Source organism: Sprattus sprattus (assembly GCF_963457725.1).
Source record: "Sprattus sprattus genome assembly, chromosome: 3".
NCBI classification, from domain to species: Eukaryota; Metazoa; Chordata; class Actinopteri; order Clupeiformes; family Clupeidae; genus Sprattus; species Sprattus sprattus.
The window spans coordinates 29,835,898-29,907,986 of record NC_137922.1 but is presented as its reverse complement, the minus strand read 5'-3'; the positions used below and the strand labels follow the sequence as shown (position 1 = coordinate 29,907,986).

The following is a 72,089-nucleotide window of genomic DNA, read 5'->3' as shown; positions in this document are numbered from 1 at the left end:
CTGCGATTAATTCAATTCAATTCAATTCAATTTTATTTGTATAGCGCCATAACAATACAATTGCCTCTCGGCGCTTAACAGAGCCCAGAGCCTGAACCCCCTTAGTGCATGCACAACGGCAACAGGGGCAAGAAAAAACTCCCTGTTAGGCAGGAAGAAACCTTGAGCAGAACCACGGCACATAAGGGGGGACCCATCTGCTTGAGGTCGGCCGGGTGGAGACAGGAAGGTGGGAAGGGGGAAGGGGGGAAGGGGAAGGGTAGTGTGGCAGAAGGGGAAAGGAAGCAACAGGGGCAATACACAGCCAGCATTTGGTCACTGGACATATGTGTACATACATCTGGTGGTAAATACATGATACAGACAAGACCAGATTACTGTGGCAATAGGGTTACTGTTACAGGGGTAGGGGATGTAGGGACGGAGAAACATTTCGGTGGAGGCAATAATGTATATTGTACATAAATGCTAGCATAGGGTATTGGGTAGAGTAGGTGTACGGCAATGCAGTGGCAGTGGGTGCGGTTGGCCGAGGGTTTCTCTAGGTAGACCAGGTAGAGAGACTACGTGCAGAGTGGTGGGGGTGGGGAGGGGAAAGTTCCACATCCATCAGCGATTGGAACACGCCTGGCTCCGGGGAGGCAGTGGACCTTGCAGGGGCCGCTTGTTGAAGGGGGGCTTGTTGAATTCAGCCCGAACCACTTAACGTAGAAACTTCATTCAAACTTTGTCGCGTAGGTCTTGTAAACGACACTTATGCTATGTATTTTTCACTTTTCTAAACTTTATACTTTTTAAGATATTAAAGAAAAACGAATATAAATTTCTCCCATTGACTTACATTGGGCCATTATGACATCATAATAGGGTCTTTAAACTGGCTTGCACCTGTGCTTTACTCTGCCGTGCTAAGGCAAAAGACCGTAACTTCAAGTTTGGTCAAAAATGAGTTTTTGACGTATTTGTAAAATATCAGCAGTAATTAAACAAATGTACTGATATTAAATGTACTACTAACATGCCATTATCAAATTAAAGCCAGTGACATCAGTATTTTGGTTGATTTCACGATGTATAGGCTACCGACAGTTAGCATACCAAGCTAGGTAGCATTACCATTAGAATTGCATGGCAGATATGCTAAGCTATCGGGCTATTCCCCCCACCCAGTGCCTGTGGCTAGTCCGAAAAAGGTGCATCTAAATCGGGTAACTTCGCTTGGCGAGCGGGGGCATGTGGAGGGGGAAAATGGGCCTCATTCTCTATCGTTCTCTCTCTCTCTCTCTCTCTCTCTCTCTCTCTCTCTCTCTCACACACACACACACACACACACACACACACACACACACACACACACACACACACACACACACCCCAATGGACTGACATAGATGTTTTATGTGTTTCATGTGACAATTCAAGTTCATTGTTTTATGTGCTTAATGTGATAATTCAATGGTGTGTGTGTGTGTGTGTGTGTGTGTGTGTGTGTGTGTGTGATAATCATTGTATTGGTAATTGTGATAAATGAAATAGTATTACTACTGATTAATTAATAGGGTCATTATTCCATTGTTATCATACCACTGAGCTTTAACATAGAAGTTACTGCCTTCTGCCTTAGTATGCTTCACTGACACCTGTGCCAAATCCAAAGAACCTCTTCTCTCTCTGTCCCTCTCAATTTAACTGTAACTAGGAACATTAAGACACCATCCATTCTCTATTTTTTTTTCTCTCCATCTCTCCATCTTTCTCTCTGTCAACTTTCTCTCACACTCAATCTCTCTTCTTCACTCCATTTTTATCTCCTTTTTTCAATATTTCTCTTCATCCAGAGCCACTCTTGTTCACTCTTCTTTCCTTCTTCCACTCTTCTTTCCTTTCTTATTTTCTTCTTCCATTTTTCTTTCCTTCTTCCACTCTTCTTGCCTTTCTTTTTTCCTTCATCCACTCTTCTTTCCTTCTTCCACTTTTCTTTCCTTTCTTCACTCTTCTTTCCTTCTTACACTCTTCTTTCCTTTCTTCTTTCCTTCTTTCACTCTTCTTTCTTTCCTTATTTCCTTCTTCCACTCTTCTTTCCTTCCTTCACTCTTCTTTCCTTTCTTCTTTCATTATTTCACTCTTCTTTCTTTTCTTCTTTCCTTCTTCCACTCTTCTTTCCTTTCTTCACTCTTCTTTCTTTTCTTCTTTCACTCTTCTTTCCTTTCTTCTTTCCCTCTTCCACTCTTCTCTCCTTTCTTCACTCTTCTTTCCTTTTGTCTTTCCTTCTTCCACTCTTCTTGCCTTTCTTTTTTCCTTCATCCACTCTTCTTTCCTTCTTCCACTTTTCTTTCCTTTCTTCACTCTTCTTTCCTTCTTACACTCTTCTTTCCTTTCTTCTTTCCTTCTTTCACTCTTCTTTCTTTTCTTCTTCCTTTCTTAACCTTTGCATTTCATGCACTGGTATTTCCTTCAGGAAATGCATTTTCTAGTTTTACAAATACAGTACAATGTAAAATACTCTAAAAACAAGAATACAATGCTCCTGATAAGGCATTCAAACTAGTGTTTTACTGTCATAGTAGTGTTTCTTACCCATTCTCTCTTCTGAATATCCAGAGAATCGATGCAACTGAGAAGCGGCTTATGTTTGGTTAAACCCTCTGGCCAGCCTCCTGCATGGTCAAACCCATGTTGACCACATGGTTGAACACATTGGCCTGAATCTCATCAGAGATAAAGTAATGGTTCTCCTTCTTGCTCTTCCTCTTCATCATTTTCCTCCTCCTCCTACTCCTCCTCTTACTCTCACTCCTCTGCCTCTCTGATCACCTCTCACTTCAATGTTGCCATAAATTGTTCTCCAAACCAGGAGCTAAAGTTTTGATATAAAATTGCACAACAGCTTTGGAGATGGAAGTGTTGCCATTTGAATAGCAGTGTGTTCTGTCTGAAAACAAGGAGGTTTTGGCATTGATGAAGTGTGCAAAGTAGAGAGGATGGTGTTTAGTGTTTTGTACAAAGTGTGGTTACCCTTTTTCCCGACAATAAACCACATCGTATTTAAACCACAAGACAAACCTGTGTATTGTCCGCACCTGTGTATTAACTACTGTGTATTCTACGTTAGATCATCCTGTCATGTCAAACTAAATACCATGTAGTTGTGGTGTGAGCACTCCTAAACATTCAAAGGAGTCATCGTATGCCCATTTTCCCATAAGTTGACATAGTTTCTTGAGCTCTTAATGAAATGTTTGTAACATATTTTGGTCTAAAACAGCCCTGTTCAGATCGACCTGTTTTGAGCGCCTGTTCCTTTAAATGTTAATAGGCCAGCTCACCCCACCCCCCCTCCTCTGTGGGGTGCGCTCATACAAGTACATTTTGTGATACCAGAGACGGGCTTTGGCGTTACTATGGCAACTGTTGAGCATGTACCTTGTGAGAAATATGGCTGCTGGAGACTTGACACAGCGGTGCACTCATATCGTTTTGAACCAGAGACAGACCCTGAACAAGAAGAGGCTTCCGAACAAGTTTGAGAATTTAGGCTTCAACAGGATGTTTCTGAATGGTTCGTTAACTTGATGTAACTTTGACAATGTACATTGGCTAAGGACATACAGTCTTGCTGGCCATGTCAAGGACAACCCAATGCTAGTGACTTGAGTTTAAAACATTGTGTTTATATAAATTACTGGTTGTGGAAAACTAGGTTTCCGGTGTTTAAGTAAATGCAATAACTCAAACATTATGCTTACTACACCAGTAAATCTCAAGCTGTAACGTTTCAGTTAGGTCAAAGCCAGCAATGTTATCTGACAAAAGTAATGGACCAAGCAGGAAGTGTACGACATAACTTGTTGGATTGTATGTTTATTTCCATTTCTTACAATGTTGAAACATTGTATTCTCATTAAATTGTGGCATTTGGTGACCTATGTCTACAATAGTAACAGAACATTCAAATAAACTACACCTGCAAAATTGTCACTTTTTGAATCTCATTCCCGATACAGGTGTATTTGTGCCAATTGTGAAAAAATGCCTACAGAACCTGAGAATGTATGCTGCAGGGAGATTAATGACATTGTAATTATGCAGTCATCATCTTCAACCTGCATGCACGGGTGATCATCCTGGCCTCGAACCTGTGTGCTTGAATGTGCTCTCACTACAGAATACATTCAGCATCTAGAGAGAGAATCTGAGTGGTGCTGCTCTCCTGCATGTGCTAGAGTGCAGAGAGAGTTGCCCTGATGCTCAAGGAAGGTACAGGGGGTTCAGACCTGCCCTTGGTTGAACCTTGACACAGTTGGCTATCGCTTCCAGCTTGTCTGGTTTATCAAACTGGGCAGAGAGATCTTCTGTCAGGGTTCAGCAGGAAAGGATCCAATCGCAGACGAGAAAGTGTAACTCAGGAATTATTAACCAAAACTCAAAAGTAGAAGATCCAGGAATACTCACAGGGGATCAAAATTGCCAAAACTCAAAAATCCAAAAACAGGCAGGGCAATAACCTCAAACAAGGAAGCACGGTAGAGAAAGGAAACAGGGAGCACACAGCTAAACAGGACAGAATCTCTCACCGTACAAACTGGAAACACATACAAGACTTTGGACTCACATTGACTAACGAACCGACAAAGGACACAGGACATACTGAACTTAAATAGCAGAGGGGGAGATGGACAACGAGAAACAGGTGAAGCAAATCAAGCAAACAACCAGGGTGATATTGGGAACAGGTGAGGGATGGAGACAGACAACAAGGGAGCACATGGCAACGTAAACAAACGGGAGAAAGCACATGTCAGGAAACACAAGGACAAGACTGTCAGGGGCTCTTCTTGGGGATTGAACCCAAGTAGCTAGGTTTGTGAACCAGCGTCTTAGCCAGGTGAGCTAATGAGAGGACCCAGTTGCAGGATGTCGTTTTGAGCTTAGCTTCTTTTTATTTTCAAAAACACAAAAGATTCCTCGACAGGAGAAACTACAAAAACGCAGAAAATCAAGAACAGGGCAAAAGGCCAAAAACTAAATACTACTAATGTGCTTGAGAGCACTACAAAACAATGTGCTTGAGAGCACGACAAAACTATGGCGCTTGAGCGCACGACAAAACTATGGCGCTTGAGAGCACCTCTCTCAACCATGGGGAACAAAGACAATACAACGACCAGAGACAGAGCAGGGAAACTAACCAGGTATTTAAAGGTGAGGGCACATAGTTAGAGGAGGGCACACAATGGGAAACAGGTGAGGGCACACAATTGGGAACAGGTGAGGGCACACAATTGGGAACAGGTGAGGGCACATAACGAGAAACAAAGGCACATGTGAACACAAACATAAAGTAAAATGTCCTTTTGGCCACTAGATGCCGTCAATGTGCCAAATTACGGCAATCGCCGCCCAAAGTCCTGACAGAACCCCCCCTCTAAGGGTCGGCTTCCAGACGACCCAAAGAAAACTCAAAAAGTCCATACCGGGTGGGTGGAGGGGGTCCAGGGTAAGGAGCCAGGACGGCGGGGACTCAGCAGAGTGTCTGGTGGGCGGCCGGGCGGGCGGCCAAGCAAGGGCAAAGTGTCTGGTGGGCGGCCGTGCAGGTGTCCACATCGAGGCAGTGTGTCTGGTGGCCGGCCGGGCGGATGGCCACAGCGAGGCAGAGTCTTGTCGGGTGGACGACCAGGACGAGGCAAACGGTCTGGCAGGCGACTGGAAGCCTTGATGGAGCTGAGGAGACCAAGATGCCTCTCCTTGGCCAGGAACTGGAAGACCCCGTCAGAGGATGAGGTCAGGGTTGTAGCACCTGCAGTGGCTGGGGTTGCAGGACCAGTGGCTGAGGTTGCAGGACCAGTGGCTGGGGTTGACTCGGCACCGGGACAGCCAGGTTCACTGGAGCTGGCAGCACTGGATACTGGGACAGTGGAACCTAGGACAGAGGAGACGGGGGCAAGGCTGCCTGGTTCGCTCGGGATGGCAGCATTCGGGCTGCCTGGTTCGCTCGGGATGGCAGCATTCGGACTGCCTGGTTCGCTCGGGCTGGCAGCATTCGGGCTGCCTGGTTCGCTCGGGCTGGCAGCATTCGGGCTGCCAGGTTCGCCCAGGCACATATTCACAGAAGCACACACTTTAACACTCACACACACACACACGTGCATACATACACGTACACACAACTGTAAGACACAGAAAAAGATGCACACAGACACAGCCACACACACACACGCACACACGCACGCATGCACACTCTGTCAGGGCTTTTCTCAGGGATTGAACCCGAGTAGCTGGGGCTGGCGGCATCGGGGCTGCCTTCTTCGCCGGGGCTGGGGGTCTCCAGGACTGCTGCATCCAGGCTGGGTGCCTCTGGAACTGCAGCAGCTGGGGAGCCTGGTTCACTCAGGCTGGGGGCTTCTTGGCTTGCGGCATCCAGACTGCCTGGTGCACTGGGGGCATCGTGAGCTGCGACCTCCGGGCTGGCGACCACCGGAACCATAGGAGCAGGGAGGTTGGGAACCGGAAGGGACCAGATATCCAGAGGAACTGCAGTACTCTGTGGAGCAGGGGTACGCCGGGGTGCTGGAACTGGAGCCCGGCGAGGGACAGGCACTGGCACAGGGAAACGCCGGGGTGCTGGCACAGGGAAACGCCGGGGTGCTGGCACAGGGACCGGCACCGGCACTAGTGAGGGGGTTCCAGGAGGTGCTGGAGAGACACTGGCGACAACGGCTGCTGCGGGAACAGCGGCTGTCATCATCTGAGCTGGAGTAGAAGCTGCCTCTCTCTCCAGAGCAGAGGCAATGGCGAACTGAGTCTGGTGCTTCTGCTGCAGCCTCCGATAACAGCGGACCCGATTCTCCTGTCTCTGGACGATCCTCTGACTGGAGGCTTCAGAGCTGTCCAGGTCGAAAGCCTGCAGCATCAATGCCCGAAATGCCTCGAAACTGGAGCATTCAGGACCCTCCTTTGCGCAGAGGGCAGTTGCCCATGCCAGGGCCTTGCCCGAGAGCAAGCGGATCACCCAGGCGATGCGAGACCGGTCGGAGGAGAGGGCAATGGGCTGGAGCTCGAAAGTCACCTGGCAGTGGTCAAGGAAACCTCGGCAGCCCCCTACATCGCCATGATAGCGTTGCGGCAGTGGAAGCCGATGATCCACAGGAAGATGGGGAGGCAAAGGTGGAAGTTGCTGCGGCCAAACAAGGCGGGTAAGACCATCTTGCCGGCGAGTGAGAACTCTCTTCTGGCGAGCTCTTCGCTGTTGAACACCTGCTGGGTCCATGTTGCTCTGGTCGTTCTGTCAGGGGCTCTTCTTGGGGATTGAACCCAAGTAGCTAGGTTTGTGAACCAGCATCTTAGCCAGGTGAGCTAATGAGAGGACCCAGTTGCAGGATGTCGTTTTGAGCTTAGCTTCTTTTTATTTCCAAAAACACAAAAGATTCCTCGACAGGAGAAACTACAAAAACGCAGAAAATCAAGAACAGGGCAAAAGGCCAAAAACCAAATACTACTAATGTGCTTGAGAGCACTACAAAACAATGTGCTTGAGAGCACGACAAAACTATGGCGCTTGAGCGCACGACAAAACTATGGCGCTTGAGAGCACTTCTCTCAACCATGGGGAACAAAGACAATACAACGACCAGAAACAGAGCAGGGAAACTAACCAGGTATTTAAAGGTGAGGGCACATAGTTAGAGGAGGGCACACAATGGGAAACAGGTGAGGGCACACAATTGGGAACAGGTGAGGGCACATAACGAGAAACAAAGGCACATGTGAACACAAACATAAAGTAAAATGTCCTTTTGGCCACTAGATGCCGTCAATGTGCCAAATTACGGCAATCGCCGCCCAAAGTCCTGACAAAGACACAGGAAGTAAACAAAGGCACATGTACAAACATAACAAAGGAAGCACATGAACAAACTCCAGTTGGCGGCCTCTAGAGGCCCGGAGGTCCCAACTCGTGACACAGGGTGTCAAGTTGTGACATCTTCAGGGATGGAGAGATCTTCCTGAAAATCTGCGTCCAAGATATAGATTGTATAGTTTTTTAATCCATAATAATAATCCAACAACCCTGATGCAGTGGTGCAGTTTTCACTTTTTAGCATTTATAATATTTTCATTATTCTATTCTTTATGAAGGCTATTTAAAGATGACAGTTATTTTATATGGTCACTTGCTGTATAATGCCTGTCTCTACATTGTTTGAGTGGAATTTTCAGTAAAAGCTTGTGACACTCACGGAAGGTTGGATCTACTCTAAATAAATTCAGTTCACCAGCTTATGTTCTTGCTTGGGGATGCCTAGCATTTTTCATTGAAGTGAAGGGCAGCCAGGTAGAGTCTGTGGAGGAGGAATAATACTTTGAGGTGCCAGTGTATTGCTTCCAGGCAGAAAAAAATGCATTCGGTGTATAGACCGCATCTACATCACCACCTATTTGTAATATGCACAAGAACTCCATCACCACCTATTTGTGATGTGTACTTAAACTCCTTCACCACCACCTATTTGTGATATGTACTTAAACTCCTTCATCACCACCTATTTGTGATATGTACTTAAACTCCTTCATCACCACCTATTTGTGATATGTACTTTAACTCCTTCATCACCACCTATTTGTGATATGTACTTAAACTCCTTCACCACCACCTATTTGTGATATGTACTTAAAGTACTTCATCACCACCTATTTGTGATATGTACTTAAACTCCTTCACCACCACCTATTTGTGATATGTACTTAAAGTACTTCATCACCACCTATTTGTGATATGTACTTAAACTCCTTCATCACCACCTATTTGTGATATGTACTTAAACTCCTTCATCACCACCTATTTGTGATATGTACTTTAACTCCTTCACCACCTATTTGTGATATGTACTTTAACTCCTTCACCACCTATTTGTGATATGTACTTAAACTCCTTCACCACCTATTTGTGATATGTACTGTACTTTAACGCCTTCAGAGCTTTAATGGAGACCTAGAGAGTACATCCATAAAGGCATTTATGAAATTACTGGCCTTCACTGTAGAAAATTGTGGCAGCGCCTAGAAGAGAATACCTGACATAAAGTAACACAAGAGTTTTTCTATTTTTCCAACATTGAGAAGTTGTTTGTGTGTGTGAGATAGAGATAGTGTATTAATCATTTTCGTTTTTACCTGCACAAAGTATGTGAGTGGGAAAATTAAAATGGCAAGAAATGATGTAACCAGTTGTGTTAATTACATTGTTAACCCTAATCCCCTGCAGTGTCTCTGGTTATGAAGAGATAATCAGATTCCTGAATTTAATCAGACAAATGTTAGGTATTAAGGCAGGTGTTCAAGCTAAGCACCACTTTGTGTGAATTACAGTACCTACAACAAATAGGTCAATGTGACCTTAGCCACTATACAATATCTAAACACTGTTTTCATCTATCAGAGCCAATGCAACAAAGTAGTATAGATATGGGTGTATGTGCTTTTATGTGTGTGGATGTTGAACAACAGTGTGCAAAAACATCTCTGCATTAAGTGAAATGTATGCTTGTATTTAAGGCTACATATTTTTATGTAGATGTATAAACCAGTCAAAGTTCACTTTTTTTGTGGGAAAAACAAGATCTTTCCTACGAGCTTCACCCTTCACACAAGTGCTTTGAGGTTACCTTAAATTTTCCTTTAAACTACCTAGCTAAACATACATCTATGTTTTTCACCATAGCTGTATGACATTCATTATTGTGAAATATGATATCAGTTACTGAATTGTAACAACTCTATTCACTGTGGATGTATTATTTCATTGGCTTTTAGCATGGTCTGTAAAACAAAGAGCTCTCTTACAAATGTGGAACCCGACCGAAAAAAAGCATTGGGTGGGGGTTGAGTGATGGCCTGGGAGGCTGAGCATGGGAAGGAGAGGGAAGTTAGGAATAAGCAACAGGGAAAAGGAATACGTGTAGTGGACAACCATGTCTGCATGATGTCCATGTACAGCAACAAGCAGTAGGATTCTCACTATTATCATTTAGAAACGGTTCATGTTCTGAGCCTTCCATTTTGCCATGCAAGACTTTCTTTATTGTTTTAAGAATCATCTCAAAACATAGCACTCCCAAACAGAACCACCCACTAATACCACAGGGAGCTCTCATTACGCCCACTATGTGCCCAATGTGTACCAATTATGGCACAAACTACAGAAAGAGAGGAGGGGGCACCAAAATCCTTCATGATATTATTTTGGTCAAATATATAGTTTATAGCCTATATCTCCATTTGAAATCTGAACAGCATTTTTTTATGTATTTATTTTGGTGCCCGTTGATGAACTTGGTGCCTCATCTGTCAGCGGATAGTAAATGTGATTTAGGCAGCCAACATATGCCCTCCCACCCCAGTCAAGACTCAGAGCAACTCTTCCTCAGCAGCCTGCTGGGTTGGATGATCAGGGGGCTCTCACAAACCTTAAGCTAGATCAGTTAGTATATGAGGTAAAAATGTAACTATAAGTATGGTGTTTAATATATGTGCATGTTCAAACATCTGTATGCGTGTAGTGTGTGCATACACGCATGTCAGCTGCTATCAGGGCAACAGACAGGTAATCATTAAAAGGGCAGCATAGGTATTATGGATGTGTGTGGACACATGAACATACTGGACATACCTCTTAGTATTTGTAGGTAGACAGATACTGAGGGAGATGTACGATGAGACAGTCATTCATTAATGGAATGACACACTACTGCTTCACATCCAAGTTTACTTTGCTCCACCCCAGCATCTTCTGATGAGCGTCTTACTTATCACTGACCACACAACCCTCCTTCATAGGACTCAAAGAGCCTACAAGTTGATATAAGCTTAGTACAGTATAGCCAAAGTACAATCATGTATGTATTTGAAACACCATTACTTACACATTTGTTGGTGAAGTATTTTGTATTACGATAAGCACTTGATGATGAACCCTTTGAACCCCCTGATACATTGCATGCAGTTACACATACACATGCACGCACGCACGTACACACGTACACACACACACACACACACACACACACACACACACACACACACACACACACACACACACACACACTAACTCACACGCATGCGCACGCACACACACACACACACATACTATATATACTGTACATATATTTACCAAACAAAAGTGAAAATAGTATATATATATATATATATATATATATATATACATACTATACATACATACATACTATATATATATATATATATATATATAGAGAGAGAGAGAGAGAGAGAGAGAGAGAGAATATTTACTGTGCATGTAGGCCTTTATATACCCTTTCCCATCCTTTTTGAATAAACACATGAAAGATTTGGATGTCACTGTTGAATATACGACAGAAATTTCATACCTCAATTCTTTTTTTGCTTGATTTTTCATTGATGGGTATTAATTTGTGTTCAGAGTTAATGACTGAAGAGCCCTGCCTGTTTTATTAATCAACAAATGGTCCTGAGGTCAACCGTTCCTCCTTATCTCTAATGCTCAGCAGATTAACACCACTAATGGGAATTGTTTCTTCTACACAAAGGCTTCATTTATTTTATGTCAGCTTTTTCATAGGTTAGTTGCTACTACCTGATATGAAAGCATGTGGTTTCCCAATTACATGGCTGACTGAAAATTATCCATTATCATAATACACAGCTCTAGGTTTTTGTCTGTGCAAAGCAAAAAAGCCATATTCTACCATCTTTGATGTTTTTAAAGTGGATAGGACAGCACTGCCATGCCCAGGTCCATTCCCATGTGCTGGATTCTGTGGTTCTGTGGAAGTTTGCTGGAGTGTGTGAATGTGTGTTCTGTCCCCTCCCCCTGTACTGTGTCTTGTTGTATGTCAGTTATGTTTTGCCGGTTTTTGATTGGGAGGAGGTGTCTGGGCAGGAATCATTAGGGCAATGGAGAGGGGACTGAGGGGGGTTAGTTCTACAATGCTTAACTTTCTAATCATAGTTTAAGACTGTTGAAGAGAGCGGTTGTGTTGATAAATAAACTGTGATAGCTAGCATGTTGGGGCTAACAGCTCAAGTGGGGTTTATTGTGTTGAAATTAGCAACACCTCTTACTGTCCATTTTATCCTTTGTGTTTACAGGCCACGCCCAACATCTGAGACTGCTAAACCTCTTGGAAGAGTCATCAATTGGAGGCTGATCCAGTGGTACAAAATAAAATAAAAATATGTTGCAAATGTAAGAATCATTTCTGCAATAAAATGAGATATAACATCCTTGTGTTGGTAATTAGGGTCTTCACAAAATAAACTGATATAACAATGTACTACTAGGGCATGCCACAGACTACCTAGGGTAAGGGACTGAAACTGGGATAAAAGACTAGTGTATGGTACTCAAGACCGATTCATTGAAGTTTGAAATCTATGTGTCCTAGAGAAGTTTTTTTTACTGTAACAAACAACCCCTGTCTCAGTCTCTGCTCACACTTTAAGTTGATGTTTCAGTGGTATCTCTGGCTAATCGCTTCTTTAGCTCCAGCCCTGCCTCCATCGCCAAAACTACATTTAAAAACAACCTTTCAATATCATTGCGCTCTGCCACCTGCCAGACTGGTCGCTGATGGGCCCCCCAGAATGCCCCATGGTTTCATTTTGGCCAAAAGCACTTCCAGACTATAATCCCAGCGAAAACTGCAGTGAGCCAGGCTAACTGTGCAGCCTAATCTGAGGTAAATTGAGGTGAGCCAGGCTAACTGTGCAGCCTAATCTGAGGTAAACTGAGGTGAGCCAGGCTAACTGTGCAGCCTAACCTGCGGTAAACGGCACCTACAAAACAATCTTATCAGTGCTGTCATTACCAATCAGAACAATCAGAGCATGGCTTGTATGTTGTTTTGATTTTTTTTCACCAGTCTAACTTTTATTAGAACAAGTACCTTGACAGTGAGTCTCACACAGAATGGCATAAAATATTATATATAATTATAACAAAAATATATATTACAAGTCTATACCAAATAAAAAGAAAACACAAATGCAAAAGAATTATCCCAATGCGTTCATAGTTTCATAATCAATCCAGCTTCAAGTCAAATGTCAACAGAATGTTCATTTTAACAGATACATTGTAACAGGTGTCCATCTTGCTAAATAAATGTCCATTCGGAGTCGTAAACTTGCAGTTAAACTTTCAATACAATTCACAGCACGGATCCTCTGGGCCCACTGGTCCACGGTAGGTGGGTGGGGCTTGAGCCAGTTTACTGTTATCATTTTGTGGGCAATTATCATCATAACTCTGATTATGTACAGTGTGTTTTTCCCTAGCCCCATTGAAGGCATAGTTCCCAAAATCAGCGGCTGTGGGTCAATCAAACTGTCTAAGTTCATGATCTCCTGTATCTCCCCCTTCACCTCCTCCCAGAACTTCTGCAATTTAGGGCAATCCCAGAAAATGTGGGAAAAGTCCCCTATTAGACCACAACCTCTCCAGCAGAGAGGGGAATACTTCTTGTCATACTTAGCTATTACTAAGGGTGTTTTAAAATATCTCATCCTTAGCTTCCAACTAAATTCTCTAAACATTTGTGCCAGGACACCCAAGAGCTTTCCCATTCTTCATCTGCAATAATGATGTTAGCCTCCAATTCCCATTTACCTTTTATATCCAGTGTATCAATAGATGTATCCATATGAATTCTACTGTATAACAGGATATTATATGTTTTGTTTGGATTCGATACTCAGCTATCTCCAACTAATACTGTTCAAAATTGCCTGGTGATTCCTTCATTTTTTCCCAATCCCTGTGTGTGGTCAAATAGTGCCGAAGTTGGAAGTATCGGAATAGATAATTAGATTCAATATCACACTTAGCTTGAAGTTGTGCGAAAACCCTTCTCCGCTCATCTTCTAAAACCACAGTCTAATTTAGCAGGCAGAAAATCTGAAAGGTCAGTTATTTTTGTTGCCCTAGAGACAGATAATGATATATTTAATACCTGTCGTATTTTCTTCCAAACCTTTAATGTATACTTAACCCATTCATTTTGTATTGTTAGTTTACGCAATGCTTTTGTCGTCAGAAAGGGGAGGGCTGAGAGTGATGTGTTTACTGAACTTTGCTCTATATGTACCCATTTTGTTCCCATATCCAATCTCATCCAGGAGACCAGTACTCTAAGTTGTGCTGCCCAGTAGTAAATTCTGAAATGAGGCAAAGATAAGCCGCCCTTCTCTTTATGTAAGCAGAGAACTTTGAGTCTCACTCTCGGCCTCTTGTTCTGCCATATGAATTGGGAAACAAGCTAAGAGCTTAAATGTAGATACCGGGACAACAATAGGAAGAGAACAAAAGAGAAATAACAACCTAGGCAGAACATTCATCCTAATGGTTTCTACCCTCCCAACCAAGGAAAGAGGAAGCATCTCCCACCTTTCCAGGTCATTTTTAATCTGGGAAATAATGTTGTCATAATTTGCGCTGTATAATTGAGAGGAAATAGGAGTCAAAATCACCCCCAAGTACCTAAAGCCCCCCTTTGACCATCTAAATCTCACAAGTCTGTCCAGTTGTGCAGGCCAGCTTCCTGTAATCATCATTGCTTCTGATTTCCCCTCGTTAACCTTATGTCCTGAAACTTCTCCATAGTTCCTCAGACATTGCATAACCGCTGGGTCTCCAGTGTTTTGATTTAACCATTTAATGTTAGTAACGATTCATTTTGGTCATAAAAGGAAATGGGTGCATTTTGGAAGGACATCTTGCAAGATATACCTGATTAAAAATAGTTCGGAGATGTAATTCATGTTTTAATCCACTGTATATTGAAATATACAAATCAAATTTGACTTATTATGTGGTGTCAGGTCAGAAATGCTTTTATTAGACATATATAGAATAATATAGATGATTAAAATGTCAAAATATGTTTGACTTGTGAGCATTCCCAAGAAGGACCCAGCTCCTGGTTCCATCTCTCCAAATCTATCCACACTGACACAATATTGACAAGATACTTCTGGTCTGTGTCCTTTAGTCTCTGCAACACTACATAGAGCAGAACTCTGTGCTACAGACTGGAGAGTGGTCCACCCATGCTGGCCTTCCATCCAAGATGGAGCCCTCTTCATCGGACATCAGATATATTGTTTCTGTCCTCACAAGGAGATATAAATAAAAATGAAATGGGTTGTATGGTGCAAAATGCATGCAGAATGAATTTAGAGCATCAGTTAAACACCTGTCTCTTAAATTGATTGGGACATCCTATTATAAAGTTAAAACCTTTCATATACTCTGCAGCTTTAGGACAGTCTTCCATGTGGAGTGAGGTGAGGGGTGAAGTGTGCATCAAATACACTGTAGTTTGATTTGTTAGAGAAATGGTCACTTGCACTCTTGTGTCAGTTAACAGCAAGCAGCTCATGTGTGTACCAAATGTGACTACAAAGGTGCTACAAATCAAGTGAAAATCTGAGCTAAGGAGCAAAAGGTGGGCTCAGCAAGGCTGGTGCCTCAGAAGACAACTGTGACTGACATAAAGCAGAATGCAGATATTCAGATAAATTCATACACAGAACACATTGAACACAGATCGAAACAGACCACAGTGTACAGATCAGATTTGGAAAAAATATCAAAATGGTCTGCAGTATGTGTAATAGCTTGACTGTGTGCATGTAGTTGCCATTCCTCCAACTAACTTGGTTGTAGATTTGTGGCGTCTCCTGTAGCTTGTATCCTGTATCTCGCAACTCGCAAGAGACACAACTGATGGGTTCCTTGAACTCAGGATTAGGTTTGGCGAATTAATTAGAGTTGATAAATGCTTTTACTGGATATTTCCTTTAGTCCTGTATGGTGTAGTGGACTGTATCATTGTGGTGAGCAGCAGGAAATGCTCTCTGGATGATTGAAAGGCGAAGTCTTCATGCAGAATTCTGCAGTTTGAGTGAACATCGTTTGAACTGTTGGAGTCGAGGTTTAGCCTAAAGGGCCTGATATAGTACACAAAACGGTCGTGTCGGATGGTTGGACAGTGGGCGGGCGGCCGGATAGTACGTACTAGTTAGCATTTGTGTCCCTTTATAGTACTCCAACGGCTGTGGGTGCTGAAAACAATTCTCTTCCACAACAGTAGGGGGAGTAACGGTTTAAGTCCCGAAAGACAAGCTACCCCATGACGTCTTTGTGCGATGGAAATCGTTAGTTGGCTTTACCTCTCCTCCACAACAGTCAATTTCTACTCTCCCACCAGCTGCCACTACTCAAATGCAACAGGTGTCAGATACACAATATTGTGACTGTGTCTAATGCTATATAGACACCTGATAGGGCAAACTTATCTTTATCATGGGAGAATGCGGGGGAGTAAAATGCTCCCGAAGTAGATTACATGTTTTTAACTTAGGGGTTAATTCCCTTTCGTCTACTGCTGGCTAGTTAATACATAGCCTAGCCTACAGACAGCCGGAAAGGTTAATAAACAGAATGAAATAGCTACACATTACACACTATGTTTTAATAAAACCCACGTTACTCACATACTGGTTAACACTGTTTGTTACAGCACATAAACGTTTGTCGCTACATCCAAACTGCGTCACCGTTGTCCCTCCCTGTATCTGCTCCAGCCGCACCATTTTACTTGCAATGTGAATCATTGCCATTTGTTGCACCTTAATCATTGCCATTTGTTGCACCTTAATCATTTTCTACAAACATGATATGCGGTGTAGTAAACTGAGACTCTATTCACTACTGCACAAAAACTAGACACGTTTGCAACGTTTGAAATGAAGTAGGTAAAACAACGTTCGCCAATATCTCCGTAAGGGAGATGGGTTGTGTGCTCAAATTTCCTGGGATCAAAGAAATTCATGTATTCATGTGCAGACTAAAAATCACGTCTCAGGATTTCTGCGCAAGCACGTTATTTCGGGTGTCTCAACTGTAACTAATACCACTGTCATATAATTATGAGTTCAGTAAAATACGGAGCAAACACAGTTTTCTACCGTTGTTGAAACACATCTTTAATTGCCGTCGCTCATGCTGGTTCTCTGGCAGTAGGCTACTTGGGCCGGCTCATGTACTGTGATATACAGGGAATAGTTTTCAAGGAAAGGATCTGCGCCTTTGACAGTGGCTGTTATGCATATATGGATATAAAGGTAATGAAACAGGAAACGCTAGGTCCAGAAATGTTAGTTTCCGGAGTTGATGTCGTATGGAAATGAGGTTGTAGTGTGCCAATCACGGCCAAGGAGTATCCGTCGCCATGAGCGGACCGACAGAAATTTTTGCGGGGACACGGAGAGCTGTCCGACGTCTCTGGAGAGCACGGAGAGGGCGTTTCAGCTACCGGAGAAGGCGTTTCACTTACCTGAAGGCGTTCCTATGTGCCCAAAAACGTGTCGTACGGAGTAGCATAAAAATGCCTTAAGCAATGACACAAACGAAATTAACATAGGTATCCACGAAGATTTTAAGCGGCTCTCCTTAAAGAAAGTATTACAAAATACACCGGTTATAATGCTATGTCGTTTCAATTACAGATTTGTTCAGATGAATTTCAGTATCCCGAAGCACGTTGCACCCCTCCCCCGTTTAAAGTGCGCTGTACGTGGGTCGCTGTCTGATTCAGTAAGCAAAGGTTACCGATCATGGAGAGCATTTCTGTTGGTGGAAAATTAGGGACTAGATAGCGTTAGTGTCACGTCCAAGCCTATCTCTCAGCGTGACATTTTCCATCAGGACAAGAGATGGGTTTGTGGGCTTGAGTGAGTCGGAATTATAAACCACTGGCAACTGATCCGATTCATTTAATGTAGATTAATGTAGGCTATTAGCCTACAGTTTTTATTCGTCATTTTATTTAGAATATGTAGAATCAGTTAATATAATCTAAGTCAAGATCCCAGTGTATTAGAAAGTGTGGCGTCCTGTCTACAAGGTAAATCTGCTATGTAGCGTAGGCTATCGTAGAAGAAACATTTTGTAGGTGTGCAGCACCGCGATACGATCTGGGGGAACAGAATAGCGGCAAGATTCTTTAGTAAAACGGGATGTGCCTAAAATAAAGACGATGGATATTATTTGGGAAGTATTTATCATTTTCCATGTCAACCTCATCATTTGCTCCTCAGGTGAGTATGAACTAAGTGCGACTGAACTCAGTAAAATGGTAACATTGCTGTTCCTACCGTAAAATGGTAACAATGCCTAATATTAACGTCGCCCGTGTAACCTCAAACATTTAAAACATGTAGGCCTAATTGAAACGTTAAGTTATTGATTCACTAGCCTTCAGATTGTGAGTCAAAGATATAATTTAGCATAGGTTACCTTCCATAGCAACAAGACAGAGATACACTTGGCGTTAAACCCGATTTATGTAATTATTTAGGCTACGCAAAGTCATGCGGATATATAGACATGTTGAATTTGTAGTGCTACTCTGTTCATTATTGACCACGGAAGCTGGGCTCAGGTTTAGCCCACCTTCCGAAAGAAGGTAACTATCATTGATGATGTTTTAATGTTTCACTATATAGTAGGCTACCCTACCAAGGTAAGATCAATTAGACGAGAACTAAATGCACTTTACGTGTGGGCATTATCATTACAATCTACAAATGAAGCTGCTTGCTCAGATTGGAATCCCTGCCTGCACCCAATGTGGATGCATGTTTGCAAAAGCTGGCAATACAGGGGGTATGGTTTAACCATGTGTATTGTAACCTGTTAGTTTAACAAATCACAATAGCAGTGCTTGAATTTGTCTGATTGCAATACAATTTGAAAAAAGAGCGCAACAATAGCAATGCTTGAATTTTGAGTGTGAATGCTGAATTATGCTTAAGTTTTACTATTATTCCATCCGTGTTTTGGCGCCACTTCTGACCCTAGTGCTTTTGAGATATTGACACTGCTCCAACTCTTGACACATATGTCCTGATCCCATGTAAATCTCTTGTAAACATGATTGCAATAGCCTACCCCATGTTGTTCTTTTGTTATTGTCATTTGTCATCCCTGTTTATATATCTGACTGCTTATCAGAGATTTAACCGAACGTTAAATGAAACATTATAAAGTGCAAAGCTTGCTATTACATTAACATACTGTATCTGGCTGTTATCAGTGATTCTCCTGTATGTGACATCTCATTGCATTTTGGTACTGGCACCATGTAATGTCAGATACAGGAAAATCTCGTGACCAACACTGTGGATTATTTACGGCCTACTGATGTTTAGGTTGTGTAACGTTACATTCAAAGTGACAAGGTAATGTCTGCGATAACAAACCACTCGTCAACTCGCTGGCCAAGGCCTACTTATGGTGTGTTCCATTTGAACTGGGAAGTTGTAGAATTCCCATTTGGAAATTTTAACTGAAATGCCACCCGAAATTGGAATTTATGACTCGGAAAGTTGGACAAACCTCACCAAGGCAAGTGACTGCTGCAGATATAAAGATCGAAGTGACTGCTGCAGATATTGCAGCGGTTGGTCGCATAAACATTCAGCACTTCAAGATTCCTCCTATACGTGAAAGTATTGTGTATCAGCCACTGGCTCTGTTGCCAGCAGATAACAAAACATCACTGCATGATGTTTTGTGGAAGACATCCCTACTCCTTCACTCTCAAAGGCCATCATGACGTCAGATGCTGCATCTAGGTAAACACCCTGGGAGAGCTTCAATAACATTCCTTTCAATGATTGATCTTGATCCCAGTGATGAATCCTGCATATACTCAACATTGAGGTTTTGGCAACTCAAGCTCTGCAGTATGATGTGACCCCCGTTCTGACGTTTCACCAACCCCTTTTCTGGAAAAGCCTTGACCATTGTACAGTCTCAGCCAAGCAACAATGAACTTAAGCGAATAGTCCTCAGACTTGGGGGATTTCACATGCAAATGAGCTTCTTGGGTAGCATTGGACATTTAATGGCAGGGTCTGGACTGGAGGAGCTGCTAGAGGTGGTGTATGCTGGAAATACAGTGTGCCACATGATGTCTGGCAAGGCTGTGTCCAGGGCAGTTCGTGGTCACATGCTAGTGGATGCCGCACTTGACACCATGTGGCTGGCTGATGCTTACAATGTGCCACTGTTGTCTCCCTGTTGTTGCTACCTTGTTGTGGTGGGGAGGCTTTTGTGTGTCCGTGACCCTGAAGACTATACCGGCGGGGGTTATGGATGAAGATCGGGCTGATGTAGTTTTCATAAATATGAATGGTGTTTCTGCCTATGCAAATTAGGACATATTCAATAAGTGTGGAGCTCATGTGCATATTCAAATTCATTTAAAAAGAAACTTGTAATAAAAGAAAAAAAAAAGTTATTTTTCATGTATACTTTTATGGTGTTAAGTATTATTGTAGTAGGAGTAAAGGGAAAAATGTAGCCTATTTGGGTGTATTTTGGGCATATTCGATTAGTGTAAAGCTCATTTGCATATTACAATTCATTTTCAAAGAAACTTGAAACTTTTTTTTTTTTTTTTTACTTTTCAAGTGTACTTTCATAGTGTAAAGTTTCATTTTGATAGAAGTAAAGGAAAAAAGTAGCCCCATTGAGGTGTATTGTTGCCTGGCCTTATTGGCACACACCTTTGATTGATATAACATATTAACATATTTCCTCAGCTAGGACTTTTAGTAAGAGCATAACATGTTTGATGGAGGTCAGTTAGATGGGTGCAGGAGGTTCACTGTGTGAAGGGCTGCTGATAGATCCAGAAAGATAAGAACCAGGGACTGTGGATCAGCACAAGCTGCCCTTAGAGCTCTTGTCACAGACAACAGAGCTGTTTCAGTGGAGTGGCCGCTCTTAAAACCTGACTGTTTTGGATCAAGGAGGTCATTCCACGAGAGGCGGCCTGTTTGAAAACTGCCCTGTCAAGAGCTTCGGATAAGAAGAAAAGTTTTAAAGAAGGGAAGCAAGCCTGGCTGATAGTTCTTAACTTGAGCAGGGCTGAGTAAGGGCTTTTTGATATGATCAGGTAAAGAATATCAGTGTAATACACCCTTTGTGATACACCCATCCTTACACCCTTTGAAAAGGTATGTACATTAACAATAAGTTAATGACTATTTCACAAATGCTATATGCAGATTCATTGAATCAATTGCAGCATGCAAAACAGATGACTCGAATTGAAATAGACCAGATGTATTCCATAGCTTTTCAGAATAGTTTTTCACAACATAAATGTCACCATTGAATAGGACATAATTATCTCTGTTTGATAAAATAATGAATGATTTATCACTAACAAAATGTTTACTATTTATTTAAGTAAAATAGTAGTGCTATATTTAGTTTTATGTGTGTGCATGTGTTTGATCTGTGGACAGATGAAGATAAACATGTGAAAAGCTCTCACTGAGTCCTCTAAACACCTGTAAACAAGTCACAGAGAGTAATATGCTTTATGGATAAATAGACTTATGTGTAGCTGTAATATGACAACTTTAAGAATGTGAAGGCGGTGTAGATAGGCCAATACAAACTATTGCTGTGTGGAGATACGTTTTTAGCCTAGGACCTATTTCTGTTGGGTCTAATGTTGAGCGTTTCAGTAGGTACCTATTATTACTACTACTACTAACAATAATATATCACATTTAAATAGCGCTTTTCACAGTTCTCAAAAGCTTAAACTACTACTACCTATTTGGTGGCCGAGTATCTGACAGAGGACCCAGCACACAGTTATGTATGAGTATCTATTAAATACTACTACCTATCAGCTAAAGCGAATCAGCTAAAACTTAGCAGTGGAACAGGTTGGTTTTGTGGGTTTACTCCGTTTATATATTTTTTCTGATGAATATCGTTTTTTTTTATTATATAAATATCGATTTTGTGAGTTAAATTTGACAGAGCCAGACAGTATTCAAGTATGGTAGAACAGTTTGTGGGTTAACAGTGTGATTGTAAGATTATGATGGTGACCAAGCTTGTTGTGTGTTTAACGTATTGGATAACTGAGCAAGGAGCTCAGTAAGGCCATTACAGTAAGTTACTACTACAAGTTCAAGTATTTATTTGTCATGTACACAGGAAAACAGAGTCAGATTCCTCTACTCACCTATTACAAAGGTGAGCAGAGGAATAGAACAGATGACTATGTCAATGGTGGCCATTATTTATACGGCAGGTAGATGTTAGCACAGAGTATGGGGTAGAATCAACCCTAACCAACCATTACAAAGGTGAGCAGAGGAATAGAACAGATGACTATGTCAATGGTGGCCATTATTTATACGGCAGGTAGATGTTAGCACAGAGTATGGGGTAGAATTAACCCTAACCCTAACCCTAACCCATAGTGATTAGGGTGGGTAGGTGTAGGCAGAGGGACTCTACAAGTAGATCAGGAGGACTGACTCAGCAGCATCCCACATAGGAGATAGATTAAACATCCCCCTTGCCCTTCTCCAACATGTAAATTGAATGTTCAAAATTCTGTTGCAAGCATGTCAGAAGATTATTGTTTATGGTAAAGGTTGCCAGGGGACACCATAACACAAAATAAACCCTCAATAAATGGTTTTCACTGTGAGTAGGAATGAGGTATTTGTGTGTGTGTGTGTGTGTGTGTGTGTGTTTGTGTGTGTGTATATGCACGTGCAGGGAGAGGGTAGTAGTTTTGCTTGAAATGCCCATCCCTACTTCATACAAATTTGACTGGCTAGTAGCACTCGCACCAAAACTTGAAAGCATTACGTTTCAAGTGACATGATTATGTAATGTTGAATAAACTGAAGTAAATACATGACTGTGGTCAATACACAGGGTTCACATCAGTAAGTTAAAAAAAGACAGACTCATAACAACATTTGAACTCACCAAACGGGCTGCTGAGGTTTTCTACTGGCATTGTTTCGCTCACACCTTATTTCGCCGATTTTCCAAAAACCCTTTTCATTTTTACAAACTTACAAATTTCCAGGCAATTTGCATACTTATAGAAATATTTGGACTGGTTTATGGTGGTGTATGCTTTTACCACATTCTAATGAAGTGGTTTTGTCTTGAGATTCAAACAAGCACATTTTCTGCCTTTTTAAATGTACTATATAAATAAAGATAACTGTTATGCATGTCCTAAGAGTCAATGCATGTTTACATGTCAAACTGTCATGGCTGATTCTTGCTCCTGTTTTATGTTGTCCCTTGCTCAATAGCTCAACCAAATCCGTCCAAAGATCATGAAGGATGGTGGGCGTACAAAGAAGCTGTTCAGGGGAAATTCATTCCAGGTACCAGGTTTTGTTGGATTTTTTTTGATAGATGTTTAGAGGGGGAAATAAGTATTCAACATATTGACATTTCTTTCTTTTAACAAATTTTGAATACATACATTTACAGACCTTAGTATTAAAATGCACAGATAAAGAAATCCTTCTTCAAAACATTCCAACCCTTTAAAAAGGTACATGTGAATTTTTTTTAAAATCTATTTAACGTTTGGTGTAGAAAGCTTCAAGATGCTTCCTTTATTCAAACAATTTCTAATAGTGTTTGGGTTTTGGCCCATTATTATTATTGTTGTTATTCAGAACCTCTGTTTTTTTTTTTTTTTTTTACATTTCCAACACATTCTATTGTTGTATAAACAGTCCTTAATATAGGTTTGTAATAGTGCCCAATGAGGTCTGTGTTTAACCGGATCATTCATTTATGCAAAGTGCTAAATCTGAATTTGTGGATCATCAACACATACATTAATTTAAGCTTCCATTGCCGGGTTTTGAAATTATTTTGCTTTTCATGGTCCACACACAACATATAGGTATTGATCCATACAAACGCCCCCCCTCAAAACAAAAGCAATGGAGAGTGACCTGTAGGTGACAGTTTTGTCATTCAGGCTAAGGTGCATGTTGTAGCCAAAGCTACAAAGTTGTTGAGGAAAAGGCAATGGTATAGCAAGTCAACAAACTTCCCACCACACAGTTAAAATGGATCCTGACAGGTCAACAAACTGGATATTTATCTAAGGTTGGTAGAGGTATGCAGTTAATAGTGTTGCACTGATTTAACCGTCTAGCTCAACAATCTAACAGCTTGCTAGCTGCAGTATAATTAATTCACTGAGGACTTGTGACCGTGAGCTGGGATGGAGAATTCCAGACTCTGATAGGCATAAATGTAAAGCGTTTAAGAATATTGATTTAGCTTTTCTTAGTAGAGATAGTTAAACTGATGCTCATAACATTAATGGTTCTCCTTACATGAATTCAATCAATCAATCAATTAATGAATCACTTACTTCAATGTGATCGGCCTGCTTCATGTCTCATTGATGGAAGACAAACTGTTTTCATTAATGCCTACTCTGACTTGACTAGCCTTGGCTACCCTACTCCATTTCTACTATTGAAAAATACAACTTTTAGAACATAGATAATGTGTAACGATATGACATTTAAGTCGTCAAATGTAAATTCTCTACATTTCTAATCAGTATAGAGCAGATTATATTGGCAATTAAAAATGAAACAGCAGCACTACTTACAAAACAACATTTTTAAATTGTACGGTTTCAGCGAAATTTCATAAAAATCTGTCTTTTTGTGTAACCTTGCTGACAAACCAAACTGAAAATACTGTACGTATATCCTCATAGCATGGCGCATTAACATACTTCCTAAGATATCCTTTCACACTGATGAAATAGATGTTCACTGGAATCAGCAACCTATGTGGGCTATGTGAGGTTGTAAAGGCACGCAAATATTGATTCCATTGAATTTTCTGGCTTCAAACCGTGTGGTTATGGTGCGAGTGTAGGCATGAACGAAAAAATTATATCTTTGGTGCATGAGACATATAGCGGGCTGATCACAAGAAGGGTTCTATCAAGATTCTTAACACTTAACATGTAGTATGCCTACAAGATTTTCAGCTGCATGGTGAGTTTGACGCTGGCTGGAGCATTGCCACAACTGAAAGCTACTACTTTCACTACGGCTTGAGTAAAACAAGACCGCCATCTAGTGGCCGCTCCTTTAAGACCAAACCTATTTGAATGTGGATCACGAAAAAGAAAAAAGAAATGCCTCAAAATGACTTCAGTAGAAGTTGGATGAATGCATGTGTTGGATGAGCCACAAATGCCACAATACCTCACATGCAATATTCCAGATTTACAAATGACATTTCATGACAAATACACACGCAAAGTATGAGTTTTTTTCACAAATTATAATTATAATACATTTGCAAATGTAACAAACATTTAGCATTTGCAACTAGTTGGTCTAAACTAAGGCATATTGATGTATGTAAGGATCAAAATAGCAAGAGCAAGAATGTAGTAAGTAAACAAGGAAGTAAAAACAGTATTGAAATATATTAATATATATATATATATATTAATTAGGGCTGGGCAAGTTAAAGCGTTAATCTCGCGTTAATTCATCAATTATTTAACGGCGACAATTATTTTATTGCGTGTTAACGCAGGTTTTATTATTTTGCTCAAAGGCTTTTTTTTTGTAAAAGTCTGCGGCAAAACCGGAAACGGATATGATACCATGTGATGTCACTGTGTCTAAGCGCCGCCATCTTTGTGTCCGAAAGTCATACATGATGGCATAAACCCGATTTCCGCTAAAGCCAGGCTTCTCTATCCCTGGGGGGTTAACTGCTTCATCTCACGATACATGGCAGTGACAAATCCAGATCTTGGCCTCGTCAGTTCAAATCAAATGTGGACTGTTTACAAGTGGGCATCTGCTACCGTTGATTATACAGTAAAAACGTTGTGAAATTAAACAAAAACACATCACAGTTAAAGTTGTATTTGTATTGATTGATTCACATCGATATGAATGGATTACATGACTAACAAGTGGTGGAAAAGTAATATGAAAATATTTGTTCAGTGAATTAGCACGTTCTGTCCAAAACAGTCGCAGTCAACGTTTTTCTAATGTCAACACATTGGTATAGCCAGGCTACCGCATAACTATCATCTGAAATATCACGATATGTCGCAAAAAACCTTTGATCTAAACAGAATATTCAGTAGCCTATGGAATGGGAATAGATCATTATAGATAGGAGCCGTCAGAATAATTTGCTTTTCTTTTGGCCATTTACATTTCGTTTCAGTATTTCAAAGTGAATGTGATGTGGGAGCACAAGAACAGTGAGCGTTTAGCAGCGATTAGCATATCATAGACATATATGGTGCATGTATACTGTATATGTCTATGGACGGGATCTCAAGCATGCGAAAAGATGTCACCTCCAGTTGTAATCTAGTTTCCAAAGTTACAAGCGCGCGTTGTCCGATTTCCAACCAAATCCGATCACTTATCTGGGGGTGTAAATCTGATTTCAGTCGGACACAGGAAATCTAGATTTGGGGAGTTACAATCGCAAATTAATTAATCGCAAATCTATTCTAAATGTCCCTTCAATTATTTTCCATCATTTTTATTTTATTTTAATGCTCTTATCATGGAAAAGTGGATTGGCTTGCTTTATGCAATGTTTTATTTTATTGAAAAACAACATTGCCAAACAGGGTGGTACAAAATAAAATTATAAAGTGCACATTTCAGATAAACAAGGACTCAGCCTATAGTGCAGTTAAACCATGGCTTAATATTTTCTTTTTTTCAAGTGTGCTGTGAACAATTCAGGCCTCTTATTTAAAAAACAATGAACCGTAACAGTTAGGTTACCAATAAAAGGGAAGCCTATTACTTCTGTGCTTTCAGCCAGCTGCCTGTTGACATTTTCAGGCAACAGTCTTTTAAAGGTAAACTTTCTATTCAGAAGCTTATTATCATCCATTTCGCCGTATAGCGCTCACCATCACTCAAACCGTAACGTTAGCCTACTACACAGTTTGCAAGGCCAAAAAGAAAGTTAATCTTTAAAAAAAATGTACAAAGCGTTAATAGCGCGATAAAACAATTAACGGCGTTAAAATGGGTTTGCATTAACACCGTTAATAACGCGTTAAACTGACAGCACTAGTTTAAACAAGTAATAATTCTGTAGTAGTAACTGCTACTAGATAAAAATGCTGATGTTAAGTGTTTGCACAACAAATGCAATGACACTTTAATTCATGTGGCAGTACATTTAAAATAACAGTGTCAAGTTCTAGGAATTGACAAACTGCACTGAAAGTGTTTTCTGGTTTCTCACTCTCACAGGGACATTTGGTAGGCTACTTAATATAGACTGGTTATGCTGCTCCCTGATGAAAGTAAAATGTTTCTATTTTTGGAGTCAGAAATTGCCTGTTTTAATGATATGATTGTGGCTCAGGATTTTGTGGCCAGTTTTTTTTTTCTTTTTCATAACGAACAGGATAACATTAATGTCCTGGCAGTGCCAATGAGCTTTAATTTTGTATTTGCTTTGATAACATTGTTTAAATTGAGATTTACACTGAATATTCTATTTACCTGCTGATGTTAAAAGTGTTTGCACAACAAATGTTATGGCACTTTCGTTCATATGGCTGAACATTTAAAATAAAAGTGCGCTGTTCACTACCTTTTAATTCATTGTCGGATTTTGTGTATACAAATGCTATTAATCGTGATTAATCAGGGAAAACATGCGATTAATCGAGATCAAAATTTGTAATCGTTGCCCAGCCCTAATATTAATGTTTACACATGTATAAAGGTTGACACATCCACACTTTTTTTCAAACTGAAACCTTTGTACAGAATATTTAATTTCCCTTAGTGGCAAAAATGTTATTACAGCACCCCCCAGTGGTTAAATTATGCAACATTACGAGCCTGAGTCCATATACTTAATTTAGAATAATTAACCAGAGAGCAGAAGATATGTGACAGATTTTTCAGGAAAGTATTGTTCATGGTGAGGTAGACTTCTCCAAAACTCATGTAGCAAATATGATACAACAGGCACATCATAACATTCCACTTTATGCTCCTTTAAATATGTTTTACTGGTAGGCCTTAACTGGGACAAGTGAGATTCCTTACAAAAACCTAAAAAAAACTATTTTGAATAGTTTATAGAGGCCCATCTCTAGCAAAAATGAGGTGATGCCCTATTTATTGAAGATATAATGTTGTTAAGCCTATGATGGTATTTTTTCAAGAAAGAGAGAGGGTTGTGTGGGCTACAAATGTACACTCTAGGGTTACAACTATCTAATATTTTTGGAGTCACGTATTCTGTCGTTTATTTAGCTGATTACTTGAGTACTGTTGCGTTTTTAAACAACAATATCAAAATATGATTCCTGACAAAACTTTTATTCAAACTCAACACTTTGGCTTAAAGGATTACTCAAGCAATTTGAATAATTCAATTACAATAAAAGCTTGAGGCCCATTCTTTTCTTGACAAATTATTTCTTTGCAAATTCTTTAATTTGCCAGGGATTACGGTTAGCAGTGGAATGAGTGTTTGAGAAAGCGTTGACAGGCAAGTTAACGGGTGTCAAAAATAACAGTCCATGTGAAACAATGATACCGGAGCTGAGCAGGCCACATTAAGCAAGTGATATGATAGCAGATACTTTTTAATAGAGGGACTTTGGTGATATGAATTCAACAAAAAAAATGTAATCAAATTATTTAAGTTACTTGAGTAATCGTCTGAGCCCTAGAACATCCCCATTCAATTAATGAGTCGACAAGTATCTTTTGAATTCAAACCTTAACTCGGTGTGGTCTCCCTACTATGTTATTTTCACTTTGAGCAGTGTGGTTGTAACGATTACAAAAGTTATTCGTTTAATTCATATAACCAACGTCTCTGCTGTCATATAATTTGCGTTATGTTGTCTGCTCAGCTCCGGTATCGTTGTTTCATAAGGACTGTTATAAAGTAATGTTATTAACGATTTTTTTTTTTTTTTTTTTGCGGGGGCGGGGGGGCCCTTGACACGTCCAGGCCCAGGGGCCCGTGGTTTCTTAATCCGTCCATGTTCACAGGGGTATATTATTATAAATAAAAAAATAGCCACTAGCATCAATCATCTGCCTTTAAGCACAAAGCGAAAACTGCCCCAAGCAGCGAAAGATTAAATTATTTTGTAAACAAATTTCAGACTTGAAATGGTTGTCAAGCAGTTGCACATTTTTTTTTTCAGAAGAGCCAACCCCACTTCAGGGGGTGCTAGCACAAAGGGACACACCCACCTAGGAACACAAACCTTTTATTCTGTAGCAGCCATGTGGGGCTACAATCATGCCAAGTTTCATGTGAATCGATAGTATTCCTATTTCTATAACAGCAGCTCATTATTTCCCTTTCCTTTAGTGGTTAATATAGCTTTTTGTGGTCTGCAAAATTAAAAAGCCCAAAGTGCACGTCAGAGGGACTAATTTGTCTGCGGAAACCAACCAGAGGAAAAAAATATTCTGCACAAACCACTTTCCTCAGCTGCCTGATGCTCCTTGTTGAAATTCTAATGTCATGATGATGTAATCTCATATCACAATCCTTATTGCACAGTGACCCCCCAAAATATTATTATGAATATTGAAAATGAGCATAAGTGGTCCTCTTTAAAATAAATTGTCCAGACAATAACCATAAGAACCATTAGATTGAATGACAGGAAGTATCGGTTGCTGTTTTAATTTCAATTTACATATTGATTTTCTCTAAACTTGCTTTGCTGTTAATATGATACCTTCAAAATGTTTCCTAACTTCTTTGGACTGACTGCACCAATGACTCCTTATGGAAGGGGTAATGCATAGCCAGTGGAGAAAATCTACCCACATTTGGCAATTCGGTAGACATCGTATGTACGTATATGAAAACGTAGTTAAAATAGTGGAGAACAATTAAAAACGATATGTTACAGAAGCCAGACATCAGAGAGAAGGAAGGAGAAAGTTCTATGGCATGACACACGAGAGGTCACATGACACGGGAGGTCCTTGGCAGCCTAAGCCTATGGTAGCAAAACTAAGGCATGGTTCACACTGATACAACGCTGCCGCAAGGATGGTCTGGAGCTGACTATACCTGCTACGACTGATGGGCCAGTTGACAAGAGGCAACAGCAATTGGGTTCTATCGCGTTATTTAGTTGTTTCCACCAGGGACTGTGCAATGAGTGCTGGACCTCAGAACTCAGTAATAAAGAGGACGGTTTTAAGTCTAGAGTCTTAAAGGTGCAATAGAATGCAATTATTCAGTATTTGTCTACACAGAAGATATGTGACTTTCGTCAGGGCATTTGGTTTTACATGCCTATTTACAACCCTGTGAAGTTGTTTTCCCGTTTTGGTGGCTTCGTTAATAATGATGATGAGCTCAGCTCTGATTGGCTGGTTAACAGTGAGGCACTGTCATTGCTCACACAAGAAGCAACATGTCAAAATAGATTGCCAAAACTGTGAGAGTTGAACCATGGAGCGTTTGGGCGTCCAACTGTGTATGTTCGAGTCTTCATTGGAGGAGGAGACAGATGTTGAGGAACAGCCAGTTGCCTGGATACTGGAAATGAACGCTTCTGAGTGGTAAGTTTTGTCACATAGTGTTTCCAGTTAACCAGTGAATGTGTCGCCACACACAAGTTTGTAACAAGAATTTTAAATTATTTTGTTTCTCTGTCAACAACAATTTTACGATGCTAGTTTCGACACACAATTTTTAGTAGGACCTCTGGACAGCAAGAGCACATCCTAAATGCATTTTCATGTATTGAGAGTGTTGCTTTTACATGTCACAACTTCAGTAGGCTATCCATTAGATATTTGTTGGTGAACAAAAGTATATACAATATAGGAGCCTCTTGTCAATATCAGTATCACTTGTTGTTAACGGCTCCCCTGCTGTAGAGGCAATCTGATTAGGTCTTACCTTTTTACTATTAATAAATAACCTTACGTCAATGGCTATCAAAATGTTTTTTTCCACAAGGTGTTCTTGTTGAAACTTTGCACACATGCCCCTTGAGAAAGAAAATATATGTTGTGGGGACATACCGCAGGTAAACTGGGATACTAATTGACACAAAGTGTTTGATCACATAGTGGTTGATGTGACGCTGCTAGTTTGCTTCAGCATCATACAAATATGACCCAATAATAAACTCTGAACTAAATAAATATTAATAAAAACAAACAATATGTTCTTTCCTCCTCTCCCTTTTTCCTCTCCTCTCCATGCAGATGATGTAGACATGTCACACCTACAGGTGGTTTGTCAGCTGGTGCCAGGGGATTCCTTGGAAGAAGTGTTTGTGTTGCCATCCCTTCCATGTGAGGTGTTGTGCATGAGTTTATGATGCTGCAGGGAAGTGCGTGGGGTTCAGATCCCCCTTGACAGAAGCTCAACACAGACACATGCTCAGCAATGACTTGTTCCATGGGAAGTCCGTCATGCTGATGAGACAGGTCCTGAGGCACAGGAGTCCGCTGGACGGCATCCATATACGGTAGGGGGGTCAAAGGCAACTTCATCTGAAGACAAGGGCCGTCAGGTTGAACACATAACCTGTGAAGTGAAAATGGTCTTTTTTATTCATCTGTACCTTTGCTAAGTTTCTTTTGCACATTTGGAAATAAATATTTTTTTTAATGTACACCTACAAAGTCTTGGCCCTGTCCTGTGACCCTGTGTCCTGCCTTTTTAGATTTTGGAAAGAGAAGCTTATACACAACTTTCCCTTTAGCTGTTGTGGACGGTCAGCATTCTCATTGAAGTGCATTTATACAATATAAACCACAAGACAAACAACCACAGAAAATGTGCATGTCTCTGTGAATAAGTCACATGTGTATCTACACACCGATAGGAAAGTTAATGGTCAAATTACATTTAGTGATAAAATAAAGCAATAGCATATGTTCAGTAATCTGTGCTATAGCACTCTTCTAAATACTGCATTACCTGTGCCTTTCAATTAAAACAGCCCCTGGGTGATTTGCATTTGGATGGTCGGCTATTTAAGCAATATAGTACTCGTGCGAGTGGGGTAGGTAAGGGATATTCCCACGGGTGGTGTTCAGCCGTAGCCACCCTTACCTACCCCACTCGCATGAGTACTATATTGCTTTTATAAAACAATTCTATAGTCAACCAATTCACATTTAAACACGAAGTTATTGATTAAATTTTTTTTTTATTTCGCCATTGTTTCTCCGCAACAAAAAATAGTTCCATTGTCAACATCTTGGTTTGGAATTATAAGGACTTTGAATTAACGGTTATCATCATTGCGCTATCCACCAGTTTCATGGGGTGGTTACTGGGGCTATAGACATATATACATAGACACCTCATTGTCTGCTTCAGAACGTTGCTGCGACATGCCAACTCGCCGCCATCTTTGGGAGCTGATGACTTGCCTGTAAACAAACGCAAGTGAACGGTGGAGCTGCAGCTTATCTGGTTAAAAAGCACTTTAGCGTTTATATTACTCAACCGACTTCACTGCGTCGTATACATATTGAAGGGTTAATGAGCTACGTGGGGTACAAACAAAAATGTTCTCTCCATGTTACTTAGGGCCTAATTTACTAACAGGATTGCGCCCATTTCTGGCGTAAAATAGCGGTCGTAAACATAAAACGGTATTTACTAAGGGGGCGCATTTGAGTAGAGTCGCATATTAATGCTTCAAGGGTGTGTACCTGCCAACAGGTGGGATGGCACGGAGACGTGGGTGGTAACGTAGGCGTGAAGCGCACTTTAATGGGAGGAGTGCGCCTAATGATGTATTGCTTAGTACAGGGGTCTTCAACGTTTTTCAGGCCAGGGACCCCCAAACTGATGGCGAGCTGAGCAGGGACCCCCTACTATATAAATTGCATAACATTTTGTTTAAAATATACTGGGCCTACTGCCAAATAAACATAGCTACCCTATTATTGTGTATTCAATACTAAGCTATTCAAATAATACAAAGGTTAATATATTCATTTACATTTTCATTTTTAAACAATGAATTTAATTTAACATTTAACAACATGAAAGGTACAGGGTGGCCGTGCCACTGCCATTTATAAACATACATCTTGCAAACAACTCTGAGCTAACAATTAATAACAACTTATTAAAATAATTCACAGATATATGTTTTTATTTCATCATACATAAAAAAGGGACAGTGAATCCTCAAGCATCTGTCGATGGCACACATCCTACCACATTAGTGAGATGTATCCAGGGATTAAAGCAAAAAAAAATTCATCTGACTGAAAAAAAAATCGGCACTCACTTTGGGTCGTGGCTGCATACCGCCTTGATATTTGATCTTCATATTATCACGATATTATCACTTACTAGTTCAAAGCTAGGGCATAAAACCAATATTTTTTGCAAGACTTCACCATTCTTGTTAATGGGCTATACATGACAAAAAGATTTACTGAAATCCAGGGGCATTTAAATGGGGGCACTTTTAGAAACTTGTGAAATAACATTTAGGCCTAACCTTTGTTCAAAATAATAAACACACTTATGTAGGCTTACAGTATATGAACAATTGTCATCACATGGCAATAATAAGACTATTAGCATTAGTCTACAGATACAAAGTGTTTTCTTAGATTTTTTGAACAAAAACCAAACAGACAACGTAATTTAGACAATCATATTCAAAAGTATTCTATTATAGTAATAACAACTAATACAATCTTATTAGAGGTAAAAAAAAAAAAAACTATTAACAATCGTTTTTTTTCTTTCTTTTTTTTATAATAACACATTATATTTATGGATTTTTGTGTTACCTTTAATCATGTACCTACCATAGTAGGCCTACAGGAAATACAGATTAGACTAGTTAGCTAGCATGCAAGCCAGCCTTTGTAGCCAACGTTAGCTAACTAACATTAAACTAGCTTAACCGAACTAAATCATTTCTAAAAGTATTATTACTAGTTATCATTCAACGTAGGCGATGTGTGTCGCTTGGTGCTTGGTGACGAAATGCCATGTATTTCTGAATGTTTTTGCTCCCCTTGATGGAGTCAGCAGAAGAATGTACCTGTGCTGGATTGACAAGGATTTGGGCAACTCGTTGTCCACAATTCCGACATGCCTTGAAAACAAAACCGGGTCTTTTTCTCTTCGTCATAGTCTTCCTCCACCCAGTCAATCTAGCTTTCATTTTTGACAGTCGCTGGGTGTATGAATTTTATATTTTAGAACCTGAGCTGGTGACAGAGACTGCGCTGATCCTCATTTCTCCTCACTCTCGCACTCACAGCCAGGTCTGATTAGGAAGCGCTCCAAACATTTTTTGTTAGAACGTTCATTTCTTCACGCAACAATCAGTCAATGCGAAAATCAAAACATTAAATGGCAACTGACCGGGTCATAGGCTACGATGTTTTTGGCAAGTTCATTAAATTATTATTACAGAAAATTATAATTTACTCTTATACATTATACATAGGGGCAAAATTACATTTCTTAGGGGCAGTTTTGCCCTTTGCCCTCGTGTATTTCCGACGCTGCAAATCATATCAGTGCCCCCCCCTCCCTATTTTGTTTCTCTTCGGATCTGCATCGATCTAATTTTTGGCCTTATGCGAGCCGAGTTGACGGAAATCCGTCATAGCGACGGAAAACTTTAATCCATGTGTATCTTACCTTGACAACATAGATGTTATAGTGAGATTGACAGGTCAACAAACCAATCACACCGCTAGCAAGTTGTTAAGATTGTAGGTAGTAGCATGCTAACATTAACTAGGGGGCTCATACACCTCGCAAATCCTCTCAGACTTATTTTTCAGGTACAATTAAAGTTTTTTGACCTTGTACAGTGTCTATTTCTCTTAATTATTATTATTTTATTTTTTTTAAATCTAAGCAAAAAAATGTCAAACTAACAATTTATAGGTACAAACAAGACCAGCAATGGAGTTTGGTCCGCCATCTTTTATTTTTGATCTTCTCGCTCTTTAGACTTGAGCAGAAACGCGATCTGATTGGCTATTGCCTGTGCTGTCGTATTTGCATGAAAGGTGCTGTGAGTGAACCGGTGCCCAGCTTGAGAGAGCTCCTGTAGGTAGCTGAATGTGTCGATTGGACTGAAAGATAACGTCTTCTCGATCAATTTATACGTTCACTACAATATGTTGGATTTATGTTAATGTAAATTTTTTTTTTTTTTATAAATATTAAAAACAATTGTCTTATCAACCAAAGATTTCGCAACCCCCCTGCAGTACCTCCGCGGACCCCCTGTTGAAGACCCCTGGCTTAGTATTTACTAAACTGACTGGCGAGCTCACGTCTCTGATTTGCGGGCTAATTCTCCGCCTCATAAAAGCACGTCTTAACCAGGAAGCACATTTCCATTGAGTCTGAAAGCATTGATATGGCAGCAGTAATAAGAGCAAGGCGAAGAAAGAAGACAGAGACAGCGCACAGAAATAATTTTTTCAACTCGTATAACACATTTTCAGTTAAGCGAACCACAAATCATTAGACGGTACAGGTTAACCAGCCACGCAATACTTCAATTACTGAACCAGATCAGAGACGACATCGAACCCTCCAACCGGAGATCACATTCCATTCAATCAGTTGGTAAACTCCGGACAACATTGCAAATATTGGCATCGGATCATTTCAAACAGTTATAGCATCAGCAGTTGGTATATCTCAGCCTTCACTCAGCCAAATATTCACCCAGGTACTCGACGCATTGCTACGGCGCACTGGTCAATATACATTTCCTCACTACGATAGCTGAAATTAAACTTTCCGAACGTAATTTGGAGCCATTCATCGCACCCACATGCAAACAGTCCCACCTTCAATCCACGAACACATTTAACAAAACAGAAAGCACACATATTCAATGAATGTTCAGGTCATATGTGATGCCAACATGACCATTACTTACGTGGTAGTGGTCTGTCCATGACAGTTTTATCTTCCGGAATAGTGCCATATATCCATGATTGAGCAACAGTGATTTTGGAGAGGCCTGGCTACTTGGTAAATGTATTTGTTGCAGTGGGGATATATTATAGTGAACCCATGTCCCTTGTAGAACGTATTAATCTCGCCATGTTCACATCTATATTGTTATAATAGACAGTTTATGCATTAATGCCACCAATAGCATATTATTTATAATCGTGTTCTTTTAAACATCTCGCTGTAGGTGATGGCGGGCAAAACAACAATATAACCCATTGAATCAGGTTCAGTGATTGAGTGAACGTGAACCAATATATCTATATCCTCTTCGCTGTTACGAATTGGGGTTGGGGTGTGAACTCAATAGCACGACTCAGACACAAGGGGTAGAATAAAGAACAAACTTTTACTGTCCAGGTTTCGGTACACGGGTAAGCAGTCCAATGGCAGGCAAACAATCCAAAAGGGCAAAGGCAATAGAGAAGTCGAAAACAGTCCAGGGTCAACACGAGAAATACACTGAGAACACTGAGAACACTGAGAACACTGAGAACACTGAGAACACTGAGAAGCAACACGCAACATTAATGACGAACCAGCAACGAGAGACAAGAACACAAGGACTATATATACACACACACACAACAGATAACAAGGGACAGGTGAAAACAATCAAGGCAGGGCAGACAAGGAGACACAGGTGGACTAAACGAGGGGAATTGACAGGGCACAGGAGAAACCAATAAGACAAACAAACCAGGTGATTATTGGGAACAGGTGAGGGGTGGAGACACGGACAACAACAAGGGCACATGGCATACACAAACAAACACAGGGAAGCACATGGTGGAAAGCACATGGTGGGAACAAGGAATCACAAAGACTAGACAACAAAGATCACATGACACACAAGGGAGACAAACTAATAAACAGCACAAGCACAATAACAAGGGAAGGGCGTGAGGAGACAGACACGAGGAGACAAGGGTAAACAAACACAAAAGAAGGAACACAAGGGATACATACAATGAAACAAGACAGGGACAGAGCACAGACCTTACATTCGCTGAACCTTAGTTTTTTCTTCCTCGAATCTCCATGGTGGCAGTAACTTGCAGGCAATTTCTCCAGTCTTTTAACGGTGCGCTAAATAATGATTGCCCAGCGCGATTCTGGCTTGATAAATATCATGGAAAATGCGGGGAAACACTGTGCGTTAATGTGCGCCTGGCAAAGGCGCTGATTAAGCTGCGGTCGCAAATCAATGTTAGTAAATCAGGCCCTTTACATGGCGGAGTAAGCACACAGTGCCCAACGCGGATGTGGTTTGATAAATACCACGGAAAATGCGCAAAAACACTGTGCGTTTATGTGCGATCGCAGATTAAGCAGCGGTCGCATGTTAGTAAATCAGGCCCTTAGAATCTTGATAGTAAGACTATAATCGCGATAAACATATATACATGCATCATTTATGTATATGATAATCGCTGCTAGACGTTCACTGTTCTTGTGCTCCCGCAGCTCATTCACTTTGAAATACTGAAACGAAATCTAAATGATCGAAATGGTGCTTCTTTAACTACTAATAATTGACCATCATTGAGAATAACGGAACAGAATCTGCAAATAGCCTAGCATAGCATGTGCTGCGGGAGCACAGGAACAGTGAACAGCTAGCAGCGATTATCATATATACATAAATGATGCATGTATATGTCTATCGCGATTATAGTCTAACTATCAAGATTCTAAGTAACATGGAGAGAAAACTTTAGTTTGTACCCCATGTAGCTCATTAAACCTTCAATATATGTACGACTCAATGAAATCGGTTGAGAAATGTAAACGATATAGTGCTTTTTATCCAGAAAAGCCGCAGCTCCACCGTTCACTTGCGTTTGTTTACAGGTCAGGCATCACCTTCCCAAAATGCGTCGAGTTGACACGCGAGCCAAGGGCCAATGAGGTGTCTATGCATATATGTCTATGACTGGGGCAACGTTTATCGCGGAGAGATTTATTATTTGCTGTGAAAAGTCCGAGTTGGGTTGTTCTGGGATAATCCAACGCATGGAACGTTTCTCGTCCAATCAGAAACAGCTAAATAACGCGATAGAACCCAATTGTTTTATAATGACCATTAGACTTGATGACTTCTGACCATTGTTCATGATTGACACTTTCACAGACCAAAACCAGTTGTCCTAAGTTCTGCTGCAAATGACAGATAGGCAATGTCTAAAGAACTCACTGTGATGGCACAATTGGTCGACAGCTAAGAAGGTCCCTCTTTTGCGTGGTCAGATATTACACCCCCAAAGAAATTTGCTTTCCTTAAAGCCTTCAGCAGTATTGAAGTAAGTGGCTGTGTTGTGTTCCAAGACATTGCAGTAGTTGTGGTGCCTTTCATACCAACTGACAACATAGCCTCTCCTACATAGGGCAATTTACTACAGTTGTAATCGGAAATATTGAACACCCTCACCTCAAAAGACGCTATAGTGATATGAGTCGAGGATAATGAAAATATTTGACAAAAAGTCAAAAAAATATTTATTGATACATTTTTGAGTTATTTTCAGAACATAAACTGAGTTAATTTTGAGTTCAAATCAAATATTTAACTCTTTTCACAAAAGTGCATGTGCACTATTATTCAACCCCCAGCTTCAGTACTTTGTGGAGCATCCTTTAGCCTTCATAACTTCTAATAAGTGTATTCGGTAAGTGCTTCTTGCACATCTCTGTTGGGATCTTTGCCCATTCTTCACCTGCAAAAGCCTCTGGCTCATTGATGTTTGATGGCTGTATTTCTCAACCAAGCTTTGGTTGACTCGGGTTGTGCTTGGGATCGTTGTGTTGCTGGACAGTCCAATGATCACCAAGGTTCAATTTCCTGACAGAAGGCATCACGTATTTCTGGGAATCAATGATGCCAGGTACACGGACATACCGCTAGTCCATGTGTCCAAACAGTTCTAGTTTAGTTTCATCAGTCCATAGAACCGCTTCCCAAAACTGTCCAAATTCCTTCTTGGCATATTCAAGTCGACTTTTAATGTTCCTCTTGGTCAAGAGTGCATCAAGGAGTCCTTGTTTATTCAATGCTTGTCTTATAGTTGCCACTGAAGCACTTCATCAGGTCATCCTGTGAAAGAACAAAGTGGTAAACAAAAACAATTATACTGCTTACCCCGCAAACAGGGAACGTCCCCAGGACGTTAACAGGACATTCACAAGGTCCCCAATCGTCCCCAATTGGTCCCCGGCACAACGTTCGCTAGAGGACGTTACCAGAACGTTTTTGACGTTCGTAGCAAGTCTACGTTTGGTCCTTCTGTGACGTTCGCATGAGTCTTAAATCGTCCCCAGGACATCCTTTAAAAACGTCCCTGTTACCTTATCCTGCAGGTCCTCTGCGTGACGTTAGCATGAGCCTTAAAACGGACTATTAGGGAACGTTCTTATTTGGTCTCTCAGCATACGTCCCCAGGACATCCTTTAAAAACGTCCCCGTTACCTTTACCTGCAGGTCCTCTGCATGTCGTTCGCATGAGCCTTAAAACGGACTATCAGGGAACCTTATAATTTGGTCAGCACACGTCCCCAGGACGTCCTTTAAAAACTTCCCCGTTACCTTTACCTGCAGGTCCTCTGCGTGACGTTCGCATGAGCCTTAAAACGGACTATTAGGGAACGTTCTTATTTGGTCTCTCAGCATACGTCCCCAGGACATCCTTTAAAAACGTCCCCGTGACCTTTACCTGTGGTCCTCTGCGGGACGTTCGCATTCGGTCCTTCCAAAACGTCCCCTTGACGTCCTCTGATGGTCCTCTCTGAACCAGAGGTTCCGCTAGAGAAAAATGTTTTTCATTTGCGAGACATTTTAATGATAAGCCGGCCAAATATCTATTTCTGCTTCTAAATTAGCCTATTGAAGAAAACTGACGGCCTGCATAGCTTAAATAATAACATAATCAGGTAGTTTAGAATGCAACATGTTTATTTTCCTAAGTTTACAATGGGAAACAAAAACATTAATGTCTGATGCGCAATCGCAACCTGCTGTGGCGTTAAAATGAGCGCCGCAACATGGTCATTGCTCTGTTTAATGAGAGCAGAGATTCTTAAATTATTCGACCCTCTTGTGAATCCTTTGCGTCGCCTTATCGCATTGCTAACAGAACATTTTACTGTGACTATCAATTACCTCGCACCTGAGCCAAGAGAACTTGTCACTCCATAACGACATAAACGCCCGACATTTCAGCTTTTTCTCTGGTGATGCTGTTCGAACATCTAGGGCTTCAGGTATTCAGTGTTTGGAAAGTTCGCTTTCTACATGAAGTAGCTCAGTTCATTGTTCATCATTCAAAATTTTGAACTAAGTTCACAGCTCCAATTTTCAATATGCTGCGAGTGCGAGCTATAGCCTAATTTTTCCAAATCTCTGCCTGCAATACCGCTCTCGGATACGCAACTTCGGCGCTAACGCACAGGCGTAGACAGTATACTAAAATTAAACGCGTTCAGATGCAACACTGCAGGTATTATAGGTTCATCCTCGTCAGAAGGTTTACCCTCATCAGTTGTGTTTGGCCTCTGAAAAAAAGCTTTTAAGGCTAGTCTGCTTGGCCATGTTGGATCCTTCTCACTCAGTTCGCTCCTCGTTTGAAACCGAGGGTTTGCGCTTTATTTAAAATGCAGCATATGCGTGTTGTTAAATAACTTTCTAACGGCAGATTAGCCTGTTCCTTTAAAACATAATAAGGGCAGTGCACATTTGCTTTATAGGCCTAAATATTAGGATTGTTGTCAAATCCAGATTGTGTTTGCGAGACGGGATTTTTAAAGAAATTCCAATCAGACAATTTGACCGGTGAGCTCTATACGTTCTGTTGCAGCATCTTTGAAGGCCTGTGGAAAGCTCAATGTTAAAGCTATAGACACTTGATAGACCTTCCTATGTATGCATTGTATTGGAATCATGCAGACATTACATTTATAGCACAGATCAGTAGAGAAGCATTCATATTTATTTTATTTCATCATTCTTAGTTTGGCTAGTTATTCTGCCTCCCTGCCCGCACGTCCGTGACGTGCCATGGATGTTAATTAAAAAAGGAATCATTAAGGGAAACCCTCAATGCGTAGTGACTGAGATCGCTACAATATGCTTTTCCTCAAACCCTCGGAAAAAAAGACTAAGTTTGTTGGCTGTCTCACACTGTGATAAACGTGTTAAAGTGACAAAATAGTAATCAGACAGTGTTAGTACAGTAGGTAGCGATCTGCTATAGTAATGGGAAGGTTTACGGTTCAATTCCCATGCCCACAATCAAGTTTGTAATCGTGTGTGTCTGTGTGTGTGTCTATGCATATCATATGAAATGTGTAATATAAATGAACTTGAAATTGTGTGTGTGTGCGCCCTGTAAGCAAAATGACGGCTCCGAGATCTATTATTATTTTATTTTCTTCATTTAGCTCAGCAAAAACGGTCGTGCCTGCTACGTCCGCGGTGCATCCTTGAATAACGTACCCAGGACGTCTAAAACACGTTTCCCAGATGTCACCACAATGCCCTCAGGACGTTCTTGCAACTTCCTGCAGAACGTCCCCAGGACCTATAGAAACATGTTCCCCAGACGTAACCACAATGCCCTCGGGAGGTGCTTGCAACGTCCTGCATAACGTCCCCAGGACCTATAGAAAACGTTTCCCAGTTGTCACCGCAACGTCCTCGGGACGGTCTTGGAACGTCGTGCAAAACGTCCTAAAGTTGTCACGGGAACCATACACATTTACGTTTTTAGAACGTTCAGAGAGACCATAACAGGACGTCTAGGGGACGTCATTTTGCTTACAGGGTACCCACTAATGATCATATTTTTGGTTATTTATCAACCATGTTTTGAGAATTATTTTGAGTCTTGCTTTGTCTTGTGTTGCACTTGCTTGAAGTTTGATGTTTGTGTTAGGGAAGTTAAAATACATATAAAGTTGCCGTTTTCACTCCCGCTGACAAAAAAGTGTTCTCCACGCATAATATAACTTTAAAGTTGCATAGCACCATAATACTTAGTGTTACAATGAATTTCCATTATAAAAACTGAATGGAAACCTTGTGAAATTATGTAAGCTGTTGCCAATGCAGTGGTCAGTATGAAGAAATATCCGACATCCCTTTCAATTCAATACATTTTTTGCAACATTCTGAGGAGAGGAGTATAATATAAGGAATAGTATTTGGAATGTGGTAGGTTGCTTGCAATGATTCTTGTTGATCAGAATAGAATTGCAGCAATGCAGGATTTAGCAAAACATTGATCAACAGTTTGTAAAGCTTTTATCTGTCTGTCTGAGATTGGCATCAGTTTACTCATTTAGATACATAGCACAAAACAGCAAAATATAGAACAAAACAGCACGTATCAGAATGTTTCTCTGTCTCCACACTTTCTTTTGCAGTACCATCATTCTGGGGATTAGTAAACTCGGCGTGGAACCTATGTTCTGTTGGGAAAAAGCAGTCTCCAGTGAACGTAGAGACCAGTCACATGATCTTTGACCCATACCTAGCCCCTCTGAGGCTCAACACAGGCGGACACATGGTATAGTTTGCTCTCCTTCTCTGTTTTGCTGTTCAGCATCAATGCATTATAGGTTACTGCTTGTTTTTTGTAACTGAAGTAGGTGAATTTTTCATTTATGTTTCCGTCAGACTGTCTAAGTTTAAAGTTATGCTGATCTACAACTGCCTTTCTAAATTGCAGTTATACACAAGACATGATGTTAAATTCCTTGTTCTGTTGGTTGGGGAGTTCCTACAGCGTATGCAAGTAATCATACCCAAGAACCATAGACTATGTATGATAACACATCAGGGTGCAACACAACCACCATACTGATGCTTAACAGCAATAACAAAGAGATACATTCCTGAGCACTTCACTGGGGTTGTCAAATGGGCACATTTCTTCATTGGTGTTTCATTGAAACAGGCCCATGTCACCTCCAGAAGGCAGGTGTCTCAGACCCACCCCCTACAATGGATATGGAGATACACCTCAAGATACACCACAAGAATTACTGAGAGACCTTCCCACAAAAACAATGAATGAGTACCAAATGCAACAGGGTTCTTCATCTGTAGCTGGTGAAATATGCCATCTTAAGCCATACTTATGTCCCCATTGATTATAGTTGTTTTAGTAAGTTGCACTTTTCAATTATACCTATGCCCGATGGAGTGGGTTTTAAATATGCCAAAATCCAGAACATCTTGCAAAGTATGCCATAATGCCAGAGCAACTTGCGATGATGGGCTTCATTACTTCATTTTATAGTGTTAGGAAATAAGTTGCAGGTGAGTAGAACACACACTTACACAATAATACTCAATACACCAGGGGGTGCTGGTTTGCCTGCGTGAGGCCTAGAGTTGTAGAGATTGGCTGAACGGTTATGTTTTGGGACACAGTTCCTTTGGGTCAGTTCACCTCAAATCAAATTGTCCCAATTAATTTACCAGTTTGCTCAGGGACATTTCCTGCATAAAATAGATCCTAAAATAGATCTTGTCTACTACTATGTAAAAAAATAACCCTGTTTTTTAGGCTAAACAGTATTAAGCAGGAAGTTAAAAATCAGCAGTAAGACACAGAAGGAAATATACTATGATTATTTAATTATCGCCTTGGCAACATTCTTCCTATAGGCTAGGGTAATCATGTTTGTCGACAAAATCTCCAGCCCAATTAGTCCAATTGCTTTTGTATGATGAACCTTGTTAACATCATATTTCGGGTATTTCCGTCACAAACGACAGTTAGTTAGTTAGTTAGATCTTGGCTGTTCACCCACTAACTCACCAACTTGATCTTTCCTTTGGCATGTCTCAACTCCCAGACCCATGCTCTGAACAGTCAACCCACAGGCTATGTCTATTGGTTCCGTAGGTTGTCATACCAACAACATTTGCGATAAGCGGGAAAGAATGACAAAAAAACGTCTATACAAAACAGTGTAATGAAATGGACAATAGCGAGAGTTGAAAAAAGTTTTACAAAACAGGTTAAAGCTCCAAGAATTGGAATTTTTGTTGTATTTGTTGACAAGTTGAAGGATATGGAATTGGCAAAGACAATGGCAGAAGCCAAACAAGCATGTAAACTGACAAGGTAGACTAATATTTTGAGATTTTACACAAATATGACTCATGCATAGTTTTATGTATTGTTACATCGGATATTTAGGCTAACATAACCGAAATATTAAAATGTAAAAGAATTACAATCCTATTTTTCATCCCATATACACTATTTCCTAAGTGTTTGAATGTGGAGTATGTGTAATCTAATAAAATGTTGTTGGTGACATGCAGGCGCTTTACAGAGCCCAGAGCCTGGACGCACTTAGTGCAAGCACAATGACAACAGGGGCAAAGAAAAACTCAATGTTTGTCAGGAAGGAACCTTAAGCAGAACCACGACACATAAGGGGGGACCCATCTGCTTGAGGACGGCCGGGAGGAGATAGGAAGGGGGGGTGGGGGGAGGGTTGTGTGGCAGAAGGGGAAGGGAAACAACAAGTGTTGTACACAGCACGCATTTGGTAGATGTACATAATATATAAAGAAACATCATATGCTATATACATGATAAACGCAAAAACATCTTAGTGTGCTCATAGGGTTACTGCGTAGATGAGGAGTAGTGGTGGTGAGGAGAAATGTTTCAACATCCATCAGCAATTGCTATAAGGAGGAGAGAACATATTTGTTACCATATGATCAATTTTGGGAGGCTTGGTCTTAAGATCTAATTTAGTTTTGAAAAAGCTTTCACAACAAGTCATTATGTCGCATATCCGAGCTATACATTTTACTGGTACATCCTAGGGGTGGGGGAAAAAATCTATGAATCGATTTTTCTCGATTCTCTCTAAAACGATTCTGTCTCGATTCAGAAGTAAATACTACTATTCCTTATATTTTACATCTCCTCAGAATGTTGCAAAAAATGTATTGAATTGAAAGGGAAGTCGGATATTTCTTCATTTATATATATAAAAAAATAATAATAATTTACACATCCATTTTTGTTGAATGTAAGCTGCATCGATTATTGCATTGCTCATTGAAAGTCAAAATTGTGACAAGAAAAAGCTTTTTTTCTAATAAAGAAAATAGAGAAGGTAATTCATCTGTTGATTTTCTTTAATTATCAAACACAAAGTAGGAAATGATTTTAGACTCTGAGGGCCTGATTTACTAACAGGATTGCGCCCATTTCAGGCGTAAAATAGCGGTCATAAACATAAAACGGTATTTACTAAGGGGGTGCATTTGAGTAGAGGCGCATATTAACGCTTTGGGGGTGTGAACGTGGGAGGGCACGGAAACGTGGGTGTAACCTGGGCGTGAAGCGCTATTTAATGGGAGGAGAGAAGGTAAGTGCGCCTAATGATGTATTGCGTGGTATTTACTAAAACTGCCTGGCGAGCGCACGTCTCTAATTTGCGTGATAATTCTCCGCCTCATAAAAGCAGGTCTTAACCAGGAAGAGCATTTCCATTGAGTCTGAAAACGTTGATATGGCTGCAGTAATAAGAGCAAGGAGAAGACATAGACAGAGACAGCGCACAGAAATATTTTTTTCAACTCGTATAACAATTTTTCAGTTAAGCGAACCACAAATCATTAGACGGTACAGGTTAACCAGCCACGCAATACTTCAATTACTGGACCAGATCAGAGACGACATCGAACCCTCCAACCGGAGATCACATTCCATTCCATCAGTTGTTAAACTCCAGACAACATTGCAAATATTGGCATCTGATCATTTCAAACAGTTATAGCATCAGCAGTTGGTATATCTCAGCCTTCACTCAACCAAATATTCACCCAGGTACTCAACACATTGCTACGGCGCACTGGTCAATACATTTCCCCACTGCCATAGCTGAAATTAGAGACATCAAACAGGACTTTTTTTGAAATCGCAACCTTTCCGAACGTAATTGGAACCATTGATTGCACCCACGTCCATATATACTGTATTGTAGTGAACCCATGTCCCTTGTAGAAATTATTAATCTCGCCATGTACACATCTATATTGTTATAATAGACAGTTTATGCATTAATGCCACCAATAGCATATTCTTTATAATCGTGTTCTTTTAAACATCTCGATGTAGGTGATGGTAGGCAGTACAACAATATAACAGCGCACACATTGAATCAGGTTCAGTGATTGAGCGAACGTGAACCAATATATTTATCTCCTCTTCGCTGAACCTTCATTTTCTCTTCCTAAATAAATACCACGGAAAATGCGCAAAAACACTGTGCGTTAATGTGCGACCGCAGATTAAGCTGCGGTCGCAATCTTAGTAAATCAGGCCCTATAGGGCGGAGTAAACACAGATTGCCCAGCGCAGATCTAGTTTGATAAATACCACGGAAAATGCGCAAAAACACTGTGCGTTAATGTGCGACCGCAGATTAAGCTGCGGTCGCAATCTTAGTAAATCAGGCCCTGAGTTGCAAACTCAAATGATTTAAAAGTTGAAATGCATCGACAATCGTTTTATCGGTTTAGAATCGATTATCGGTTTAGAATCGATAATCGGTTTAGAATCGAATCGTTGACCTCTGAATCGGAATCGAATCGTGAGGTGCCAAGAGATTCAAACCCCTAGAACATCCATTGTGAGAAAGGTGATTTTGAACTGAACATACTTGCGATCTGAGAGGGAAATTATTCATTTCAACATTCGACAAGCCTAGCCCAGAAGAAAAGACTACTGCCAACATGGATAAACATTTGATTGTGCGGTCTATAAATAATCAGACACATGCTGTGGCCATTGCTAGCACCAGTTATTTTAAAACTGACCAACTCAATACTTTAAAGACGGCCTTGCCCTTTGTTCTAGAACTGCTAATGAAGCTGTAGTTGGGTGGATGTAATTCAAACATGCAAACATTTCCCCCTACCCCTACCCAAATTTCAATAAGGCTAGATTGGACAATATTAAAGGCCGCTTTGAGTTATTTAAATTGCATACAGCTGCGATAAAACTAATTTGAATGTTGTTGTGCTTAACCGCAAAGTTTAAGTAGCCAGTAGCAGCCAGTAACATATTCTGTTTAGCTAAATGATCGTCAATTTACAGTGTTCAATGTTATGTTGTCAAACTACTGTATGTACAGATTGAGTACATTTCCCAGTTATGTCATCTCTTAGCATTCTACAAAGACTCAAAAGGTAAACCATACTTAACACTAAAGTGTTTCTCCAAACCATCTCTTAAGAGTTCCCTTAAGTTCCTTCTTAAGATGCTGAATCCACATATCTGGAATTGATCATTTTCATGCACATAGATTTGAGCATGAGTAAGATGAGTTTGATGAGCATGTGTCAGATTGGTGCAGAGGTGATACAATTATTAGAATGAATATCAACAAGAGACACTATGCACTTCAAAATAAAACACTTCCCAAATATGAATGATTGTAGCCTAGAAGTTATTTAAAGTTGTTTCGTAAGGGATTAAAAAATCAAGGCCTTATTCATTTTGTACTGATGAATGTAGACCTTAAGACATACCTTATGAATGACATAGCGTTGAGAAGGCTCTGAGAAGGACGTAGTAAAGCAATGACAGTGCGCCTTCCTCACAACAATTTACAATTTTCTGTATTTCTTTTTTAATTCCACACATCCAGTTGGGGTCGGTGACAGTGCCGAAGCATGTTAAGATGCAATAGCTTTTCACAATGCTCTGTTTTGTTGTACATGAGGTGTGCATCGATTATATTAGGGCCCTGAGTTTGTATTCAATCGAGCTGTGATGTATATTTTGAATCCAGGACTCCTGTACATCCTAAATTCCACAACCAATTTATTGTTTAATTGATGATGAAATATGCATTGCTTGTTTAATTATTGTTTAAGTATGATGAAATATGTGAAATATGTATTTCTTGTTTAATTATTGTTTAATTTATGACAAAATATGTGAACTATGCATTGCTTGCTATGACTTATGTTACACTGTAGCTGTAAAAAAGAATCAATCAAATCTTGATTGATATCAAATCTCCATCAACATACAAATGGGTAACTATCTCTCTCAAACCTAGAAAGCTTGGTCTAGGAGAGCCAAAGGAAAGCCGTGGGTTAGAAACCATTAAGCTGCCTGAATGCATCTTCGGTGCTCTGAGTTCAATCAAGACCTGCTTTCATATTCTCAAAGAGTTGATTATATTGAGTAATTATATTGTAATGATAAAATTGTTTAAACTTGATGGGGTTCTTGGGGTTATTAATAAACTTAACTTCTTTACTTTTTACTCAGGTGGGAGGTACCATGTACAATACTGGTCGTCATATATCCATGCGACTGGACAAGGAACACTTGGTGAATATCTCTGGTGGGCCAATGACATATAGTCACCGTCTTGAGGAGATCAGGTTACACTTTGGCAGTGAAGATGGCCAAGGTTCTGAGCACCTACTCAATGGTCAGGCTTTTGCTGGAGAGGTGAGTCTGACATTACCCCAATAACAATTATGTTCTCATCTCTCCTCGACTTAGAGGTTCTCTCATTTATCCTTGACTCAGAGGTTTCCCTCATCTCTCTTCTACTCAGGGGTTTCTCTCATCTCTCTTCTACTCAGAGGTTATCTCATCTCTCCTCTACTCAGAGGTTCTCTCATCTCTCCTCTACTCAGGGGTTTCTCTCATCTCTCTTCTACTCAGAGGTTCTCTCATCTCTCCTCTACTCAGAGGTTCTCTCATCTCTCATCTACTCAGGGGTTTCTCTCATCTCTCTTCTACTCAGAGGTTCTCTCATCTTTCCTCTACTCAGAGGTTTCTCTCTTCTCACTTCTACCCAGAGGTTTCTCTGATCTCTCCTCTACTAAAATTAGTGGACTGACGGAAATACAGACAGTAGCAACATGTTACATATCTGAAATAGCTTTTTAGTATCGTTACACTACATTTGCGCTAAAGAGCAAATTGATTTTACATAGCTAAGACTTTACAGCATGCTGGAATATTCTAGCTTGGCAACGAGGGGTATGAAACTAATGACTGGGCTTTTGCCATATCAACTGTCCATTTTGAGCTAGTAATGCCAGTTTTGCAAAAAGAAGTAATTCTACAAATTCTACAAAAGTTTTAGCAATCAAAACCGTGATGTAAGCAAGATAATGGACTTCACAGCATCCAGATAGCAGAAAATAATACACTTCTTTACCGCCTGAAACAAGCATTATTTTCTGCTACCTGAACACTGTCAATCATTATCCCTCATGTATTAGTTCCCATTTGAAGTGATGAACCACTTAGCTGGGGAACTGATAAAAGTTAAGGGCATAAAAGATCAAATAAAGGTGTGACAATGTGATGGTCACTACAGATGAGTATGTGCTCTGACTGCCATGCCATCGAGCCTGGCTCTTTGGCTGTGCGATCAGAGTGCATGTTTGACCCCGTAGACCAGGTTCGAGTCCGGGTGGGGTGACCACGCTCTCCCTTTGCTACAAATGGTGTCAGAAGTGGGATAGCTCGCTGTGAGGTCATCGGAGACGTGTGTGAGGGACCCCCAGGTAAGTTGACCCCTGTGTGAGGAACCCCATAGATGGGTGAAGCACTTGTGTGTGGGGCGCTCTGGATGGGAGAAGTACAGTTGGTGGGTGTGCAAGGATTGCCTGTGTGCGTGAAGCGCAAGGGTGCGCTTCTCGAAGGTGAAGGCAGTGTGATGAGATCGGCACTACAGATGTCGGTTCTCTGACTGCCATTGAGCCTGGCACTTTGGCATTGCGGTCAGAGTGCATGTTTGGCACCCCATAGACCCGGGTTCGAGTCCGGCTGGGTTGACCACGCTCTCCCTTGCTACAAAAGGTTTGTCAGTCAGACACAAAACAAAAAAGCTGCCTATTGAAAGAATTTATGTTGTAAATGTTGTTATGTTGTAGCGCACTTCATAGTTATTGTCATCATTCAGGAAAACAGTGTTAGACAGCTTGTTTAAAACTATATGTATCATGATGCCTATCATCTCTAAACATTATTATTATGTGATGTTTTTCCAGTATTTGCCATTACAACCAAAAATCATGTTATTATGCACAAAAACTACCTTTGTGAAAATGCTGATTTATTTATGACCTTTGAGCACCAACAACTGGCCTAATATTGCAGTACCTCCTGTATCTGTTGTACTACATATTATACCAACCACAGTGTCAGAAATTCCATTGGTTTGTAAGTCTATCAGCAACAAGTATTTACTTTATAGATAGTTACAGAGAGGTGGTAGAGTTTAGAGAGAGATGGAGAGATTGGGCCTCATTCTTGACCTTTTTCTGTAATTCTTCAGAAATGTTTCTTACACTACTTCGCAAAAACAACGTAAGAGAAACGCTTCCGCTGCATTCCCGCACGCTTGAAAATGTGTTCATAAGCAGCCGAAGTCTTCTCAGCTGGGTTCCTTCCGATTAGCTTCTTAGATTGATGCGCGTTCTTGTGAAAGTGGATTTGCATACATACACACCCTGCCAGCTCCTTATTAGGAGACGCAATTTTAGAAACGTGTGCTGTCGCAATCTCCCGAATCCACCTCGTAACAGGTGTTCATTAATAAGGTGGAGATATTGTATAACGTTGAATGTCCGAAGTCCGTAAAACACATTTAAGTAGTCACTTTTTTTTTTTTTTTTAATCGGAAAAATAGGCACCACAGGTGTGAAGACCGGTCCCAAGTATGAGTATAAATTGTAGTCCGTCCTGTCGTTCGAAATGGCCACCATAGGGGTGAAGACTGGCCACCAGTAGTAGTATAAATTGCAATAAATTCATACCTTGGTTCTTAGAGATTGAGCTTAGTGTTTATTTATTTATTCACTTACGTTTGCAGTGTTCATGTCATTCACAATCAGTCTCTTAGCAGACGCGGCCTTTGTCAAAGGTGACGTACAAGGGAGAGAACAGTCAAGCTACGAGCCATATAGACCTAGTGTAACAATAAACACTACCTCGTATAATTATGACTATAAATGTGAAACGTAATTGTTAATGATACAAATATTCTCGTATTTATTATTATCATAATTATTTTAATCCGAGGATGTCTGTAGAGTTGACGTGAACGCAATCACCAACGGGTTCTCACAAATTCGCCCGTTAACCCTTTTACTGTAATACGGAGTTTTTTCAAATGTCATTCCTCAACGCGATTCCTCAAATAACCACAAGATGGCCCGTGGAATCCCATTTGAGAAGATTCCGGTAGAGTTACGACTGCTATTTCGAGTTCTGAAAGTTGTCTGAAGTTCAGAAGAAAGCACAGAAGAAAAAAATAACGAGAATGCAAATGTTTTCATAAATGTTTCCGAAGTGGAGTTCCTTCTGAAATCCTTCGGAAAGTCTTCCCAACTGCTGTCGAGAATGAGGCCCATTGAGTTCTAAAAGCAATCACAAGTTTTGACAAAACATGGACAGTTTCATTCATTCACGTTTTATTCACTTATTTATTAGCAATGAAACAATTGTGTGCATTCTGCAAGGGGAATTTGTGGTACTATGCTATCTGTGGTGTGATCAAATGTGTTCTACGTGAAGCTATGTACCTCAATCTCATATTTGAATGTTCTCTGTATTTGTCTATTCCTAGGCTCAACTTATACACTACAACCATGAACTCTATCCAAACTACACAGAGGCTGCTAAAAGTCCAAATGGACTGGTAGTTGTGTCAATATTTATGAAGGTCAGTATGCTAATAACATGCAGAAGCCATTGACACTTGAACTCCCTCCACCCAAGTCTTATCAAAATCAATTTTCAGTTTAACTGAAAAAAAAAAAACATTTATGTAAGGAATACAGGGATCAAGGGGTATCATAGAGTGTGATTTGCATGGATTGTTTTTGACACATGATCTTTCTATAATAAATTAATCTAAATGTTTTATTTTGACAAACCATCAGTCTCCAACAATCATCAGTCTCCAACAATACAGGTTTGCTGTGGCTCAATATGTTATATTTTACAAATCTCAGAATAAGATAATTTGTAGATTGAGATTTCAAAATGTATTGTTTTTCTCAAAGTAAACATTATATCTTATAATGTAATGAAATATCAACATTACCTGTATAAGTAGAATATAGAAATGAAATTGGACAATATTTTGCACATATGCTATATGCAGGCGGTACACATCAAGGTGATGGAAAAGAAGCCTAGGTTCAATCATGAGTTGCTTTCCAAAATGTGACAACAAAATATGTACAACATCTGTACTTGAAAAGGAAACGGCCTGGAACATTGTACCATATTATTATGCAGTGACATAAAGGCAATGGTATTTCTCAGACCACTAATAGAGGTGGTAGCTTAAGTCACATTGACCCCTGACCCCCAGGCTCCCTACACACACCGCTGCTTCTCTTTTTTTATTTCAGATTGCCGAAACGTCAAACTCATTTTTGAACCGCATGTTGAACAGAGACACCATCACAAGAATAACATATAAAAGTAAGTGCATCCGAACCTTACATTATTGAATACAAATTAATTTCTTAAAACAAATGAAAGTCAGCTCTGATATGTTTATTAGTTAGCTAATGAGTATTTCAATGTCTTAGTCATTCTAAACTTGAATGGCTTGACCATGGTATCAGTGTGCCCGCAAAGCTTTAAAAATACATAATTAAAGGCCTCAGTGACACAGGGAAGGTATAGCTCCAGAAACTGTAGCAGCCAATAATGCATCTACCAATAATGTTATTACTGCCGATAACATCATATTTTTGGGGGGAAACGAGCCCTAGTGACTAGTGACTATGTTTATGGCAGAGATAGTGACACACACACACACTCTGAATTTTATCTCTGCATTTTACCCATCCAGGGTAGTGCTACACACAGTGAAGCACACAGTGAAGCACACTAACCCGGAGCAGTGAGCTGGTTTTGAGCGCCCGATCACTTGAGCAGTGATCGGGGTTAGGTGCCTTGCTCAAGGGCACTTCAGCCGTGGATGTGGGCATGGGAGAGCTGTGCTCTACCACTTCCCCCGCCCACATTTTTCCTACTAGTCAGGGATTGAACCAGCCCGAAACACTAACCAGTAGGCCACGGCTGTTCGTTCTGTTCGAAATGTAATAAAAGCAGATAATGTAATAACTGACCAATAATATAATACAATTTCTGACCCAATCATTTTTTGTTATAACAAAATTAGCTGATTATTCCATTATTGGCTGGGATAAAAAAAATCATACAAAATGTAGTAGCTGGAGCCAATAATGTAATAACTGACCAATAATATAATACAATTTCTGACCCAATCATTTTTTGTTATAACATAATTAGCTGATTATTCCATTATTGGCTGGGATAAAAAAATCATACAAAATGTAGTAGCAGGAGCCAATAATGTAATAATGTGCTCCTTTTTTTGAGCTACAAAGTGGCACACTGTAATGACACATTGAGCTGATGCTTGAATGAGATAACTATTACCACATGCATCACCATTGCATTACCACATACGAAAGCTTGAAATGTTACTGACAGTTTATGTGCAATCCCATGATTATGACCCCTGCACTTCATCCATGTCAAAACACACATTTCAAAACACGCTATTCTTTTATGTTTTGTTTGTATCAAGATTCAAAGCACTTAAGTTTAGTGTGGGAATATGCATACGTAATAAGGGTTTAACATTTATTTTATTGTGTTATTGCATCTTAGACCCTAGCAATTGTACAAATACTACAGCATTTGAATTCAGTTCAATTTTATTTATTTTAACAGCACTATTTAAAATCAAAATATCAGGGCCCGAGGCCTAAACCCCCCAGAGCAAAAACACAGTTGGCAGTAGCAAGGGAAACCTCTCACAAGCACTGATCTTTGGGGAATTTCATGCTTTCTTTCTTACTTTTGTACGACCAGATTATGGTCATGTAAAACCCCCTAAGACAGGCAAGTGCATACCAACAAAGCTCAACCCAGATACCAATGGCAGAGCTCATCTCTGAAAGTGAGAATCTTGAACACATAATGTATGTGAAAAATGAAACCTTTTTTCTCACTTAAGCATCTGGTGACCAGTTATATGTTAGTTGTAATGTAAAGTCTGCATTTTCAAAAAATAAATCCTAACAGGACAACCATGACCCTGACATGCTGCGGATCATCCTGAAGGGATTTATGATTTTCAATAATGACCAGTGGACCTTACACTAATATATGCTACTTGCCAAAACTATAAAAGACATTTGTCCAAAATATCACTTTTTGAGTGATTTTGTTCCTGTTTGGTGGCTTCTGCTGAGAAAAAAATATTATGTAAATAGAACTTTAAAGTTTCAGGGGTTGCGTAGCAACATATTACTTGTTGACTTCAAGTTACAATGAATTTCCGTTACGAAAAGTGAACTGAGAATTACAAGCACAAAAGCTGTTGCCAATGAAAGCGTTATTTTTTTTTGCAGTGGTCATTAAAAAGAAATATCAGACCTCCCAACGTTTTTGGTGGGCCATTCAAATCAATGGAACATGCTGCAGCATAAGTCAGGTTTAATACATTCATTCTTATCCCCCAGGAGTCCGGGGCCAGGAAGACTGGTTACGCAGTCCTGGTGATTACTGGTAACTCAGTCCTGGTCAGTGGTGGAATGTAACGAAGTATTTTTACTTCGTTACTGTACTTCGTTACATTTTTACGTATCTGTACTTTACTTAAGTAAAAATAATAGTGCATACTTTTTACTTTTACTTTGTTACATTTTGCAGCTATTATCTATACTTTTACTCCGCTACATTTCTACAATATGTGTCGTTATTCGTTACATTTTATGAACACAGTTTCGCCAAACTGTTGCCTACACAAAAATATGGATTGCGTTGCTTTAGGACGTTTCAACCAATCAGGTGGCTCTGTCAGCTCCAATGACAGCAGAGTGTGTATTTAGCAGCAGCACTACGGTAGCCTTGCCTGTTTTGCTTAAACATTCGACAAACAGCCTGACTAAACAACTTCTCAGCATGGATTCAGAGGCAGCCTCATCTGAGGACATGTTCAAGTTCAGAGGCCCCAAGAATAACTAGTGGAGGTTTCAGTGCGTTTCCTGTCTACCTCAAAAAAGGAGTTGCTAGACTTCAAATTTGGAGAAACAGGTCGAGGTATGCAGAGTTCTTGCTATGCTAAGTTAATGTCCATGACTTTTGCATATCGTATGCGGTTACTGACATGTTTTTATACTGTTATCTAGCAAAATACATATTGACATACAGCAATAGCATCAAAGTAACACGATTGTACCTTGATTATTTTTGTAACGTAGTGGTAAGATAAAGCTGGTAGTTTAGCAATGTCAAGCTAACGTGAATATTTGCCTTTGTTATTGACTGGTTATTGCCTGGCATGCAAACGTAATGCCTAGTCTTGGGTTACTCAATATGTTTTTTCCCCCTTTTCTGCAATCAATAGAGTATAAAACTCTGCATTGACCAGTTTAACAACTCCATTCGTTTTTCATGTTTCATATTTACATTTCTTACACGTTTACAATTAAATACAAGATTAAAACATATAACATAGAGTCTTTATTGGTTTGGCTTAATGGTATTAACTTTGCAAATAATCCCTGGTAGATAAATTGTCATCCGCAGAATTGTAAGATAGAGTGTGAACAGTATTACAGACAATAGGCCCAATAAGTACACCAACCTTTCCAATTAACAAATGTTGTTTCTTATAATTATTACTAGTAGACATATGTAGAGGCATTTATTACCAGTCGCTATTTCTTTATCAAAATGACACAGCCTAGACATTGAGAGACAACCCATTGTGTGAGTACTTTTACTTTTACTTTTAAAGTAAATTTAAAAGTGAGTACTTTTTAATTTTTACTTAAGTAGGATTGTTGATGTAGTACTTTTACTTTTACTTTTACTTTCATTTTCCTGGGTACTTGTACTTTTACTTAAGTACTAAACGTCAGTACTTCTTCCACCACTGGTCCTGGTGATGACTGGTAACTCAGGCCTGGTGATGTGTTGAGCTGCTCTTACCACGCTCTGCAGAGCTTTGTGGTTAAGGGTGGTGCAGCTACTGTGCCAGACTGTGACGCTGTAACGTCCGTGTCTGTCTGCGCTGTGTTTTATTTTGTATTTATCCTGTGTCCTTGGTTACTTCCATCTGTTCATTGTGTCTACTCATGCTCCTTGTGTCACTTCCCTATTGGTTTCACCTGATTCTTGTTTTCTCGTGAAGTCCTGTGTGGTCTGTCAATGTTTGTGTGTCCTATGCTTTTGTTGTGCATTTGGGTCCTGCCATTAAGCAAAGCGTGACAGATTGACAGACAAAAGCAGACACAGCCTGCAAGAATGTGGACCAGATGCCATTTTCATGAACTGACTCTGTCGTAAGCAAAGATACTTTTGATAGTGCAAAGCCAGCATTTTTGCCTTTGCTTGCCATCATCTGGAAGTGAGAACCTGAGTTTGCCCAAGAGATCATTTTCTTTAGGTAGCATATTTTCTCCCACCCTGTGGGTCCCCAGTTGGCCCCTGTGGGGTTCAGCTCCTGTGTTGCCTAGCCCCCTGCCTTGTACAGCCACTGAATTGAATTGACTTGACCTGCTAGTCCCGTGCCAGTTACCATGAGGCTGTCCTTCACTGCTGGGACTCTGGGCCTGAAAGTGTGTGTGTGGTGGTAATCGTTTCCCTATCCAGCAACCAGGGTGAACAGCACAGAGGATGTGCTTGATCCAGCCACCACCAGTGGACAGTGGTGTTGAACCACGGCCTCTCTGCAGCCTAGCGGCATGGAGGTCCCGAACTCCTGCACTGTGGTCCTTGTCTTTGAACTTTTATTTTTTATTTATCCTGTGTCATTGTTTACTTCCTTCTATTGTTCATTGTGTCTCTATTCACGCCCCTTGTGGCGCTTCTCTATTGGTTTCACCTGTTTCTTGTTTTCTCGTTAAGTCCCGTGTAGTTAAACCGCTGCCTTCCTTCGCTTCATGGTTTGTCAGTGTTTCGGTTTCCATGCTGTTTTTGCTTAACATATCCTGTTCTTCTCTGAAATCCACGTTATAAGTAAAGAATTCTTGGTTTAATTTAAACCTGGGTTTTTGTCGTGCATTTGGATCCTGTCATTTAGCAAAGTGTGACAGATACTACTAGAACACTCTCAATGGTACATTGGTAGAATTTGGTGAGTATTCAGGAGCTTCATTTATAAAGGTTGTAACAGTCAAAAAAGTTGTGATAACAGGGGAGAAATGTGCGCACGCATCTTTCACCCCACATGTTGATAGAAACATTCTAAGCAGAAAAATATGCACAGCAGGAGGACCGTTCATCCAGCGTCTACCTGGTGCCATGTGGGGAAAACAATAATAAACACCGTTGTAACCTCTGGGGAGATGGAAAGATCTGCATTTGATCATGAGATGCAAGATAGTTCTAAGAAGGCCAGTCTGGGTTTTTAATTCATCCATTTTATCATAATATGGATTAGACATTCGCTAGGTGAATGCTGGGACCGGTGTTGCTGGTTCCTCAGCCTCAACCGCGCTGTTTTCCTCTGGTGAAGCCTCTGCCCAGGTCATCAAGGTTATCGATTAGATAACTAAATGTCCTCCTTTCTGTTATTCATTCTTTTTAATTTGTAGATGATGCATATTTTCTTGAGGGACTGAATGTCACGGATATTTATCCTGAAACCGCCAGTTTCATCACCTATGAAGGTTCTATGACAGTGCCCCCATGCTATGAGACCTCTACATGGATACTGATGAACAAGCCAATATATATGACTAAGATGCAGGTAACTCCACAGACTAAGCAGAGTCACTGCCAAGCAAAAACACAAAACCCAGCGTGCTGACCTCACGTGTGCTCAAATGTGTACACAAATTCTGGTCTTTAATTATTATTATTGTTCACTTCATCCTGTGCTTTATTCGTTTTCTCTGTGCTGTTGTTGCAGATGCACTCTATGCGTCTCCTGAGTCAGAATGATCCCTCTGTTATTTTTCTGAGCATGAGTGACAATATTCGTCCAGCACAGTCTCTCAACAACCGATGCATTCGCACCAACATCAACTTCAACGTGCTGGTCAGAGACTGTCCAAATAACAGGGCTCAGAGACTGCAATATCGAGGTCAGTGGCCCTGAGCAGCACACTCACATACCCTCAGCTCTCACACTGACTATGTGGACTATGTTTTATAGATTATAGTTTTTTTTTTCCTATTTTGTATCATTTTCTGATTCACCTGGAACATCCTCTCGTTCCTCCTCCTGTGGCTTCGCTATATTGTTCATTCTTGTTGCTAGAGGTTATTGATGCTAAATACACTAATATTGTTCATTCTTGTTGCCAGAGGTTATTTATGCTACAGCCATTCTGTGCTCCACATTGAGCTCACACACATTCATCAAGTTGAGTTGAGGGTGTCCACATGTGCACTGACTGTTTCCTGTTTTGCTTCTCTTTTAGTGAATGAGTGGCTGCTTAAATAATCTTGAAGAGGACGAAGAAGGACTGTATCACTGCAGGATCAACCATGACACTGTACTTAGTTAAAGAGGAATCATGAAGGGAAAAAGAACAGTCAAAGTCAAGAACATTTGTAGTCTGATGCAAATACATTTTATACTTACTTTTCTGGGAGAAAAAAACCCAGAAAAGTCAACGCTGCTTCACAAATGAAAACAGAGTATACAGTTGCATGCAAAAGTTTGGGCGCCCCCCTGCAAATGACAGATTTAGTTGATTTTTAAAGTGAAATAAATAAATACAATACCTGCAGAATAAAACATTAAACAATGTTTCTCTAAATTGTAATGCTGTGTTATTTCTTAAGTTACCAAATATATATATATATTTTTTAATTTATACATTTCACCCACTCTTCCTTGCAGATCACTTCAAGTTCCAAGATAAATTAAAGCTGCAAGTAGCGTTGAACGGGCCCGAGCACGTGCCGCACAGCCGTCCGTCAAGCGTAGAGCAAGCCGTGAGAATGCCACGTACATCAACACATCGCAACAATACAGCACAAAGAATAAAGAAAGCAACGTTTCATACCACCAACAGGTGGCGCTATAGGCGAGTGACATTATGGGCATATGTCCGAGTTCAGAACGGGTCCAGCGTCCACCCTATGAAGTTTGGTCAGGATCGGACAATGTGCAATGTTTCCAACCACCAACAGGTGGCGCTATAGGCGAGTGGCATTATGGGCATATGTAAGCGTTCAGGCCGGGTCCAGCGTCCACCCTATGCAGTTTGGTCAGGATCGGACAATGCAGGCAGGATTTTTAAGTGACTTTGTGGATTTGGCGAGCACTGGCGAGCCGTAAAAGTTTGAGGGTCTGCCACGCCCACACTTTTGAGATTTTGAACAATCCCTCAATACAATTTGATCCCCCATGGCTGAAGAGTATCCTGACCAAGTTTGAAGGGATTTCCATTAAATCTGTAGGAGGAGTTCGATCAGATGCCAGGTGTGGAAACAGAGTGACGATTTCAACCACCAACAGGTGGCGCTATAGGCGTGTGGCCTTATAGGCATATGTCCGCGTTCAGGCCGGGTCCAGCGTCCACCCTATGACTTTTGTCAGGATCGGACAATGCAGGCAGGAGTTTTAAGTGACTTTGTGGTTTTGGCGTGCACTGGCGAGTCGTAAAAGTTTGAGGGTCTGCCACGCCCACACCTTTGAGATTTTGGACAATCCCTCAAGACAATTTGATCCCCCATGGCTGAAGAGTATCCTGACCAAGTTTGAAGGGATTTCCATTAAATCTGTAGGAGGAGTTCAATCAGATGCGAGGTGTGAAAATGGCGAGCACTGCCGAGTCATAAAAGTTTGAGGGTCTGCCACGCCCACACCTTTGAGATTTTGAACAATCCCTCAAGACAATTTGATCCCCCATGGCTGAAGAGTATCCTGACCAAGTTTGAAGGGATTTCCATTAAATCTGTAGGAGGAGTTCAATCAGATGCGAGGTGTGAAAATGGCGAGCACTGCCGAGTCATAAAAGTTTGAGGGTCTGCCACGCCCACACCTTTGAGATTTTGAACAATCCCTCAAGACAATTTGATCCCCCATGGCTGAAGAGTATCCTGACCAAGTTTGAAGGGATTTCCATTAAATCTGTAGGAGGAGTTCGATCAGACGCGTCGCTAGGTGTGGAAACAGAGTGACGATTCCAACCACCAACAGGTGGCGCTATAGGCGTGTGGCATTATAGGCATATGTCCGCGTTCAGGCCGGGTCCAGCTTCCACCCTATGACGTTTGGTCAGGATCGGACAATGCAGGCTGGAATTAGAAGTGACTTTGCGTTTTGTGGCGAGCACTGGCGAGTCGTAAAAGTTTGAGGGTCTGCCACGCCCACACCTTTGAGATTTTGAACAATCCCTCAAGACAATTTGATCCCCCATGGCTGAAGAGTATCCTGACCAAGTTTGAAGGGATTTCCATTAAATCTGTAGGAGGAGTTCAATCAGATGCGAGGTGTGAAAATGGCGAGCACTGCCGAGTCATAAAAGTTTGAGGGTCTGCCACGCCCACACCTTTGAGATTTTGAACAATCCCTCAAGACAATTTGATCCCCCATGGCTGAAGAGTATCCTGACCAAGTTTGAAGGGATTTCCATTAAATCTGTAGGAGGAGTTCGATCAGACGCGTCGCTAGGTGTGGAAACAGAGTGACGATTCCAACCACCAACAGGTGGCGCTATAGGCGTGTGGCATTATAGGCATATGTCCGCGTTCAGGCCGGGTCCAGCTTCCACCCTATGACGTTTGGTCAGGATCGGACAATGCAGGCTGGAATTAGAAGTGACTTTGCGTTTTGTGGCGAGCACTGGCGAGTCGTAAAAGTTTGAGGGTCTGCCACGCCCACACCTTTGAGATTTTGAACAATCCCTAAAGACAATTTTATCCCCCATGGCTAAAGAGTATCCTGACCAAGTTTGAAGGGATTTCCATTAAATCTGTAGGAGGAGTTCAATCAGATGCGAGGTGTGAAAATGGCGAGCACTGGCGAGTCATAAAAGTTTGAGGGTCTGCCACGCCCACACCTTTGAGATTTTGAACAATCCCTTAAGACAATTTGATCCCCCATGGCTGAAGAGTATCCTGACCAAGTTTGAAGGGTTTTTCATTAAATCTGTAGGAGGAGTTCGATCAGACGCGTCGCTAGGTGTGGAAACAGAGTGACGATTCCAACCACCAACAGGTGGCGCTATAGGCGTGTGGCATTATAGGCATATGTCCGCGTTCAGGCCGGGTCCAGCTTCCACCCTATGACGTTTGGTCAGGATCGGACAATGCAGGCTGGAATTAGAAGTGACTTTGCGTTTTGTGGCGAGCACTGGTGAGTCGTAAAAGTTTGAGGGTCTGCCACGCCCACACCTTTGAGATTTTGAACAATCCCTCAAGACAATTTTATCCCCCATGGCTAAAGAGTATCCTGACCAAGTTTGAAGGGATTTCCATTAAATCTGTAGGAGGAGTTCAATCAGATGCGAGGTGTGAAAATGGCGAGCACTGGCGAGTCATAAAAGTTTGAGGGTCTGCCACGCCCACACCTTTGAGATTTTGAACAATCCCTTAAGACAATTTGATCCCCCATGGCTGAAGAGTATCCTGACCAAGTTTGAAGGGTTTTTCATTAAATCTGTAGGAGGAGTTCGATCAGACGCGTCGCTAGGTGTGGAAACAGAGTGACGATTCCAACCACCAACAGGTGGCGCTATAGGCGTGTGGCATTATAGGCATATGTCCGCGTTCAGGCCGGGTCCAGCTTCCACCCTATGACGTTTGGTCAGGATCGGACAATGCAGGCTGGAATTAGAAGTGACTTTGCGTTTTGTGGCGAGCACTGGCGAGTCGTAAAAGTTTGAGGGTCTGCCACGCCCACACCTTTGAGATTTTGAACAATCCCTCAAGACAATTTTATCCCCCATGGCTGAAGAGTATCCTGACCAAGTTTGAAGGGATTTCCATTAAATCTGTAGGAGGAGTTCAATCAGATGCGAGGTGTGAAAATGGCGAGCACTGGCGAGTCATAAAAGTTTGAGGGTCTGCCACGCCACACCTTTGAGATTTTGAACAATCCCTCAAGACAATTTGATCCCCCATGGCTGAAGAGTATCCTGACCAAGTTTGAAGGGTTTTTCATTAAATCTGTAGGAGGAGTTCGATCAGACGCGTCGCTAGGTGTGGAAACAGAGTGACGATTCCAACCACCAACAGGTGGCGCTATAGGCGTGTGGCATTATAGGCATATGTCCGCGTTCAGGCCGGGTCCAGCTTCCACCCTATGACGTTTGGTCAGGATCGGACAATGCAGGCTGGAATTAGAAGTGACTTTGCGTTTTGTGGCGAGCACTGGCGAGTCGTAAAAGTTTGAGGGTCTGCCACGCCCACACCTTTGAGATTTTGAACAATCCCTCAAGACAATTTGATCCCCCATGGCTGAAGAGTATCCTGACCAAGTTTGAAGGGTTTTCCATTAAATCTGTAGGAGGAGTTCGATCAGATGCCAGGTGTGAAAACGGCCAAAAACAGGCAAAAACGCAGTCAAAACGCACATTCCACTCAAAATTGCCGACTTCCTGTTGACCTGCCACCAATTCGTTAATACACTTTTTGGTGCGTCTGGGCATGATAAAGGTGTGTACCGAATTTCGTCGAGCTGTGCCAAACTAACCCCAATGCATAGGGGTTTTTGCAATGTTCTAGGGGGCGCTATAGAGCCATTTTGCCCCGCCCCGTAAAATGTCATCCGCCAAAGATCTTAGAATGCCCGGCATAATGTCCCTGCCAAAATTGGTGCGTTTTCGAGCAAGTTCAATTCAATTCAATTCAATTCAATTTTATTTGTATAGCGCCATAACAACACAATTGCCTCTCGACGCTTAACAGAGCCCAGAGCCTGAACCCCCTTAGTGCATGCACAACGGCAACAGGGGCAAGGAAAAACTCCCTGTTAGGCAGGAAGAAACCTTAAGCAGAACCACGGCACATAAGGGGGGACCCATCTGCTTGAGGTCGGCCGGGTGGAGACAGGAAGGTGGGACGGGGGGAAGGGGAAGGGTAGTGTGGCAGAAGGGGAAAGGAAGCAACAGGGGCAATACACAGCCAGCATTTGGTCACTGGACATATGTGTACATAAATCTGGTGGTAAACACATGATACAGACAAGACCAGATTACTGTGGCAATAGGGTTACTGTTACAGGGGTAGGGGATGTAGGGACAGAGAAACATTTCGGTGGAGGCAATAATGTATATTGTACATAAATGCTAGCATAGGGTATTGGGTAGAGTAGGTGTACGGCAATGCAGTGGCAGTGGGTGCGGTTGGCCGAGGGTTTCTCTAGGTAGACCAGGTAGAGAGACTACGTGCAGAGTGGTGGGGGTGGGGAGGGAAAGTTCCACATCCATCAGCGGTTGGAACACGCCTGGCTCCGGGGAGGCAGTGGACCTTGCAGGGGCCGCTTGTTGAAGGGGGGGGTGTGGACATCTCGGACCATGGAGCTGCCGATGACCAGAGTGGGGGTCGTCACATCCAGCGGGAGAAGTCGTCAAGGGGATGATGACTGAGTTGAGGGCCCAGGATGGGGAGCAGGGCGGCGTGGGCGATGCTGGTGTTGCTCTGGAGCCGGTCTGCAGGGGCGTTTCGGGGCGGGCTGAGGAGGGGAGTGATCAGGCCCAGGAGGCTCCTCCTGATCCATCTAACAAACAGGAAATGACGAATCAGTCTGCAGGTCTGTCAATCGGGAATCAGCACAAACAAACACACAGATGAATCATTTCACCAACCAGGGACATGTCACCTGTGTGTCGGTTTGGCTGTTGCATATTGCAGTACTTAGATATGTTTAGTTTTTCTGGCATTGAACATTTTGTTTTTTGTTGTGATCTGTTTGCCGGGGCCGTACGTGCATCCACTCGGCAAACAGGAAACACATTTGATGTTGCGGTACTAAATTACAAGTAGTAATTTAATTTGTTTTTTTGTTGTGATCTGTTTGCCGGGGCCGTACATGCATCCACTCGGCAAACAGGAAACACATTTGATGTTGCGGTACTAAATTACAAGTAGTAATTTAATTTGTTTTTTGTTGTGATCTGTTTGCCGGGGCCGTACATGCATCCACTCGGCAAACAGGAAACACATTTGATGTTGCGGTACTAAATTACAAGTAGTAATTTAATTTGTTTTTTGTTGTGATCTGTTTGCCGGGGCCGTACATGCATCCACTCGGCAAACAGGAAACACATTTGATGTTGCGGTACTAAATGCAAGTAATATTTTAATTTGTGTTCGGATATGTCTGGGTGGCTGGTACAGCAGGTGATTGGTTTGTTGGCGCGGTTACTTTTGGCTATAGGATGCACTAAAGAGGAATGTCTTAAGTCTTGATTTGAATATAGGCACGGTGTCTGCAGCTCTGATGGAGGCAGGGAGATTGTTCCAGAGGAGAGGGGCTTGGTAGCTAAATGCTCTCCCTCCTATTGTGGTCTTTGATATTCTTGGAATTACCAGGAGGCCTGCACTCTGGGAACGGAGCAGCCTTGGAGGGCAATAGGGGACGACTAATTCCTTGAGGTAGTTTGGAGCCAGATCATTTAGGGCTATATGTTAGCAGGAGTACTTTGAAGTCGATTCTACTTTTAATGGGGAGCCAGTGCAAAGAAGCGAGTACCGGTGAGATGTGTTCATATTTTTTAGTTCTGGTGAGTGTACGAGCAGCAGCGTTCTGTATAAGTTGGAGGCTCTTTATTGTGTTGATGCTGCATCCGGACAGGAGAGCATTACAATAATCGAGGCGGGAAGTAATAAATGCGTGGATTAGTTTTTCTGCATCTTGGAGGGATAGGACCTTTCTAATTTTGGCAATATTGCGTAAATGAAAAAATGATGTCTTTGAGATCTGTTTTATGTGTGAGTCAAGTAGGAGGTCTTGGTTGATAGTTACACCAAGGTTTTTGATGTTAGTGTTGGGTGTTGGGAAGCCATTGAGTGTGGGTAAATGGGTAGATAGTGTAGTTCTCAGTTGATCGGGGCCTACAAGCATAACCTCAGTTTTATCAGAGTTGAGGAGCAGGAAGTTGCTAGTCATCCAAGATTTTACATCATGGAGGCAAGCTTCTATCTTGGGTAGATGTACAATTTCATCAGGTTTCATTGATAGGTAGAGTTGGGTGTCGTCAGCATAGCAATGGAAGTTAATGCCATGTTTCCTTATGACAGCACCTAAGGGTAGCATATAGAGGGAAAAAAGCAGTGGTCCAAGGACAGAGCCTTGTGGGACACCGTAGCTTACTCTGGTGTGATTTGACGACTTCTCATGGACATGAACAAATTGATGGCGATCAGAGAGGTAAGATCTAAACCAGGATAGGGCACAACCTTTGATGCCAACGTGATGTTCAAGTCTCTGTAACAGGATCAGATGATCTATAGTGTCGAAAGCAGCAGGTCTAGGAGAACTAATATTGAGGTGCACCCATGATCAGATGCGATTAGTAGGTCATTTAAGACTTTGACTAAGGCCGTTTCAGTACTGTGGTGGGCCCTAAAACCGGATTGGAGGGTTTCTTCAATTTTATTTTGTTGTAGAAAAGAAGTCGCTTAGCAACTAGTTTTTCAAGTATTTTTGACAAAAAAGGAAGGTTATATATGGGTCTATAGTTAGCGAGATTATCGGGATCAAGGTTAGGTTTTTTAAGAGATGGTTTTATCACTGCTATTTTGAAAGATTGTGGGACATAGCCTGAGATAAGTGAGTTATTCATTACATTGAGCAATGTCTCACTTAGTAAGGGAAGTGCATGTTTAAGTAATTTTGTGGGGATAGGATCTAGTAGGCACGTTGATGATTTAGATGAGAGGATCAAGGAGTTTAATTCAGGGAGGTCGGTGGGTGCGAAGAATTCAAGGATAGCACCCGGTTGAAGTGGTGTTACCTTGGCGCATGTTGGAAGGGGTGTAGGGTCACAGAGGGGGAGGAAGCTTTGGATTTGTTCTCTTAGTTAAGGATTTTATTATTGAAAAAGGTCATGAAATCATTACCACTAAAGATGATGGGAACCGAATGTTCGATTGTGTTATGGTTTTTTGTTAGCCTAGAAATAGTGTTAAATAAGAACTTTGGGTTGTTTTTATTACTATCAATCAATGAAGAATAGTAAACTGATTTCGCCTCAGAGAGTACACGTTTATATCTTAGGAGACTATCCTTCCACGCCATGAGAAATACCTCAAGTTTGGTGGAGTACCATTTTTTTTCTAGTTTTCGTGTGGTTCGTTTGAGTGCACGAGTCTGATCAGTGTACCATGGGGCTAGTTTTTTCAGTTTTCTTAATCTCTTTTTCAGTGGTGCAACAGCGTCGAGGGTTGAATGCAACGCATACGTGACGCCTTCAGTAAGTAGGTCGATATAAGGTGGGGAAGTGCATATGCCATTTACTTTGCCAGCGGTAGGAGCTGAGGTGAGGGCGACGGGTAGTTTTGATATAAATTCCGCATTAGTCCTGTCGGATAGACAACGGCTGTAGAAGTGTGTAATTTCCGATGTTGGACGGAGTTCTAATTTCATATTAAATGTAATTAGGTGGTGGTCCGAGAGGGTAGTATTTTGGGGTAGAGCTATAGGGCGGTCAATTTCTAGGCCATGTGTTAATACAAGGTCAATGGTGTGATTATGGTAGTGAGTTGGTGTGTTTACATGCTGTGAGAACCCGATAGAGTCTATCAGTGATTGGAATGCAATTGTAAGGCTATTATTAAAATAATAAACCATAGAAAACCAATAGGGCTTCGCTGCTTTCAGCAGCTCGGGCCCTAATAATTAAAGGTTTTTATGTACATCATGTTTTAGACTTACCAGCAGATTTTCAAATATCCTTAAGTTTGTGGACTGCAGGGCATTTTTTTAAATACTTCAAGGTGTATTTTGAGGTATACATTGTCCTGTTGTAGAGACTCACATCTTGTATGGCTTCAGTTTCATGACTGACTGCATCACATTAGCATTCTTAATTTGATCATATATTTAGCCTGTTAGAAAGGCTTAGTCCGTCGGCGGGCCAAAGTTTTCATCTGACATCTGAAAGTGATCACTGCCAAGCTTCCATGATGCTACATGCATACCCTTGGAATCAGAAGAAAGCTGAGATCCTTTAAGAACCTTTTGATCTATATATGACACAAAAGCCAATTCTAAGTCATTGCTTTAATATTCCTCATTTAATTAAACATGTGAACACAAATATTGCTATAAAATGGATTATGATTATTGGCATATATATTTTTCATTACTATCAAAGTTCGCTGATATAGACAAACTATATGGCAAATGAACACCAAGATCATTGGCCTTACAATCGTTTATGTTGAAACGCTGTAACTCAACTCAAAAGCGTGACAAAAGAAGTTTAGTTAAACAAAATGTTTAATATTTTTTCAAAGTATAATACACATTCATAGGCATCATGACAAGATATACTATGCAAGTCTTAATACAAAGTTCCTAATTAGAATGGACAGCTGTAGGCTAGATTCTTCATGTTACTTTTTAAGTTATGAACTTAACAGTCGTTTTACAATTTTAACAGTAATTGTGGCCTGTGCAAAAGTTTGGATACCCTACTAAGTCAGTAACACTCCTTATATCACAGCTTGCAAATTATTTTTGAAGACGGCTAAAAGTCTCTTTCTTCTTGATTAATGATTTTTTACTCACCGTCATTGCAGGTCCCCTCATCTGAGATAAATGTAGGGTGTCTATCTATATAAGCTACTATTTGCATTTCTTGATTTACTTCATGGTGGTGTATTTTGAGGAATCAGTTGAATCATTTGTAATTGTTGTAGAGACCAACATCCTGTAGTGTTGTGACTGACTGCATGACATTTGCATTCTAGGTGTGCCTGCCTCTGATAGTAAACAATTTTGATTATTCTCTCTCCCTGTCCCTGAGTCATTCGATTGAGTCCTGCTCAAAACACCATCCTTGACACATTTGACATCTTTCCCTATTTCTGTGTATCACTTTCTCTCACTTGTTCTCTCCTTTTTTAACTCCAATATATGAAGTCAAGCATTTCACTCCCTCTCTATCTTTTCATTCAGCAACCACTAAAGCACCCACCTCATTCACTATACCACCTCTCTTTAACAGCATTACTAGAAATCTAGGATATTTGTAACGTGTGTCCCTTTGACAAGAAGTGCGGACATGCATATTACTGTTGAAACTGAAGATATTCCTTCATCAGGTCATCTGCATCTTCTCCCAGAAAGATAATGAGAGCTTTCAGGACACACTGTCTGAAGAGTAATGTCCAAAGTTAAGGACAATACAATATTGATTCATTCTATTTTTCCAGATGTCAAGACAGATGTCCTTCCTCTTACAGGCAAACTAATACATTTTATTTATAAAACGGATTGGACATGTATGATGCTAGTGTCATAAAAAAGAAAAAGGGATGTCAGCTCAGTGGTGTAGCTTTGGAGTAAATGAAAACATGCCCTGCATATGAAAGACACCGTCAGTGTTGGTCTGCCTGTGTTAATCTATAAAAGAATCCAGATACACTGTGACACCCCTCTTTGCTACCAAAGAAACTCAGTGTCTCCTTTGATGATACAGATTTACCTGGTCCAAAGTGTCCATGATGCTATGTCCATGAAGTCTTTGATGATACAGATTAACCTGGTCCAAAGTGTCCATGATGCTATGTCCATGAAGTCTTTGATGATACAGATTAGCCTGGTCCAAAGTGTCCATGATGCTATGTCCATGAAGTCTTTGATGATACAGATTAACCTGGTCCAAAGTGTCCATGATGCTATGTCCATGAAGTCTTGCATTTTGCTCAACCTTTGGCAGGGATGACCTGATCAGCTAACTTGAGTGCATGTCTAACTGGGCTATGAACTTCTCCTCAAGAGGAACAGCTATGAGTCTGTATTGGTCTAAAACAAACAAAGTGGATATGATAACCTGAATCACAGGAAATGCGACTGGCCTCGGCCTGTGTACAATCTCAGTTTTAATAAAGTAACCACTGAAGTATGTCTGGACAAAATGACAATACATCAAAAAAGCACAAGCCTAACAAAAACCAGCCTGATCAAAGATTGACTGACAGTCAAGAACTTGCTGCAAAAACTGAACTAAACATAACCTGGCTGCGCTGCGTTGCCCTCACCATGGAGGAATCACGCACGTCTCCCCGAATCCCGTGGAGTTCTGCCGTGAGGTGCCACTTATCAGCCAATCAAAAAAAAGGGCTACACAATAGCCAATCAGAAAAAAACGTATCTTCTGTATCTGGGTAAGATTTAATCCAACAACCAATGAAAATAAAGCATCCTGGAATTGCGCGCGTCTGATCTCCGATTCACCTTTCGTTCTCCTGAGAGGAAACCACTGGACTTCCGAGCATCAATCTCTACAAAGAGTAAGTTGTCTCCTGTTTTAATGTAACAACAAATTCACAATAGTTTGACACAAGCAATGACAACTTGACTGCAGTCAGAGAATATTTCCAAGATAACGAGCATCATCTTTCAATGAGTGTTTCAAACCAACAGAGTTTTGAGCTACAGCCTGCCTTTTCACCATAGCTGTGACTCCGAACTTCGTTAATAGCCTATACAAAATATATATGCTACCTCACTCAAATGTCGATGCTGAGAGGGTCTTTTCAATGGTTGGCCTAAATAAAACAGCAACCCGAAACAGTTTGGCACTGGATGGGACATTGTCCTCCATTATGACCGTGAAAATGGCCGGACTTGAGCCAAACTGTTTTAAATGGGAACCAACACCAACAATTATAAAAGAGGCCAAAAAGGCAACAAACACATACAACAAAAAACTCTCTCTCTCTCTCCCTCGCCCTCTCTCTCTCTCTCTCTCTTTCACCCGCTCTCTCTCTCTCTCTCTCTCTCTCTGTAATTGAACAAATATTTTGTAGTTGGTTGAATTGTCAGTGGGGGGGGGGGGGGGGGGGGGGGGGTGGGGGGGGGGGGGTTGCTCGGCAATATGTCACTCTTGCCTGTCTTCAAAACTTGAGAGCCCTGGATTTTTTTTTTACAAGGCTTGGAAGGTGAAAGTAAGTAAAATAAAAAAAAATAAAAAAATGATAGTAAAGTAAAAACAGGTTGTTTTTGATAGTTTTCCTGAATAAAAACTAGATTTCCTGAATAAAAGAAGATTTTCATAATTTATATTCCTCAAAACCAAGGCAGCATGGAACCTACAGAACTCTGACTTCTGCATTGTGCCAGATATTTCTGCAGCAGAATGCCAGGATATCCATCTGGTTAAGGTGCGATTAACCAATAGAATATCCATTTTCACTTCCAAAATCTTAACTATAACCATTGGAATGGGTGAAGTGTATAGTATCTGACGTTGAAGTCTGCTGCAGCTCTATGATATAAGATATAAGTGGTATGAACAGTAGAAGTATGTGCATATGTATAGTGGTAATATGAAAATAGATAAATAGGATATAGAGTATGATATAAGATATAAGTGGTATGAACAGTAAGAACAGTAGAAGTATGTGCATATGTATAGTGGTAATATAAAAATAGACAAATAGGATACATACAGAATGATATAAGTGGTATGAACAGTAAGAACATGAGCAGCAATAGTGGTGATTAGTGCAGATGTGATATAGATGTATGTTAAGTGCAGGTGAAGTACAGGTGAAGGCAGTAGATGTTATAAATGAGGAAGGAGACATGATAAGATATAAATACGATGAATATGGATGTGAAAACAACTTAAAATAAATCGATATAGACAAGTGAACAATTTTAGTGCAAATGTTCAGTGGCTAGAGGGAGGTGTGTGGCAGTCAGGACAGGGTAGAGGGGGGAATACAGTCACTGTAGGAAGGAGTGTGAGGCGAGTAGCCAGGGGGGCTATCACCGTGGTGCAGAGTTCAGCAGGGTGATAGCCGCAAGGAAGAAGCTGTTCCTGAGCCTGCTGGTCTGGGAACGGAGGGCCCTGTAGCGCTTCTCTGAGGGAAGGTGGGCAAACACTGTGGTTGGGATGGGAGCTGTCCCTCTAAATCAGTGGTCCCCAAATGGCGGCCCGTGGGCCAGATCCGGCCCGGGTACGGCACATTTTTGGCCCGCGACGTCGTAAAAAAAAAAAAAAAAAAAAAAAGATTTTAGATTTTTTTTTTTTTTTAAGATTAACGTTCTTTTTGGCCTCGCAAACTGTGTAGTAGGCTAACGTTACGGTTTGAGTGATGGTGAGCGCGATACGGCAAAATGTTTGATAAAAAGCTTCTGAATAGAAAGTTTACCTTTTAAAAGTTGTGCAAAAGAAGCGAGCTTCACTGTTGTCTGAAAATGTCAACGGGCAGCTTTTCAGCAGAGTCTGAAATGTGCACCGTATAATTTTATTTTGTACACCCCTGTTTGGCAATGTTGTTTTTCAATAAAATAAAACATTGCATAAAGCAAGCCAATCCACTTTTCCATGATAAGAGCATTAAAATAAAATTTGCGATTAATTAATTTGCGATTAATCGTGATTAAATATTTTAATCGTTTGACAGCACTAATAAAAACTGTTATTTTTTTTAACCGCTGTCATTTTTTTTTTGTGGGGGGGGGGGGTTGTTGGCCCTCAGCCTCACTTGCTTTACATAATTTGGCCCTTGGGGAAAAATAATTGGGGACCACTGCTCTAAATGCTGCATATGTACTACATTCATTAATACATCATCAGAATAGTCTGACACCTAGTGGCAGAGAATACAACATATTCCCCTCTTACTTAAGAATATTAAATACCGTAGGTCTGCTGAACGCAGGTGGGAATTTTACTTACTCAAAATTGACCTGAGGGCAGAAACGGTTATGATTGGTTCAATTTTACATCCAATCGCAAGAGAGGGGCGGGGCTACCATTTTTGAAAAGTGCGCTAAAACCAGAGACGGTTGATCAGTATCTTTGCTAAAACCACCAAAAACAAGGAACTTCCTCTGCAGCCTGGCGGGGCTAACCATCAAAAACAACTTTCTCTGCGACCTGTGGAATAACAAGCCACAATTGTACTGTTCATCAGAAGAAAAAAGA

The 72,089-nt window shown here is 41.0% G+C and overlaps 1 protein-coding gene across 1 annotated transcript; it reads left to right on the top strand.

The window, feature by feature from the left end:
* Positions 1-18,095: 18,095 nt before the first annotated feature.
* On the top strand, positions 18,096-58,468 carry ca10a (carbonic anhydrase Xa; the record flags this gene model as incomplete). The annotated part of the gene is made up of 9 exons (XM_080835257.1): positions 18,096-18,156; positions 23,215-23,289; positions 42,362-42,504; positions 48,262-48,447; positions 51,587-51,682; positions 52,380-52,452; positions 57,615-57,769; positions 57,932-58,106; positions 58,446-58,468. 9 exons carry the CDS (start codon positions 18,096-18,098, stop codon positions 58,466-58,468), a joined length of 987 nt encoding a protein of 328 aa, XP_080691383.1.
* Between the last annotated feature and the right edge of the window lie 13,621 nt (positions 58,469-72,089).